Source organism: Eulemur rufifrons, chromosome 3, assembly GCF_041146395.1.
Source record: "Eulemur rufifrons isolate Redbay chromosome 3, OSU_ERuf_1, whole genome shotgun sequence".
Taxonomy (NCBI): domain Eukaryota; kingdom Metazoa; phylum Chordata; class Mammalia; order Primates; family Lemuridae; genus Eulemur; species Eulemur rufifrons.
Window position 1 is genome coordinate 77,790,877 of NC_090985.1, and position 72,089 is coordinate 77,862,965.

The following is a 72,089-nucleotide window of genomic DNA, read 5'->3' on the forward strand; positions in this document are numbered from 1 at the left end:
GAGGAGGAGGAGAAGAAGAAGAAGGAGAAGAAGAAGGAAAATGAGAAGGAGAAGAAGAGGAGGAGGAGGAGGAAGAAGAGGAGAAGAAAGAAGGAGAAGAAACATCCTTTTTCTGAATTAACAGAAAGTTATGTGTCTATTTCTACTATTTGCCCAGGGGACAGTAAAAATTATATTACACTAGGATGTGTTTTGGGGTATCTCCCTGTCATGTTATTTCTTGATTGACTAGATCAAATTATACTTTCATCTCAATCTAAGGATCCATATCATACTTTTTAATTGATTGTATCCAAAACCTTAGTGTTTATCCCACTGTAACTTTGCCAGTGACTTCCAGTCTAAACATATAGAAGTAACATGTATTACAAATTGTGGTTTAAATTCATTTCCTTTTAAATCATAACTTCAAGTTATTGGCAATTTTATTTATACATTTTTAAACTTCTCCTTTTAAATGAAAGAAGATATTGCACTGTGTCAGAAAACATTTGCAGAACTAACCCTGGCCAAATAGTAAATCAATGCTCAGGGATTAGACTGCAGGGTCCTTTGCTCCCCGTTCTGTTGCTAAGTCACCAAGGCATGCTGCTAGTATATGGCTTTTACGCCAGCTACAGACTTTGAATTAATCCTTACCTTAGTGCCTTCAGACTTAGTGAGCTCCCCATGCCCTGTTTCCATTAGTGATGTGTTAGTTTTCTCTTCATCATTTCTTCAGGTATCACTGGTGTCAACTGAATCAATCAAAGCATCAGCATGAGGACATCTCATATCCTCATGGTCATCTAGGGCCCACATGCTGAGAATCAACTGGAGTGACATCCCATGAGTGTCCCAAGACATAAAAATTAGGTTGCATTAACACATTTCTCAGATGGAGCAGAACAATAATTTCTAATCTGCTATGTTCCATTGTTGAGTTGCTCAGTCATTTCATAGAGACTTCTGGTAACAATTAATGCAGCCATAAAAAAGGGAAAATAACAGGGGAAAACATGCACACAAATTGAAAGCAGATATCTGAATGCTGTTGTCCCACAAACTTAGATCAACCACACATCTGCCTGAAAACTTGTAACTAGAATTCATAAGTGATGTTATCATATAAAATGTGGTGGAGAAATCACAATGGAGCATATTTGTACATTCTGGAATTAATATCTATGTGCAGATAATTAAGAGAACAATAAAAATGCACAAAATGAATGTACACAGGGTAAGGTAGAAACTGAACATCATCCAAATATGTCATATCGTAGAAACCTTGGGGAAATAAAGCTGTATGTGATGCTGGCAGACAGCATTGCTGCTGGAACCAGAAATCTGAAGTCTTGCAGCTTGGAAATAATGCTTTTAGCTAATAAGGATGTGTGGGTAGAATTAAACTCACCACTCCCACTATTATAGTCAGAATTATGTGCCTAATTCCCATACTCTCTCTTGGAAATAATTCTTCCAACCTCTTTTACGAGAATGTTTTCAAACAAGCCATGGTAGCATCAACTAATATCAAGAAGGTTTTCTCCCTGTTGTTTATGTGCACATTCTTTTAACATTACAAAAGTTTAAATATGCACATTGGCATCAGGAACCAGTGTAATCCAAGAAAGCAAACATTAGTCAAATGACTCAATTTTCATTTTTGACATAGTAAAAGTCCTTTTGAGACTGCAGAGGTTATCAAAAAGGTGATAACACTACAATAAGCAGTGCCTTCACAATCTAGTGCTTCTTTGTTTTAGGATTGTGTGTTGAAAGAATATTTGCAATGATATAGATAAAAGTCCTGATATGATCTAAGTGATTTAAATGTTTTGTTTATATACCTCACAGTATAATGCAGCAGCCTTTGGGAAAAATCAAATCTCATATTTCAGGCACAATTAAGTGCACATGTAGCATTTAGTACACAATTCAGCACACTTCTCTTTAGAACAGCCTGGATTTCAAAATAAATATGTTTATATTATAAATATTTTGTGCATGCATGTGTGTGTGTATGTATGTGATGGAGAAAGGGGAGTTCGAATTTGTTTTAAGGAGTCTCTGGTATCTCTTTAAAAATTAATTCCAATGAAATTAACACATATGATAACTTTTAGAGACGATTTTAAAAGAAAATTATAGGAACTTCAACATAATGAAATTGCTGGGCAAAGTTTCCAAATACCCCCAAAACATGTGTTTCTTTTGAAAGAGATAGACAAAGTGGATTAAACTCATTGAATAGTGTAGGCAAAAAAGTTTCTGCCGGGAATTGCTTTAAAACAATGTAGTCCCATGTGCACTTACCTTTGTGCAATTGTTAGTAAATGAATAAGAATACTGCTACATTCAGTACTGAAAAGATACTAATTGAAAGCCTTAACATATACATTTTTAGTTGACTTCAATAAAGTGCCCTGTGGAAAAAGCCAATAAGAAAAACAAAGAAATTAAAATCAAACATATTATGCTATAAAAAATTATTTTCCTGTGATCTTTGTCCCGTACCCTCTGATAACTCATAATAAATTGTCTTGCATATCATTATGAGAAATACATATTTTCTCATATGCCAACAAGATTTGCTTGACTGAAAATGGAAATTCTATTGTATTGGGGCATAGTGTGGGCTTCTATAGACAAATTATCATTAATAATATGAGATTTGTTTATCAACAAAAAAATCTCAGGATGTTAATACTTGAAGTTCAATAAAAATGTTTAAAAATAAAAATATTGCAGGAATGGAGCAGCACAAGGACTACAAATTGAAAGAAGAAGCTACAATTGAAAGTGGCACCTGTAGGACTTCTGTTAAAATTGTTGTCCTCTAGCCTCTTGTTGGGAGGATTTGAAGAAAAGGCTTGACTGTCATGTTGACTATGCTTGTGTTAATTCCAGGGGTTGATAATGCTAGACAGTGGCAAGCACTCCTTCTACCCATGGCAATACTGTGATGAAGGTGAAGTGTTTTTGATCCACATAGCGTTACCTCTTACCTGCCTTATGTCCCATCTCTTAGCACTCTCTCAGCCCTGCTCCCAGCAAATTTGTCTGAAACGTAAACTCATTAAAACTTCTGGGGATTAAAGGTCACTTCTCTTATGTGTCTTTGAGATTTTAATAAATTCACTTAGTATATCTGGCTAAAACCTCAGTGAGAATTCCAAGAAATAAAAGGAATGTTCTAATGCATGTGTCTCTGTGTGTGTTTGTGTGTTCATGAGTTATTTTGGGCAGAGTGGCCTGTTCCCTTAGTGCATGACACACAGTATGGAGGCTGCCCACTATTCTATTTAGGAGGAAGTCTTTTCTCTGTGGGTTCCTCAGATCAAAACTCCTTCTTATATATTCACACTACTCAGCATCCACAACATCAGAATACTGAAACAAAATAAACGTTTTAAAAATATTTATAGAAAGTCTTTATAAATGCTCTTCAAGATTTCCCTTTACTCATTAGGATCTCATAGGTTTTCAGTGAATTAATCTTCACCGAGGCACTTTGCACATTGAAGACATGCAGTATTTATTTCTTTAAATATGTGATACATTCAGCAAGTTATGCCTTGTGTGGCTGATATCACTCCAAGATGGGCCCATAAGAGCCATTCTCATGACTGCACAAGGGAAATAAAATTCAACGGTACATTGGCTTTGATAGCATTATACATAAAGACATAAATACAAATATAGCTTGCTTTTAGTAGTTGGTCATTGGGATCTGATGTCATAATAAAATCAAAAGTTAAAAACCAGTCAGTATTTCTGTGCTTTCCTTATTTCACCTAACATAATGTTCTCCAGTTTCATTCATGTTGTTGCAAATGGCAGTATTACATTCTTTAATATGGCTATATAATACTCCATTCCGTATGTGTACTGCAGTTAATTTATCCATTCATCCATTGGTGGACACTTAGGTTGATTCCAAATCTTGGCTATTGTGAATAGTGCTGCAATAAACATGGGAATGCAGATATCCTCTCAAAATGCTGATTTTCTATCTTTTGGATATATACTTAGCAGTGGGATTGCTGGGTCATATGGTAACTCTATTTTTATTTTTTTGAGGAACCTCAATACTGTTTTTCATAGTATATATTCCCACCAAAAGTTTATAAGTGTTCCCCTTTCTACATATCCTTGCCAGCATTCATTATTGTCTGTCTTTTTATAGAAGCCATTTTAATTGGGCTGAGATATCTCATTATAGTTTTGATTTGCATTTCTCTGGTGACTAGTGACGTTGAACAGTTTTTCATATACCTGTTGGCCATTTGTATGTCTTCTTCTGAGAAATGTCCTTTCAGATCTTTTGCCCATTTTTTAATCAGCTTAAAATCTCACATGTTCTCACTCATATGGGGGAGGTAAATATTAAAACAAAATTGATCTCATGGAGACAGTAGAGTGATGGTTACAAGAGTTGGAAAGGATAGTGGTGGTGGGGAGATAAAACGGCAATGGTTGATGGGTGAAAAAATATAGTTAGATAGAATAACAATATATGATAGCACAACAAAATTAATATAATCAACAATGGTAGAGTATATTTTAAAATAATGAAATTAGTGGAATTGGAATGCTTGACTTGATGGATACCCCAAGTACTCTTATTTGATTAAATATACATTGTATGCTTGTATCAAAACACCACATGTACTCTATAAATATATATGACTATTATGTACCCATAATAATTAAAAATTCAAAATTAAAAAAAAGTCTGTACCTAAAAAGAGCCTCCCAACCAAACACATACAATATTCTGTAAGAAATCAAACAGACCTGTTCAGAATCTAAAGGATTTCCCTTATCTGCAGAAGCATCCTCATCTATAAAATGAATCACTAGAAATTAAGAATGACAGTTTTTTTTTATTAGGATCTAAAGCATATTTTGAGATGTGTGCATTAACTGCTCCTTATCACAGAAGACTGGCTGCTTCCTCTCTCCATCACTTCCTAAGAGGTGTCAAGCCCTTACTATGTACTTTTAAAATCACCAGGTGGGTACAAGGGTATATGGAATACGACTATGATATAATTTGTTATCTTGATAAATTCTTCAGACAAGTACAAGGAAGGATGCATTAGCAAATAATTTTACTACAGTGTTATGATTTCTTCCTTAGAAGTAGTACAAAGTGCTCTGAAAGAATCGAAAGGAAAAGATTCATAGAGTAGATAACATTTCAGTTGATTACTGAGGAATCAGTAAAGATTGTCACAGGCAGAACTGATGATAAGAGAAGCCAGGGCAATCAATCAAAGATCATATTTTGAAGCCATGGGATCTTCATGTGGTTAGAGAATGAAGGTGAGTAAGAGGAGACAGATAAAATGTTTAACAATAAGCATGATAATACAGGTTGGGTCTAGACTGCACAAACCATTTTTGTGCACAAAAGTAGTTTGTACGTCACCTTATGCACTATAGGCAGTTATGAAACAATGATCATAACTGTGGTCATGTGAAAGTGCAGAGATTATGATGGGGAAAGATTTAGATGGGAGAAGAGGGACAGAACAATTGGTTCTGATTCAGATGGAAACTTTATTCCTGTTTTAATGTATAAGATCAAACCCTGGAAGAAACTAAGCATCAGATTGTCAAGTTTGCGTTGATCAAGTGTGAAAAGGCTGCAAGATCAGCATACCCTCTGGAAGGCTGATTGGCTCTGTGTCTGTCTTGCACGTGGTAAAAAATACGCAGCCAAAATATTGAGTGAGTCTCATTTCTCATGGCTTATTAAAATGAGACGAAAAGGGGTGAGACACATTTTCAGCTCTGCATCTCTAATACAGAAATGTCAATGGGTTGTGGCAAATTGGAATGACAAAATATTACTCTTTTGTGTAATTCCAATGGAGATATAAGGTATAGTAAAACTGTGTACATAATCTAGTGTCAAAATCCAGAAAAATAATTCCAGACCCAATGCAGTGATATTGTCTACAATTCTATGTGTGAGCCTGACATAAATATTCTTCCCAGCTTCATGGGGAACAGGTCTCCTGAAAAATAAAAATATGTCATGTGTAACTTATTATCACCTAAAAGAAGAGATAGACAACTCCTCTAGCCACTTTTTTAAAGGAATGGCTTACAAACTAAACACTCCAGAGAAATTAATGCAAATCCAGTGGACTGGTTATTTGAATTAGTTTCTTTTAAAGTGGAAGTTAGTTTAGTACAGAACGTGGCTGGTCACCAAACTTCACCTGAACGGAGCATGTGAGCTTCTAAATCAACTGATATCAGAAAGGAAAGGCAACAACATACCATTTATTCATTCATTTTATATTTACTCATAATTTGCCATTTTAAATAACTTTAATAAGCACTATGGATACACAGTTAACAAAACTAATGACCTGTCCTTGAAGAATTTTCAGACAAGTAGGATAAAAGGTAGACATGCAAATAGATAATTTGTATCAAAATGTGACAAGTGCTGTGGAAAGATGGAAATAACAGTCTAGGAGAGTCCAGGAAGGATTCACAGAAGGGATATTAGAATTTTATCTTGAAGTATGAATGACAGTAAGCCAGATTTAGAGGAGAAAAATCATACTAGCAAAGACATTAGAGCTCAGAAATGTATCTCTGAGAAGAATAGCTTAAACGTCTTCAGATATAATAGAATGTTACTTTCAAAAGCAACAAGAAACAGTAGGCAGTAACTGATTTCAAGTGCAGTAAGCAGCTCGGAGTATCTATCTTTTCAGGAAATGCTGAAAAGTCTACTGAATTTTGCCAGAAAGGGTAACAAAGGAAAATCTTCTGTTCCACTCAGTGTTACATTGTCTCCTTTCAATTCCTTGCTTTTCTTCTGACACCCCCATTCTTAATAGCAACACCACTAAAAACATTATTATGTGTATGGGTATACAGACACATATTATTAAAAGCCTGCCAATGTTATATCTCAATATTTTAGCTTAGTGGAAAATATTTACTGGACTGAATATTTCATCTCTTGAATTTCATTCTTATTTTACTTTCTTAATAAGTATGTGAATTTACATAATTTATGTTTTGTATTTAGATTACTATATAATCTGTAGAAAGTGGACAATAGCCCCTGATTATCTGCTATACAAAGCGGAAAAGACAAATACTGCCTGGATTTTGCTTCACACTGGAAAATGTAAAATTCTATAAATGTGAATATGACATTATTATCATAATGATTATCTGTGATGTCAATACATGTGTATTGAGTTACGGTTAGAATGAATGTCCTGTTAATAGAAAGCATACTCTGCTTAGCTTTGGCTTTTGAAAGCAAATGAGGAAATCTTAAAATATATACATCTATTTTCTACTCTTAGCCCTACTAATTATTGCTCATGTGACAATTGGCTTATCTTTCTGAATCTAAGTGTTCCTCGTGTGTTGTGGATGAGAATAACTAACATGTATACATATAATATAGTGCTGTTTACAATGTGATTTTACATACACTAGTTTATGAAATTTATAAGCATATTTAGAATGCAAGTGTATAATCTACTTGTTGCTTAATGCAAAAAACTGAGACTAAAGAAAGTGCATGACTTGTTTGAAGCCATAAGTCTAATAGCTAAGGGAGCCAAACTATGATTCCTTTCATTGTTGTTTTATGCTAAGTTCTTTCTATAATAATATGTAATTGTCATCTCTATTTCTAGTTGTACTACGTTTCTTATAGGGTGGTGAAGAGGATCAGATCAAATAATACATTTAGATTCTAAATGAATGAATTGCCCATGCATAAGGTGGTGTTATTATTATAATGTTCTAGAAAATAATGATGAAAGGTAACACATTTGTGCTTATTTCCCCGTATATGTGTATGCCCATTTAATGTTCCTTTTACATTATATAAATATCTTATTGCCTCAAATTATAAAATAAAGTTAGCATTCTCCTTGAATTTTTACACTTTGGCTATTTTCCATGAGTGTGAAAGAGTTTAATTTTATTCAAGATACTTAAAATAAGGCATCAGCATCTTGCCAGTTTGATTATTTTAGGAAAGAAAAACCCATTCAAGTCACACTTGTTCCTAATTCGCACACTTAGGCTCTGTTTACTTAGGTTTTACTATAAGCAATGGCATCCTCAAAGAATTAGCTACGGGCCAGAATGAAATCTTTATTCCTTTGGAATAATCAGCTGAATTATCCTGGGATAGGAAAATAGGAGTGAAACAAGGATTTGAGTACTTTCAAGCACAGAGTTAAGAGTTGAGGACCTTTGTCTGCTTGCACTAAGGGATTTTAAACAGAAAAGTATCCATTTACCTTAAGAAGTACAAAGTTTATTTAAGAGCCCCTGATTTCTTTAGAATATGATCTGAGTCTTGGCAATGAACAGAAACACGTGATTTTGCAACATGTGTCCACATGTGGTTCACGTACTCCACATGTGCTCTTTCAGCGGGTCCTGTGACCTTGCTGTGGATCACATGTGGTTTACATATGCTTTGTATGGTTCACATCTGCTTTAAGCATTTTTTTTCTGACAGTAGACACCCTTGTTATATTACCATTTGCTATAATAATTAAATTTGAGGAACTTAACTTGAGAGGATTTGTGGGGGAGAGTGTTTGTTAGTTTGGATTTATATTTGGTGCCGTGTTGAGTGATGCCCATTATAACTGCTTATCGTATCTCTTTGTAGGCACACTGTTGCTGCGTTTAACCTCACTGAAGCCAGACTAATCCAGAGATGTGCTTAGACTCCTACGACTCAGAGGAAGGTTATCATTTTAGATGAGATCTTGAACATATACTCTGGGTTTAGAGTAAAAAAAAAAAAAATAACCTGACATTTCCAAGAGGAAAGACTTCTTTTAATTTATATTGCAGATGCAGAACTGAAGGCTTATAAATATGTACAGTTAATGCCATAATATTAATCCTATAACAAAATTAAATTTAAATGAGAAACTTATGTCATACATAACAGTCACAAAAGAAGATACAAAATTAATATAGACACCTGCCTGTTTTACTTATAGCAAGATAAAATAAAATTCATTGTAATTTAATGAATTACTTTCTATTATATGACACTAATTATCTCCTCAGAAAGTATCTTTTTAAACTCACGGTTGTATCTGAATACATTCCACCTATTAAAGAGGGAAGCAATACTTTTTATTAATTACAGCGTATTTGTTTTCATCTGTCTTTAGAGAACATTCTAAAATTAGAGACTTGCCCCTGAATAAAATAATACTGTGCTTAATGAAGTCTGAGAAGCAGTGACTCTATTCTGTGTCTTGTCTTGATGTGTGGATGTATGCTCATTAGTGTTAATAATACTTGGGAGTAAACGAAGCATATCGGATCGTGGCTACCTCACCCATACACCGAGTAGGAACCTAGTGCCCCTCGGCCAGCAAGTTACCTAATGCTCCGTTGGCCAAATGTTAGAAGAGATGTGGTGCTGTAGGCGATTAAATCCACAGTCTGCCCCTGAGGACCAGGCAGCCGTAAATAAGCATTTTAAAAGAAACTCAGCCTTTAATGAATAACAGGGGAATTTTCAACCAGTAATTAGAAACAGCTTTGGAAATACAGGGATAGTGGTATGCATATTTTGATTTGGTGCATGGAACACACATTGTTTTAGAGACATTCCAAAGAATGAATCTCATTGTATTAGTAAATGTTTATTGAATTTTGAGCATTTGAAGAATTTAGAGTCAACTTCCTAGAGTAAAAAGAGGAACTCTGGTGAGAAATGATTATATTCAATTGAAGACAAATGATGTAGAATGAAATGTAAGAAAGAGCAGGTATAGAAAGAAAAGAAAATATATGAAATGCAAAGTGTAGCAATTTTAATCCTTGCAGGCATTACATATGATTTTGTGTATATTTAGAACAAACTTTTAAATAAAAGAGAAAACATCCTTTTATCATAAAGTCTGTAATAACAAGCACATTAATGCAGTGTAACAAAATCATCTCAGCTAATGAGTCATCAGAATTCTCAGGAGTAAATAAAATTCCATTCCCCTGTTGCTAAATATGCTTACAACAGACCAGAAAGACATTTAAAGTAGGGATAGGTCAGAGGAAAAAATGAGGACCGGTAATAGGAGGAACACTTACATTCAGACTGATGGAATGAACGTGATTTAAAGTACTTACCATTATCTGCAGAGATCACTGTACTGACTAAACTGGATCGTCAAAACTAGTCAGTTATTTTGTTTCAATTTTTTCTTCTTCTGCTAGGAGTCAATAATCACCCCATACATCTTGCTGTGTATGAGATTGAAGTTCAGTGGGCTGTGGATACACAAATGTAATGTAAGGAAAATAATGTCTAAATGTGGAGTGGTAACGAAATATGGAACCAAGAACTGGTGACGCTGTTCCTGTGATGCAGTCCCTGTGACACACACCACGCAGCTGTCCATCTTGCTTACTGAGATGACCAATACCTTGTTGGGTAGAGTGGAAAGAAAGACATTCTTATTACTTATTGTTATACTAACTTGCATGGATGTAATAAGATAAATGACTAATAATATGGGGTCAATGCATGATAGCAATGAGCGTAACAAAAACATTATGATAACGAGGAGTCCACCCAAGAGTAACCACACCTTGACTTTCTACTCCATGACCTCCTTGATGAACCCACATAAATAGCTAATAGCCATCTCAAATTTAAGCAAATTCACAAAATCAGACTCTCCTGATTCTCCCTGATTCCACAAAGCCTACCCATCCCTCAAATTTTCCACCTCATTAAAAATCAATGGCACTCTCTCAGACACTCATACCAAAAAAATTGAAATTGTCCTTAACCTCTCTTTCTCTTTCATCCACATTCAATCTGTAAATAAACCCTGTTGTTCTATTCTTAAATGCTGCACACGCAGAATCCAAATTCTTTCTTCATCTTCATCATAGCTACCCATGTTCAAGATACTATTATTTCTTGCCTGGATTATTTCAATAGCCTTCTGATTACATTGGCATTTGTCTTCCCATAATCTGTATGCGATACAGCAGCCAAAGGCTTGTTTTCTTTTTTGTGTTTTGTTTGTAACCATGTTAGATCATGTGCTTCTCAGCTCAGACCCTTCAAGGGTTCCATACCACTCTGAGAGTAAAAGCTACATTTCTTATGAAGGACTGTGTGTTCTCATCTCCTGGGGCCTCGTGATCATGTTTCTTCCCTCACTTTTCTCCAGGCACACTGGCCTCCATGATGTCCTCAACACCAAACATGTCCTGTACATGGGGTCTTTGCACTTGCTGTTATTTCTTAAAAATGCACACTTCAAATATACCCCTGGAATACTAGCTCTCTTCTTAGATGTGTCTGCTCAAATGTCACATTATGGAATAATGGAAACTCCATAGCTCTATGTTATTTTTACCCCATAGACTCTTCATCTGATGCAGGATTCATGTGACCACAATATCTACAATAGTACCAGGCACATAGTATTTATTCAGTAAACACTTATTGAGTTAATTAATTCTTCATCCATGAGTGAAGAAAAATAAAGGCCTGAAAATCTTATCAAGTCTCGTCTCGTCACAGAAAGCTATCGCCTAAAGAGAGGTGGTAAGTAGGTAAAGAGCCCACGAAGGAAACATCAAAATGAAGAGCTTTCTCAGAACTCTACAGAGCCTGTCGAGGGACACTAAATGGAAAAGTAGACATCACACATTTATCATATGCTTACTCTCTGCTCACCACTTGTTCTAAGCACATATATTCCATTCTACAAGGTAAAGACAATTACCACCTCCTTTGCAAGAATGAAGACATTAAGTTACAGAGAGATTAAATAACTTGTCCAAGTCACTCGTTTGAAAGTGACAGAGCTAGAGCTGGAATTCAAAAAAAAGGCCACTTGGTTCGGGACATTCACTTTGTGTATATTGCTTTGAATACCGGTGTAGTTGAGAGGATGCTATGTGTTTCCCTACTGGCTTCATGAAATTGCTGGACTTTCAAACCTAAATAATTAATTCTGAAGTTATTGTGACTTTGCCACACTGGCACCACAAGATTCAGTAACCCTTCAAAATTCACAGTAGTTGATGCAATAGCACCCTCTATATCTTACCTTTCTTTCAATGCAACACACAAGCCATGGATAGTCAATTTTAAAAATATATTATTCTCAATTAGGATGACTATAAACTTATACTATAAGTCTAAATGTCTTTACTGAATCCATCTATTGTAAAGTAAAACCAGACTAACTTTTGCATATATTTTAACCACCTTCCAATTAGAACTGGTGCATTTACATGACTTTTATGATTTATATCTTTTACATTTTACAAAAGTAATAGAATATCTCATGGAATGAATATGATTGATACATATATGAGAAGGTATACATTTTATACTCATGTAGTATTCAATATGCTATCCTAATAGTGTGCACTTACATATGTATGTAGGTGTGCAAAAATACCACACATACACAGACACAACAGACACACACACTTGCATTTCTCCTTGGAAATATTTGGCCCCATGCGCATAGTGAGATTCTGCATTTGATATCAGAACTCGGCCTTTTTTTAAAAAATATATTTATTAGCTATGAAAAAAATCCCTGAATTCAATTTAAGAAAATAAAATCTCTTTGATTTGTCTACACTTCCTGACTCTTAGAAAGAGAAGAAACCTAAAAGATTATAGTCCAATACGTTAATTTTCCACATGACTGAACGAAGGCACAGAAAAGTTTAGTGGCTGTGTGAAAAGTGTACTGTTATTAAATAATGGAAAAAGAACTTGATAGTTGGTGTGTTGCTTCTTAGTCTATCGCTTCGTGGATGTGCACAGAGAGTGCAGAAACAAGTATCTGTCTTAAATAGGGAAGCCTGTTGGCCTCTTGCAGATAGATAAAGATTCTATATGACTCCCTGGGGTTCTTTGTGTCACTGTTATTGTGCTACATTGTTTCTGATCCTTTTGTTATTCCCTTAATTTTTTGTTTATCTCCTTATATATGTACAATAAAACATTGACATTTTGGAAAATGAATGCATCAAATGATAGTATGCTATGAATTTAAACGTAAATATATATATATAGAGAGAGAGACAGACAAAACTCATTATCATGACTACACTGGCATACATTTAATATTAAAACTTAGAACTGATGTGCTTGGTGAGAGGTGAGGTTTAACAAAAGACGATGAACAGTGTTTCTATTTTCACATCAAAGGGGAAAAATTGAGATTTTTTTCATTATTATTATTATTACTTTTGCTCTTTGACAGAAATCTATTTCCCATTATTTCAGGGCTGGTTCTTACACCAGTCTTTATTTTTTACATTCATAATCTCTGCTTTTACACTTTTCCTATAGAAAACACTTCTCTTTGCTTCTTTGGGGATTAATAAATAAGTTTAAAACAAAAGCTAAACAAAATACGAAGTGGGCCCATTTATATGCCATCTGCCACAGTGTATTAGTGAGTATTCTGAGCTCTGAAGAGCTTTTAAGAAATATAAGCTCTTAATGCTAAGATTGTTATTGTGTTAACAAATACTATTCTGTAAACTCGAACTCCACAGCTGTATGAAACATCTTTTTATTTATTTTTTGTTTTAAAATTTTTATTGTGGCCAAGACATCTATTTTTTATGGTCATGCACTTTGAATACATAGTTGGGTTAGGTCTTATTACTTACTTTGGTCTAATAAACAGAGAGATGAAAATTGAGCTGTTCAATAAAGACCTAAAACCCTGAATTTCATGTGGCTTGACTCAGCCACCTGGTTGCCTACAAAGAGATCTTGACCTATGTCACAAATGCATTGTCGTGGAGATTAAATAACAAATAGCTGCAAGTGATTTGGAAGGGCAACTCTGGGTGACTTCTGGGTGTTAGTTTACCTTGGTTGCCCTGTGAGAGCCCTGAGCATAATAACAATGCACTTGTACTATGACGTTCGACTTGACTAGTGGCAGGTCACCAATATATCTGATTTTGATTCTAGTAGGCGGCCAGGGTTAAAAACAAAAATCCACTTAAAGATTGAGTTCTATTAAGTCAAAATAACAGATGATCTTATAATTTTAGACTTTTCATGTTTGCTTCCTTTCACAGTAAAAAGAAGTTGGAGAAAGCAAATAAGCTCCATTTTTATTTTTTTAACTTTTAATATCACATAATTCAGAGGTAAGACGTTATCTTCTTTGCCTAAGGTTTTATCATCATGTTTTTCCCCTTAATAAGGGAAGACCAAGTGCATTGCTAAATTACTGGAAAAGTCTGTTGCATTTTTTTCTGTGTAGACTTTATGACGTTTTGTCAGCAGATTACATTGTAAGTTAATATATATACAAAAGGATATAGGCTGCAATTGAATGGTAAATGCTAAGCAAATTAAAAAAATGCTTTAAAATTTGCTTCCCAGAATCTAAATAAATTCATTTTAATACCAATATTTGTTTCTATATCTTCAATTGTAAGAGAAACTTGCTCACAAGGGTGTATTCATTTTTTTGGAATACATATGTCATACATATTCCTGAAGTAGTCTTTCACTATTACACGTGCAAAGCTACTTCTTTTCATTCCTCCCCCTCAGTACTCCAAGCTCAGGTTCTCATTATCTCACATTGGGCTACTGTCTTGCTCACACCAGTCTCTCCCCTTCCAGTCCCTCCTAGACAACACATCTGATCTTTGTCTTTTACCATCCAGCCTACTTGGCCTCTTCCATTTTCTAGCCGTTAAACGTCAAAACCCATAGTCTTGCAGTGAGATCACTCTACACACTCCCTTTTTATCTACCTGCCCAATTTTATCTCTTATACTATTTTTCCACATAAAAACATTCACTTCAGCCAACTTATTTTATTAGTTAGTCCTCATTCCTATCAAACAACTCTCTACGTATCATCCACCATGTATAAGATCTTGTCTTATGTGCCAGGGCTGAATAGTAATGGTATCCGAGGCAGCAGCCATGCCTCCTTCAGTTTTGAGAATGTTCTCCTTCCAGACAGGAGTTCTTTGCTCCTTTCCAAGCTTCACTTGAAGACTTTCCCAGAAAGTTCTAGTCTTAATGATCAGTCCCTCCTCTTTATATACAAAGAGTGTAACATTGTATCAGTAAATTTACTATTATCAGTTAATCCGCGGAAGTAAGAGATCTTATTTTTATTTGTAGCCTATATAGTCTCTTCATAGTATCCTTCATGTAATACAATTTTAATAATTATTTATTGGGAGGAAACATAGGGAAGTGAAAAAGAATATGCTGTAAGTCAGATATAAGTTTGAATTCTGTCTGTGTCACTGTCTAGCTGTGTCCTTAGGCAGTTTATTTAATCCTTCTTAGAGGTTTTTTTTCCTCATTTTATAATGGGGACGATAATAACTACTCCATAGGGAGCTGTGAGTGCTAAATATTTAATCACCTTTCCTCTTGATGATGAAGAGGCACTGAAATTAGAACTTGTGAATGTATTATTTGGACAATCATTTTTTCAAAGGAAAGATTACAGAAGAATGGTAATCCATTCCTGCTAGAATCAAACCAGAATTGTCTTTCTGGTTTATGTACATGCTTAATCTTTACATGCAAGTGATTGGATTGTGGCCGATTTTCTTTGGACTAAGGTTATTGCCTCTTTAGGAAGGTCTGGTTTTGATATTTGGAGATAAATAGAAGAAAGAAATTTCCACTTGCAAGCTTCATTAAACATAGTTTTCACAAGGCCACAGATTGATTCATTTTAATAATTGCCTAGTAACAAACTTCATAGCAGAATATTAATGAGTTCAGATAATATCCAACTTTCTCAATGGCCTCCTCTGTGTTATAGGCTGTTAAAGTTACTGGAGAGGAAGTGACTCTACCTATCTGCACTGTGGAACAGCCCGTTCCCCTCCTATAGCAGAAGTCAATCAATCAGCTTTTAGAAACTGTAAGCCCTAAAACCGTGGGACTCTCCCCATGAAACTGTCACCATAAGAAATTAAGGTGCCAACTACTCAATCAGAGAGCACCTCCATGGGGGTTAGTTCTTCAAGCCCCATAGCTATTTCCTGGCCCTTAGAAGGAAACGATATCTAAGAAAACCACAAAAACAACATTTTTTATTTGGATGAAATGAAAATTTAGCAGTTGGTTGAGTGTGATCATTAAGGCTATGCATTACTTACTTTTTCTCTTTCACTTTTCACCTCCTGAAAATATAAATGTTTCACTTTGTTGTCTGTGGAAACACAGACCTAATGCAAAACAATTAGATGAGAAGTCCCCCCACCCAGTGACAGTGTGTGCACTGGTAGAATGATGTGACCCACTCTGAGCAGCACAGCCCTGCTACTGCCTCTGCTTCAGCTGAGCTTGGTGACAGCACCTCCTAAGTGTGTGCTTCAGGTTTGCTTTAAGAGACTGTGGGGTGACCCTGCTGAGGTAAGCTTTGGATCACAAATACCCAAGCAAAAGCATTTACCATTGCAACGTAATGAAAAGCAGATTTTAACATTCAGGGAAAATGTGATTTCAGAAATATTAAAGATCTTTATATGGGAAGGCATCTTTTTAACTGAGGCCCTGCAGGAAACAAATGTCCCCTTGGGTTTTATGTAATATAAGCATGATTTTGAATTTGAGATAGGGTTCAGGCAATTTAATGGGGGTATAAACAACAAACTCAAGATATCCAGACCTGAACTTGAAAGACAATCAGATGGAAAAAAATTTACAATGATCAAAATGTATACAGCATTGTTCTGATCAGGAAATAAGTTCATCAAAAGAAATAGTTTGCAAAATATAACTCAATAATTTAAAATATCAATTTTTCCATAAATTACCTTTTGATGCTTCATTGGATGATAGATGCAAGGTAGAATACTGTGCTTAATAAATACTAAAATTGACTTATTCTTTCATAATTGTTTGTATAGACAATAATGTATAGCCCTGCAGAGAAGTGGAAGTTTTAATTCACTTAAGTGACTTTATCAACATATAAATTGGAAAAACATATATTCATTTATCCTTGGATCATCTCTTACTGTTATTATCACTAACAATAATAATCATAATATTGTATACACTACTTATAATTAAATCATTTCTTCTTTTCATTTATAAAATGTCGAAGGCTTACAACACTCATTTCTAAACATATGGATGTCAATGCTAAGGTATTGCAAAGGTATTAAAACTAAATTTTTTATGCATCGATCTAACAGAAAGCAGTTTCCACTGATGTCAGTGAAAGAAAATTACTGGTTTATTCTTTCTGACCCTTCCCAAAAAATAAACTGGCTTTTGTATGTTATGAACAGCTACACAGCATTCTTTAAATATAAAAGTTTACAGTCACATGCCAGTATTTAGATCTGATGTGAATTCTCCAGTGAACACCATGTTATAATGGACAAAATGCTAGGAAAACAAGGACTTATTGGAAAAGATCTCCTCAAGGGAAACTGACCCCAAAATGCTTCAATCACAGCATCAGGGACATTGGTATTCCTACATTCAGTCATTGGGACTGATACTGACTCACACTTAGGGTGAGAAAGAATATAAAATTAAATAACTACAGGTCATGTAACAAACCTTTGGTATAACCTAGGAGTTTGCATGCAAACAATGTATTCACAGTGGAGAAAACTCCAGTTTGGAGGCAAAGAGAATTTGGAGAAATATCTTTGTCCAGCATTTACGCATGCCTGATTCCTGTAATCCCTGGTGCTTCCAGAACTGCCTTAGAGTTTACAAACATCAATGAACTACTGCAATACCTTTCTGTGTTACTTTTTAATCTCTCTACTTGCCTTTCCCTCTTTCCCTTTGTATTTAATTTTGACTACAATGATCACTGCTAAAAATATTTTAATAATGTTTGCATGAGACCTTGAGGAAACCAATGGCTTATTCACAGAGAGGCTAACACTTCAGTTCCTATCGGGGAGAAATTGGAGTCCTGTCTGTAGTAACAATTTAACAGGGTTGACAAGTGTCTGCCACTTATCTTCCCAGCTATACTGACTTCTTTATTGTCCCAAGCACAGCAATCTATTTCTATTTTTCCACTCTGCATGTTCGTGCCTTCTATTCTGCCCTCTGAAATATTTTTCTCTTCCTTTCTACAATGACAATCCTAGCAATTATATCTGAACTCCTCTAGGAAGCTTTCTTTAATCATTTCAGGCAAAGCTTAATAGCAAGCATTTAACAGATATACTGCTTTTGTTCTTTGTTGTGACTAGATTGTATATTTGCATATGCAAATACATATAATTATTTTTCTTATCAAATGTGACTTGCCTGAGACCTGGGGCTGGGGTTTATCTTTGTTATGCCTCTGTAGTACCTTTAATCATAACTCGATTATAGGCTCATGAGGAGTCTTGTCTCACTAAAATCCATTCTTTTAAATTACAAGGATTCTGTCTAAAATAAATACAGTAATTTGTCCATATTGATAAAGACTCCAATCCTTGATTATACTCTCTGTGATCTCTGCCTTCCTCTCCAACTTCATCCCAAACCTACTTTTTCCTTTATGCTCTTATAGTAAAGGACCTGCACATCTGCACATGCTTTTACTTTATTTTATTTTATTTTTTATAGGTCCACCATCTCCTAACCCTGTTATTTCCTTATCATTCACCTATTAATTCTCTGTCATTTCTTAAGATTCAAGTCAGGTATCACCTCTTCATGAAGGCCTTGACCCCAAAGACACACAAATTCACTTGTGAGTAACATCTGTCCTGTGATAGTGCCTAAGGCATTCTTCTATCAGAGCAGGTTTCATATTATATAGTATTCAAAAGTACTGTCTATGTGTCCTTTTCCCCCAGTGGATTGTAAACTCTTCAAGGAAAGGGGACATGTTTTATCTGTCCCTGAATTCTTTGCATGTAAGACCAGCCTGCCATGTGGTAAGCAGGTAACATATCTGAGTAAAAGTGAGGGCCCAAGGTTGAGTGCCTGTTCCTCAAGCATGCAGTGTTTTAACTGCTCTTAGGTAGGCTAATAAGTGTGATCCATATATACGTGAATGTGTTTTTAAAACTGTCAAGCACTTATCAAGTGGTGCTATATGCTTATTATGAAAGAAACTTTAAACAACGGTCCTTGATCTTGAAGTTTATTTTATTATGGATATGCAAATTGTTAAAATAATTAGTGTTGAACCAATCAGACTTTTTTTTTTATTGCCTAGTCAGACTGTTTCTTTGCCAAGAGTGGTCACAAACTTAGGCAAACCTAGACAGTACTTAATGGTTGTCTTTCTGTTTCCATGAGTAAGGAGATGAATGCCGTCACCTGCTTCATCTGGCTGCACAGGGAACAATTCAGGCTTCAGTTCCCTGCCACATGGATGCTCTGAGGTGTCAGGGTACTCCCGGAAGAACCATGAGAATGTGGATGAGACCTTGAAAGACAGATGCTGGGACAAGAAGGTACCCAACAGAGGATCATGAAGCAGGGAGTAAAGAAGTGGTGGTCAATCAAAGATGAGTGTATGTATACACAGAGGTGGTTTTTCATCTCAAATGTGCCATTGTATTCTATATTCTTTTCTAGATTCTCTTGGAAACATTTCAAGTACTAAATTTCCAAATATTAAATTACTACATTTCCAAATATTGAATGTTTTTGGTTTATGTTCTTTGTTCTTCTTTAATTACCCATAAATTTATGAATTGTTACTCCTTTGCACTTCTATCACATTGTGTATTAAATTAAAATTTGAAAGTAGAATTTTCTATAATTTGACTTCCCCTTTGCCTAACATTAAAAAAATCTATCCTGTTTATGCAGAAAGATCTCAAACATGTGGACCACTAAGAATGAGAGTTAACCAGCACTAGCGAAAGTCCATACTACAGAAATGCTCCAAACGCATAAACATGCTTTGTTCAAATGATGCAATAGTCATACTTACCTGAGCAGTTGCAAGTGCTCTTCTTTAGTACTGTTTTTATATCAATTATATTATTGTTTAAACATAATTGGATTTCTCTGTTGATTTAAGTAAATAGCTTGGTTCAAACCTTTTGTTCAATCTCAACTGTCAGTTTCTGCTCTGAAATAAATTTACTAAATACATAGACTTAATTTGTCCTAACAATTAAAATGCATAAACTTATCTCCAAGCTTGTAAAAGTGCAAAATGATGACTATCCCTAATTTCTTAAAGCTCTAACAAATTTGGTATAAGTAATTTTTTGAAGAAAATTGATCAGAAGAAGATTTTTTGGACCTGAGACTCTTCATTGGTCTCATACACATTTAACACCCAATCATGGAGGAAAGGGTAACTTTTTCTATTTCATACACAACTCTGTTAAGTGACTATCTTTTTGTATTCTTGCATTTTCTGCATATATTTCAAAGAAAAAATCCACATAAAAAAAATGAAGGAATTAAATATTTTAATTCTTCTTTATTCCTTTCACTAATTTTGGGTGGTATGGTGAGATGGCTTTTGTATTTTCTCTACTTTCTTAATGACTATATTATTTGCCCTAATTTAACAAAATAATGTTTATTGTAAAGATCAGTGTGAATATTAAGACCAAATTAACAAATTACGTCACACTTGCTTAAAAAGTGAACAAATTACAGAGTCATTTAACTGATTCATCTACTGTTTACACATATTCTAAGAACACTTTTTAGAATGAGTTGGGGAGAATGGCTTCCTTCTTAATGTTATGGAATAACTTCTGTATTACGGGTACCAGTTTTTCTCTGCATATCTGGTGGAAATTGGTGTGAATCTCTCTTGTCCTGGGATATTTTTGTTGTTGTTGTTGTTTAAAGCCTTTTTTTGTTGCTTCAATCTCACTGCTCATTATTGATCTATTCAGGGGTTCTGTGTCTTCCTGGTGGGGTCTTGGGAGGTTGTGTGTTTCTAGGAATTTGTCCATTTTTTCTACATTTTCTAGGTTATGTTCACATAGATTTTCATAGTATTCACAGATGATATTTTGTATTTCTGTGCTATCAGTTGTAATATCTCCTTTTTAATTTCTGATTGAGCTTATTTGGCTCCTTTCTCTTCTATTCCTTGTTAATCTAGCAAGATGCCTATCAGTTACATTAATCTTTTCAAAGAATCAACTTTTTATTTCATTCACCTTTTGTATTTTTTGTTTGTTTGTTTTCTATTCATTTAATTCTGCTCTGACTTTTGTTATTTGTCTTCTGCTGGCTTTGGGTTTAGTTTGCTCTTCCTTTTATTTTATTTTTTATTTTATTTTATTTTTTTCCTTTTTTTCTTTCTTTATTTTTTATTGATACATAATAATTGTACATATTCATGGAGTACATGTATATTTTGGTATAAGCATATAACATACAATGATTAAATCAGGGTAATGGGAACATGATTCACCTGAAACACCAGGCACAGAAAGATAAGTGTTGCATTTTCACACTCATATATGGGACCTAAAAAAAAAATATATTGCTCTTCCTTTTCTATGTTTTCTTCTTTTATAACTTGAATTCCATGAAGTCAAAGCTTCTGTTTTGTTCACTTTTGAAACACAGTTGACAACTAGTATTATTCAGAACAGTGCTAGGCACATAGTATGAACTTTAGTAAATTTTTCTATATGAAGGCAAATGTCTTTCTACAGTTCTGAGAAAATATTCTCTATTATTCCCTTGAATATTACTTCCTGTCTATCCTCTATCTCTCTTGCCCATCTGGACACTGTGGTGCTTCCTTTCTTTGCAGACAGAAATGAGGACTGCATTCCTCTCTCCTTGAAACTAGACTTGGTCATGTACCCTGCTCTGGGCAATGAACTTTCCAGTGGAAGCACTGAGCAGATAGCGCACGGTGCCAGTGTGATCATGCACTTTCATTTGTCTGGTTCACTAAGCAAGTACCTGACAGAGATTTGCCCTGGAAAGTAGCCTGGGCATGCAACAGATTTGTGAGACCAGGAAATAAAACTTCAGTGTGTTAATCCATGGAGATTTGGCAAATATATGTATCTAGCCCAATACTAACTCCAATAAAATTATATCTCAACTTTTGAATCAATCCTTATCCTGTACATTTTCTTCATTCACTCAATTTCTTTAACTCTATGTGCTCTGTTATTTTGGAAGATTTCTACCCAATTTCCTGCTCAATAATTTTCTTTTCAGCTATAACTATTCTGCTACTTATTTAATTCAGTGTTTCTGTTTTTATTCAATATAAATAAAATTTAATATTTATTTTATTTATTGATTTTTGAATGGATGCATATCTATCTCAGAATAATATGATCATTTTAGAACCTGTTGTAACTGTTCTATTGGCTTCGTTTTCTCTAATAGCAATTATACCATTTATCTAATGTTGCACCTTCTTTATGAGATTGTCTTTTCTCAAATATTTGGTAATTACCAATAGTAAGTCCATCTTAGATTGTCTCCTGAATCTTCTTATGGAAGTGTGCTTGGAGCTCAGGGCATGGTGGTCTGCATGGATAGATATTCTGTCTCATTTATAACGAGAATGGAGAATGAGAAAAGGGAGGCATTCTCTTTCCTCCATTCTTCATTGAAGTGGGTTGTCTAGGTGGTAGTCCTTTGGATTTGGATTCTTCCTAGACATCATTAGCTTCCCAGGCTGCCACTGCCCCATCTCCTACAGAATCTCCTATATCCACTGTCTTATCAGACCTGCTTGACTTATGATATGTGTGTGTGTGTGTGTGTGTGTGTGTGTGTATGCATGCATATGTACACACGTAAGAGTTTCTACTGCTGCAGAACAGCAACTCATAGTCACATTAATTGCACCTGAATTACTATTGTGCCTAGATTCCACATTCCTTTCAGGCAAGGACCTTATTTCTGAAACATTATTTTTCTATGATCAATTTATTAAATGAGTCGAATGTTGAAGGGCACAAAGAGAAACCAACATCATAAATTCTCCCATTGTTTTATTTTCATTTTATTATTTTATTGTTTTTTAGACAGAGTCTCACTCTGTCACCCAGGCTGGAGTGCAGTGGTGTCAGCCTAGTTCACAGCAACCTCAAACTCCAGTGCTCAAGCCATCCTCCTGCCTCAGCCTCCTGAGTGGCTTGGGACTACAAGTGCACAACACCATGCCCAGCTAATTTTTCTATTTTTAGTAGAAACAGGGGTCTTGCTCTTGCTCAGGGTAGTCTTAAACTCCTGACCTCAAGCGATCCTCATGCCTTGGCCTTCCAGATACTCTGGAAGGCCTGCTAGGATTACAGGCTTGAGCCACTGCTCCCAGCCATGAAATAATTTGATTTTATTTATTTATTTTTATTTTTTATTTCAGAATATTACAGGGCAAGGCTATAAATATTTAGGTTACATATACAGCCTTTGCACTGCCTGAGTCAGAGCTACAAGGGTACCCATCCCCCACACAGTGTGCACTGCACCCATTAGGTGTGACTATACACATCCCCTCTTCCCCCCTTCCACCTGCCCAACAGTCGATGAATATTACTTCCATAAGTGCACATAAGTGTTGATCAGTTAAAACCAATTTGATGGTGAGTGCATGTGGTGCTTGTTTTTCCATTCTTGTGATACTTCACTTAGGAGAATGAGCTCCAGCTCCATCCAGGATAATACAAGAAGTGTTAGTTCACCATTGTTTTTTTTGTGGCTGATTAGTACACCCTGGTTTACATATATCACATTTTATTAATCCACTCATGGATTGATGGCCACTTGGGTTGTTTCCACATCTTGCAATTGTGAATTGTGCTGCTTTAAACACTCCAGTGCAGATTTTCCCTTCAGACCTTTTCCACAGACTAATCCAATTCTGCCTCTCAGATAAAATTTCTGAGAGTCCAATAGCTTTTTGTAGTTTTTGTTGCATAATAAACATTTTTTTCCCACCTATATAAAAATCTAAGTCAAACTACTAATGGTATGACAATTGTGCAAACTCTAATCCAGTTCACTCATCTGTAATATTGTAGCCTAGACTGTTCTGGACCCTCCTGCGTTAGGTTCTGGGAGAGGGAGAGGTAAGGAAGTAGCGTATAGTCTTCCATTGTGATCTAACAATGGAGGCGTCCGGGTGTTGCATAATTCCAAAAAACAACCCTTTCCTTCTTGGGTTGCATTCACAGCAATTTTAGAGACCTTGAACTGCAGTTCCTGGGCTATGGGACATAGTCTTGTCCAGCTGACCACTTAAAATTTCTCCACTCCTCTGAGCTCTTGGCAACATATCTTTTATTTAGTTTGGGAGAGTTCACACTTTTCAAGTGTTGTTCTTCTTGGGCAGTTTCCCTTTGAAAACAACTCCAGATTGGCTTCTTCATATGGGCCCACATCTTGTTCCCAGGATAATGTGTTATAAGTAGAAAATAGTTTTGTCTCAACAATCTTCTTTCCTTTTTCTCTGCCAGCTCAATTCAATCAAATGCCATTAGAACTCACCTAGAAAAGGTAAACCACTTACCCATACCTTCCAAACTCCAGACATGAACCCAAGCTTTCTGAGCACTTTGGAGATAACTGTTGGTATGCACTGTGTTCTTCCCAAAACCTCTGCTTCTCTCAGAGGGGACACTGACCAGTATCTTCAAAAAATTCCTCTCTAGAAACCTCTCCCATCAATTCTCACTTCAGTTTTGTAAGGAGCAACAGATGGTAGAACATGCTCTATAATTTCTTATCATGCCCTTCATGCAAAGTTTAACATCACACTTTAGACTTTAAGAGGCAAGTATTCTTGATAATTATTCTTTTCTTTGGCATCCTTAGTTGAAACTGAGACAGAAAGATACGGATTTTAATATTTTATTACATTTGTCAAAAGTTTCAATGTGATTTTATCTTCCATATATCTAGTAGGAATCTTCATACGACTCTTTTGGTCAACTAAGAGTTACTCTTCTTGTTTTTCTTCAGTTGTGGTTTTAAAAATAAGTATCATTTCCAGGGATCTAGAGGAGTGGAAGATTATAAGCATGGACTCAGTCTATAATCTTAAAATGAAAGTTCTGACATGCTTTTATTGCTCATTGAATATGGTAATTTTTCTGCCAGACATCTGCATCTTTTATTATGACCAACAATATCTCAGAACACTTAAGTCTATGAATAAATCCACTCCATTAATCAGATTACCTATTATGTGCCAGGTACTTTTTCAGTATTCTCATTCACAGGGATATGACAAAGTATCATAGATAGAGATATCAGCATATCCATATACATCCAAAAACATTCAATAAGAGAGAAATAACAAAATAATATGCAGTCATAGCACAAGGAACACCAAAATATATATGGGTATGCTTTTGAGTGAGCAGCAGGAAAGAGAATCTTAAGCACAGTGTCTTCCCTAGACATTCCTTTTTACCTCTTGACACTTGGTCTTGGGTCAAGTGTTCACTCAGATCATTTTATTTCTAGTTGAATCAGAATTCTGGAAACACTGCCAAGTTTAGAAAGGAGCCATAACTTGGAGTTGTCCGAGTCAGTGATGTAGATGTTCCTTTAGCCATGGCAGTGAAATCTGCTGCCTTATAGCATTTCACATTTTCTGATGGTCATTCAAGACATTAAGTGAAGACTTGATGTTCAGTCTATTTGTTAAAGAACCAAACAGCTTACAACTATAAGTCACGTTATACTTTAACCTTCCCTAAGCATTTAAAAAGTTTCTCAATCATTGCTCTTTTTCAGTTGATGCTTTGTTATACTTTGTTGTGCTAGCATTCAGTATTATGTCACATGTGATGTAATATCTAATAGGCTGTAGTGTTTCATACCATCTTATCATATTCTGTGCAATGGGGCTACCCAATTAAAGCATAGTGATTCATTTAAAAAAAAAACTCATTGCCTGCCTGTTTAACTATTTGGAAACACTTTGGAATGGTGTTCAGTGTAGAATTAAGGTCAAAATAGGATCTGCAGAAGATTTGTATCTTTAGTTTCAATTTTTTTTTTTTTCTAAATGGAAGGCAAATTTTATAGTGACTCAGCTTCATCTTTATACTCAGAATTGGGAAATAATCCTCCCCTTTACCAGTCTGACAGCCATAATCAGTTGCCAGGTTCCTGTAATATAGAAAGTTGGTACATGAGACCTAGATGTTAGTGAGGGCCCAGAGAAACCACTTACCCATTCCTGAAACAAGGGCACTCCAGGAAAGCTGGTGAGTGAATATTTCCAATTCTAAGTCTCTTTTCATATAAAAACAATAATGATAGCGCTAAATTACGCATCCCAAACCCCCATACTAGAGTGCTGAATTGCAATGAACCTGGCTTCAGTGCCTGTGGAGTGATGGCATTCCCCAATCTCATTACTGGAAACTCTACCTTGTCATTTAACATGTAGCAGAGCATGCAGTATCGTAGGCAAAATTTCTTTCAGTTTAAATGCATGAGTGTAACAGCGAGTTGGAGTCCTCTTTATCTTCAGGAGGATGAATAGGGACATTCATTCATTTTTGCATTCACTGGAATAATATTTCTTATGTACCTGCTGTATATCAACACGATGTCATTTGCTAAGGGAGACAATTCAAGTATTGGTCATGATCACAAGAGTGGAGATGCTTACATTGAAATCTTTAATCACATCTGAAGTTTCCTTTAACTTCATTTCTTAGTGAGCATCAATGACAACAGACATCACTTTATTGATGACTTACTTTGCAGGGACCATATTAAGAACCTCACAAAATCAAGTCACTGATTGCATTATCTTTACAAAAAAAAAAAAACATAATTTTAAGGGTTCAAAAACTGGGTTTAAGATAGGTTAATATTAATATCTTGCCCAAAGTAATAAGGTTAGGAAGTAAAAGAATAGCACAGTTGGTAAATGAAATGACATAGCTAGGACTTCAATTTAGGCTTGTTTTACTCCAAAGTTGCTTATTTTAACTTTTATTTTATATTGTCTCTAAAGTACTAAGTCAAAACTGAAGTTCTTGAACAAAGTAAAGCAATAGTCAAAGCAGGGAAAAGAATAGATCAGTTGAAAAATATCATAAAGCCAGCCTCTACATTAGAAGCCTAGAAAACAGGAGATTATTCTCTCCTCATTCCTCACATATAAAAATATATTCAAGTCTTGAAACTTTTCTTCCTAAATCTTTCCTAACTGTGTTCCTTCCTCTCTATTCCTACTATTACTTTTTTATCAACAGCTTCCTGACTTGTTTCTCTGCCTCAAATTTTGTACCACTAATCTATCATTTGATTATTATATAATGTCAATCTAATGTATAATTGACCATGTCCCTCTCATGTGAATAACCTGCCCTTGGCTTTCCATCATCTGATTCAATGCCTCGTATATGACATGAGATTTAGCCCCTACACCCTATCTCTTGACACACCCTGGCTTCCCAATGGAGTCTCTGGTAGTACAAAGACATATATATTTTATTAAACACAATATTATATTTCATACATCTTTTATTCTAAATATTCTCTTCTTTTCTCCTTGGATTCTTAAAGATTTCTCTATATTTTTAATATACCTAACACCCATCTCTATCTCAGTGTTTCCCAAGTAAGATTTAATATTCCTATGTTTGCATTTTTTCCCTAGCAAACTAGACAACTTAAGTGCAGAGACATTTTCAAATATGATCCTTCAATGTCTAGTCAAAGGCATAACAATAAAAATATTTATTTAACAGAATTAAAACAATATGGTAGGAAAACAAGCAAACAACAACAAAAACCCAAACCAAGAACTGAGATATTCTTAGTTTTTTCTAGTGGAACACAGGAAATACTTTGAAAGAAAAAATTGGTGAGAAAACAGAAAATACAGGCACTTTTTCCAGGTTTACCACACCTTTGTGTTCACTTGTTGTATGACCTCAGACCAACCACATAATGAGTTGGAGTGGGTCTCAACATCCTAATGACATAGTTAAATGGTTGTATTGGATCATTCTTGGACACCATTCAAGTCACAAAAGTCTATGGTTACCACACTACCTTGCACACAGAAATGCTATTTCAGGACTTACACTTCTTTTAGAGGCCACAGATAGGAATCAAGGCAAGATCTATACATAAAGTAAACGCAAGACATAATAAAAATTGTTTTATCATTGGCAGAAACAGCTTTCCCGATTCAAATATCTACCCTACAATGAAATGCCCCTAGTTAGAAAGAACTAAGTAAGAAAATGTGGGTAGGAAATTGCAATTCGGCACCCCAAGTAGAAAGCAAACCCAGACATTGGGACTACATCATAGTGTTCATGCATTTTTAATGTCCTATCTTAGTCTACCTGGCAAGCTTCCAGAATGGTCCTGCATTCTATCTGTGTACCTAACGAGCCTATTGAAACCTTACAGGGCTGAAGACTCAAGAGCAGCCATCCCTGCTCCAAGAAGCACTACTTCCTCAATGACACAAAGGTTTATCTTGAGAAACAATATCAGCTATGGTCTTAGACTCCATGTGAAAAGATCCCTCATTAGTGTGGCTGGGCTGTTGGTTTTTGGGGGCTGGCAAAGTGTTCCCTTCTTTAGCTATAGCATGCTGAAGTTTCTGGCATTGGAAAGCTGTTCAAACAATTTACAAAAATAGCAAAGCATAGTCTGCAAGAGTCATACACACTGTATTTTAGTCAATTCCCCTTACTTAGAAGGCTAAGATCATAGTTCTAGAATCTGAGGACTTTATAGGTTGGTGGACAAAAGGAAAATAAAATTTTATTGTAAATTTTTACACTGTTAAAGGTGTAAGGTTTTAGTAAGGTGGACTTTGGTCAAAGTCAGCTGGTTCCTGAAACTAGAATCCTTTTGACATTATTAAGAATTAATTAAGCATCACTTCTCTAAGTATTGCCATGTCTCTTGGTAATTTATCCAGGATACATTCATAGCCTTTTTGTAGGTTAAGGATAAATGGGACTGATTTCGATCAAGGATAACTTTAAAACTAATGCGTGGATCTCAGAGACAGACTAATAAAAAGCTTTACAAGAAATTTTCTCAACTATCTTCTCTGTAAGTTCCCAACTTTACACCGCTTAGCAGTTTCCACAAACCTTCTTAAGAACAAAGAGACAAAATTGAGGACCATATTTATTAAAGACCCCATAAAAATTACATGGAATTATATAGGTATAACTAAAAATGCACAGTTTATAGTAGCATTGAGACTTAAATTTGTCTTCAGAAAAGGAGACAGTTATTTTGCTACAAGAAATAATAAAAGTCATAATTGAAAAAAAAATCATTGTTGAGGGATTTGTTAAAAACAGATCATGGGTCTCAGGTTTTAGTGAGTTTATTTTGAACCTCCTGAAGCTGACACTGAAAATTTTTACATTCTAATGAGTGAACTAAAAACATATATTTCAAAGCAAATAGCACTCATAAATTACATTTATGACACATGAGGTTGCTGACTGCTGTGCAGGGAACACAGAGTAATGGTGCTAATATGCACTCTAGCTTGATTTTCTCAGTTCCCAACATGCTCTAATTCCACACTACAAATCTTTAAATGGCAGTTATATTTTAATTAATGTGATTATGTGCTGCCATTAGCAAACCCTCCCTCAGCACATTTCTCCTGCCAGGCCCATGAATGCCAGTAAACCATTAACATAAAAGGGCTGTTTGCTTATTAAATTCATCTACACAAATAGGCAAGGGTTGCAATTGTTGATTTGCCACTGAAAGAACAGAATGAGAAGGAGTTGCTCAGTGCCTGGCAATTGCAATTATCTGGTGTAATTAAGTCTAATTTATAACCCCCCCATGAGAAAGTAACAATTTTTGTTAATTAACAAGAGCATTTGTAAAGCTCGTTAACTCCATCATTCAGTCTGCCTGGAAAAATGGGAGCATACGGCTATTACAATGCAGCATGTTGCATATGTGTATTTGTGCATTAATCTGTTTGGAAGGGCTAATGATTGAAATGGGAGCTTGAAATGAATGTTATATTACTGAGAAAAGAAGATCTACTGTTTTCATTTATCTTTACAGCTATGTGAGTGCTTTGTCATTATCTTCTGCATACGGTTTCATTATTCCGATCCAGCACTCCACATTGCCTCATACCATCATGCCCATAAGCCTGCAGGGTACAAGAGCACTTATCTTTCCTGATGACTGTTGAATCATTTAAAACAAGTTATTAGTGAAACAATTAAAATGATATTGGTTCACAATTGTATTTATAGCTGGCAGGCATAATGGAACATTCTGAATAGCAGTCGGGGGTTCTCAGAATGAATGGAAAATGCTGTTAATCAGAGACAAGAGAAACCTCTAAAGAAAACCTAAATTGCAAGAGCACGTTAATTGTATTGGAGCATTTCATTTAATTGAGAACAAAAGGAAGGTAAAAATCATATTATCAATGTTTTATGAACATGAAGAAATAGGAAAATTACTATATCATTTGTCACATATCTTCTTTGAAAGTGAAAATTTAAAAAGACAGTATTTAACTTTAACTGGAGCAGGCCAAATACGTGATCTTGTTACGCATTTTCATGTTCAAAGGGAACACCAAAATAAAATATCACAAATAAGTTAATTAACAAATAAATACAGAGGAAGACATCAGGGCCGACGACTCCACATGCATGGGAAGATTCCAATCAGACCTAGAGATTGTTAAATGGCTATAAAGACAACGAAGGCTGTCCCTGTATGGCTCCATTCATGATTCTTAAAAAATTACTGCCATCAGATTATCTGCGAGGAGAATACAAATATGTTATTTCGTTCTTGTCTTTAGTGGTAGAAGTCCCTGGAATTTTTGAAAGATGAATGACAGCATATAGGTACATGAATAGGAAACTTCTCCTTTCATATAAACCAATTCATCTTAAACATGCCTTGACTGTATTGTGAATGGAAACCGTCAATCACACCAAATTGTTCGTGTGGAGCGTGCTTCTATCTGCTTGGAGGAAGCAGAAGTGGAATACTAGAGTTAGGGTAGGCAACGACAAGGGGGGGAATTGATTGGAAGAAACAAGGCTCCTAGAGTTTTTTTGTTAATAAATTGTATCATTTGGGAACTCAGACTTATACCAATTTATTATTCCAATGAGCTGGTCCAAGTGAGTTCAAATTAATTAATTTTGGGGTTGCATTCAAAATATAGACCCCAATCCAGATAGTTTTAATGTTATCAACAACTCAAAATCTTTTTTTTGTTTTTGTTTTTGTTTTTGTTTTTGTTTTGAGACAGAGTCTCACTCTGTTGCCTGGGCTAGAGTGCCGTGGCATTAGCCTACCATCACAGTAACCTCAAACTCCTGGGCTCAAGTGATCCTCCTGCCTCAGCCTCCTGAGGACCTGGGACTACAGGCATGCGCCACCATGCTCAGCTAATTTTTTCTATTTTTAGTAGCGACAGGGGTCTCCCTCTTGCTCAGGCTGGTCTCAAACTGCTGAGCTCACGTGCTCCTCCCCCTTCGGCCTCCCAGAGTGAATTACAGGAATGAGACACTGCACCCAGCCAGAATTCAAAATCTTTGATTGGGTTGGACATAAGTATAAAAAGTCCAAACAGCATAAGTACAGCACTGTGATCCTAACCACTATAAATAAAAATGGCAATTGTATGGGTAAGCATGCCACAGATAGGGGACAGAAAACAAGTATGTCTATACAAGAAGAAGTGAAAGTGAAATTAAAATAGTGATATGAAGTTTCAAATGTGGAAATACTTCATTGACAGACAGACTGAGCTTGTCGAAATGATTGCACCATAAAATCATAGAAAATTTAGGATACAAATTACCCTTAAATAGCCTTATCATCAAGATTTTGTATACTAAAGAAATAAATTATAATAGTAACAGGTAATGTTTACTGAGTTCTTTCTTCACAGCAAACATTGATCTAAATTAATAAATTAACCTTTTAAAAATACAAACATTCCTCAAAACAACTCCATAAAATATTATTATTCTCATTTTATAGATTAGGAAATTCCAGTGCAGAAAGTTTATGGACCTTACCTTATGACAAAAGACTATCCACTGACAAAAATTGTTCAGAAATTCGTTTGACAGGCTATAATACTTGAAATTGAATATTTGAATGTATAGATGGATTCATTCACATATCTTGTTTCACTGAGAAATATTAAAAGAATTTGCCATGACAATTTCCTCACATTTGGTTTTACAATTATGAAATTATAAGCTCACATTACATATATTTATTTATATAAAGACAGAATAATTTTTAGTCTTAATAGGGCAGATAAGCAATTAATGTTTTCCTGGCTGCATTTCTGACTGCTGACTTGTTGGTGAACTAGGTGGCAAGTCTGGGAGAGAAAGGGTAGGCAGGAAAGATGATGAAGAATAGAAGTTCACTGTCTCTCAGTCTTTCCTATTCTGACTTTCTCCTACTCCCACCACCCACCCATATGTATAGAGCTGTCTGGTTCCCTAGTAGCATTCTGGTTTATAGGGAACATAGCAGAAATATGACAGGCTATAGCTACTGTCTGATCATTCTGCCCGTAGATTTGAATTGATTGAAGTTTATAATTATTGCAATCTGCCTAAAACATTATGCACACACTTAACTGTTAAAATAAATAGAGTTTACTGATTTTTTTTGCCTTAGTATTTCTAAATTTCAATTCATTGAACCAAGTAATGAAGACTGATAGTATAGGAAAATTCTTAATTATCTGTAATATGGCATTTAAAAATTACTCTTAGAAGCATATAGAAAAATCTATTAAATTTGTATTTAGTTAAGTTTTAATCAAAGTTCCAATGTATTTATTATTTTATATAGGAGAAAATTATTTAGTACATTTATATACATCTTTATAGACTTTAAAGACCATCTCTACTGGGTCTGTATAAGTAAACAAAACAGAATCTGAATGTTATAGCCAGTCCATTTATTTTTCATGTTTACCTTGTTTAGAAGTAGTAGAACCCACCCTTTGATGAAGAGAGACAAATTAGAGTTATACCTGGGTTTTTATCTATGTGTATCATTCTATTCTATTTCTTTTTCTTAAACTATTTCATGTATACATTTAAGCCTTTGAAAAGAAGGCAATTTCAAATCTTCAAAGAATCACTATAAAGAATTTAATGAGATAAAATTAATATGACTTAAGTTTAGACTTGAAGAAAAGGAAAGGATTCTTTTTATTTGTCTGTCTTGTTAATCATAATATTCATAGTGAAACAAGCAACAAAATATAGGTTTAGTTAAAAAAAAGATCCTAACTAAAGAAAGAGAAGACTCCCTTAACAGAGACTGCTAAACACTAAAATGTGCTATCCTAAGAATTTACTGGATATTCTAGTCTGAGCATTTTAGTAATGGTAAAGAATTACTCATATAGTCTTTTATGAATCCCAGAAAAAGGAATTAGGTAATTAAAGGAGATTCCCCTCTTGTCTGAAGTGTTTAAGAAAGGTTTATTGAACTATACATTTAAGGAATTATCACATAAAATGAAGTAACCCAAATATATAATTAAGTACTTATTGACATGTTAAAAATTACCTAAAGATTATGTTCTATTACAGCATAAAATACATTTTAACCCTTAAAATTCTATCATTTTAATTGCTCCTTTGATAGAGGAATGCTTCTAGCATGGAAAGGCAGAATTTTATGACAGCAATGTTTTTATTGTACAAATACCAATTTAAATGAGATGATTAATGAAAAAATTAGCCTCCGATGAGCATTTCCCTTCCGTATAATCTAACTCGACATTTTACTTTAATGCCAAAGTATCTCTAATGTTAGAGAGGGGAAAAATATATTCTGCTTTGTGATGATGTCATGAAAATTTGGCTTGCAAAATATATGGCAAAAGTATCTTCAATTTTCCTGTATTTACATGTGTACTCACATACATGTACAGTTACTATGAAACATAATTTCAGAATAAATCAAGGTTTAGCAAAAATTACACCTCTATAGAATTAATCAAAAGAAGTGGAATTGGTAATTGCCCTAGAGCATCCTCCCAGCTTACAATGCTATGTGTGCTCAGAACTAAACTCTGGTTACTCAATGATTAAAGAGAGTTTATTTTCACTTGCTGCAATGGGCCTGTCAGCCTTGACATCTCAAGGCTATGGGGAGCCTGGGCCAGGTACTGGACAGTAAAAAAATTAATAACAATGAGATGAATTTTCAAAAATATTATTTTTCCAGTTAAACATCACCAACCTTCCATGGTTATAATATTTCTAAGGATAAAAGTATGAAAGTTCATTCAAATAAGTTGTTTATTCCATTCTAGGAATATTTAAGAGCAGATCATGTGTTGATTTTTAGTTCCTCTAGTTCAGAATTACTGAATAAGGAGAATGAAGAGAGAAAAGAGGACTGAACTTTCCTCAGTGATAAACTACACCCTGACTTTCCTTTGCCTTCTGTAGAGTGAGAGCTAAGAGCAGAGGGTGAGACGCTGAAATGAAGCTGTGTCTGAGGCCAAAACTGCAGAACTCCCTTACTTTTCCCAAATATCAGCATTCTTAAATATTTCTGTTTTTCTCCATAGCCAAAAAGGGCAGAGAAAAAAATGAGGAAATCAGAATTGTTGTTTGGTTGTACTAGTAAGAGGTCTCTCCTAATTGATAATGGAATTCAGTGTGGTTTTATAATGGGTCTAATTAAATTTAATTTATGCTTTTTCAGCCCTGTGAAAGCAATGTCAGACTCTGCTCTCTGTTTTGAGAAAAAGTCTTTCAAGGTTCTTTAGTGTGTTCGCATTAGTTACCAAGTGGAACATTCTCTTTGGCAAAACTCTCTTAATCCCATTGTTTGACTAATTTCAAGCATTGTTTTATAATTACATTTTTTCTAATTACATCATGTCTCATGTCCCTGTAATCTTTGGTCACCACTTAAGCTTCTAAACCCTACAGTTATTCCCTGTCCTGTTTTCCCTTCCCATGCCCATTATTTCCTTGCTTTGTTTCTCCCTGTTTTTGTTTTCCCCCTCCTTAAACTTTCCTAAGGAAGATTTTGTAACTTTATACAATAGTAAACACTCTTATAATCATCCTTAACTAATTATGTGCCACAAGATCCAAAGTTCTGAAAAGCACTGTCCCACGTCCTAATTGCCAGTTTCAAATCACTACCGTCCAAGGTGCCTGCTTCCCAATACTACACTGCCTTCTCTCATGCTGACATCTTCTATTCCCCTAGTAACTGTTCTGTGCTTAGGGATTTTTGTCCTTTCCCAATACCCAAGCACTATGCTCTGTGACAACCGTCTCCATATAGGTTGTCCATCCAATAGTCCACATTCATGGCTCTTTACTTTTGATCTCCCTGATGATCTCCCCACCGGTCTCTTGCTCGCCTGTGCACCCACAGAGGCACAGATTACACATTCATTGTAGCCATCCATTCCCATGGTTGCACTCTGGGGTTGTCATCCAGAAATGCCATCAATCAAAATATTCAAACTCTAATTCCCTAATTCATCCAAAACTACTTAACCATTCTAAAAATTTCATATGCTCACTTCCACGGCACCTTTAATGATCTCTGTTTTCCATCTACTCTACCTTCAACTTTCTCCACCCAATACACCCCACTCATCAGCGATCTTTCCCTCTCACATATCTACCAAGCTTAGACTGCAGTGCTCAAGGGTCCAAGAATTATAAGCTGCCCATTTTTTTTTAGTTATTCAAAGGGTAATAAAAGGTAATGTAACCCAGCCTAGGTCATCTCTGATCACTGTAAAAGTTTAATATAACTTCATGTAACTTACTTGCTCTTATTCTCAACCCCAACATATATCTGAGTTTGCCCCTGAGACTGTTGGTCATGGGAACCATACATTCATAAATCCCCCACTTCTACAGCATCTCTTCATGTGCATTCCCCTTTTAAAACACAAGTCTACAGCAAGTACACAGTGACTCTTTCCATCTTACATACCTGTGCTATGGAGTGAAATACTGGAAAAGATAACACTGAACCTTGAACACTGTTCTTCCTACAAATTCACAATTTCAAATTTTCAACCTATGTTTTCACTTAATTTAACACTTAAACTCTAGTAGTGTATTATAATAGTGCTTTGTTGAGAAAATAAAGGCTCTCGGGTTTTGAGTTGAAAATGCCTATCTCCCCTTGGACTCTCTACCTCTGTTCTTCAGGGTGAGAGGATAGACTATCCCACTTCCTGTGTAAAGCTAGGCCTTCTTGCTCCCATACTCTCTCATATTTAGCGAGGCCATAGTTATTTCCTTTTCCTTCTCCCTGTCTGGTCTTCTTCCTATCAAATGATCCCCCATCAAAATGATCCTCCTAAAACACGAATCTTATCCTGTCATTGCTGTATTAAAATTCCCTCCAACAGCTTCCCATTGCTCTTAAACTGAAGTCTAAATAATTCAACTTGGCTTTTAGGACTCTGAATTATTACTTGATTGGAGATGCCTTATCTCTTACCCTACTGACCCTCACCCTTGGTTCCTCTTGCCCTTGAACCTTTACATACACTCAATTCTTTGCCTAAAGTGTGCACAGGCATGGAATGATGATATTGTACGAATGATGGTCAAGTACGGTTGACCATCACAAATTAGTCTCTCTTAATATTTTGTACAGTGAGGTACAAGAGAGATGTAATTGTGTTTTAATATTTTTTGAATGCTTGACTGTGTTTATTAAATATACCATTGTGCCCACACTGGTTGGAAAGGATTTATTTTTGTCCCAGACATTTACATTATATACATAAAATAATTTTCCTATATTCCTTCTAATTGCATATTTTATTTATTAAGTGCCAACTGTACCAGGCCCAAGGTGAGAAGTAGAGAAGACAAAGAGAGAATCTTGCTTGCAGACTGGTTCTGCTAGGAAGAATGAGCCAGCAATCTGTCAGAGGGGCTGATGATTGGGTTGGCATAAAATTATCACAGGAAAAGCTAGTGCTATCTCAAGGATATTTGAGAAATATCTATTCAGTTGAATAGGGTAACTAATGGTCACGTAAAGACATTTTCATTTCCAGTACTCAAGTTACTTGATGTTTCTCAAACCACAGTAGGATCAAACAAGCAAAAGTCTACAACCACAGTTTATAAATTAAGTAAAAAATTTTAGTATATGCAAGTTATTCTGCCAGAAAATACATTAAAAGGAGCAAATTTACAAATATTTCTGTTCAAGTTATACAGACAAAAGATTCTAAAATATTTTCAATGGCTAGCAAATAACAATTAATTGCAAATATTCCAAAATATATGACTCCTCATAAGTATTCCTTTTATTTAGTTTACTCTTGCTTGTCTTTTTTCTAATAAACATAAAATACTTGTTTGTAGTATCTTTTGCACATATACTTCTGATCTCAAATTTTCTAGTTTTATTTTTTTATAAAGTCACAAGTATTTTGAGTTTTTAATAGTACTATCCAGTGTCTCTTAGTAATGAAACTCTGAAGGTTGGAGAGGTAATCTTTTTGTATTTATTACCATTTTACCTCAAGCCAGGATTCACAGATTTAAAAATCATAATCTCTTTCCACTTTATATTTCATTTTTTTGATTTACTGTATTATTGGTAATTTTGTTTTTTTTTAAAAAAAGGAAAGAAAAAAATCATCTTAGCTGGCATGGGAAAGGGGATCTGCAACATTCAATTCAGCAGTAAAGCCCTAGGTCAGGGTAATAATTATAACTATGAAATTATACCATGTGGTTGCCAGCCACAAGAAAACAGTAACACACCCTTGTCCTTGGCTATCCCAGAATAGAATGTCCCTGGTGTCTGCATTTTGAGTGAAGTGTATGAGCAAAATCAGAGGAGAAATACTGGCCTTTCACTAAGTTCGATTTCTCTCTGAATCATCAACATAAAACAAGAGAGTCCAACATCAGCCCACATAGCATATAATATTTTGGGGAATGAAAACTCCGCCACTGTCTTTCTGAAATGACTGCCCTCTCCAGCTCGACCCTAAATCCACAGGTCTCCAAAATGCTGCTTACATGAGGCACTAGGAGTTTGAATTACTGGCTGAGTCAGCAGGTCACAGAGACCTCAGATAGAAATTTCTGTTGTTTATTTAGGGAATGAAAGAGATTTGTAGAAATATGGAAATTACAGTCTGTCATTTGCAGGAACGTCTCTTTGTTTCAGGCATTCTGAAGAAATATGCAAGTGCCATAAACAACCTAACACTAAAATTTGTTCAATGCCACAATTCAGAGAAATAATAAAATGTAATTGATAGGCTTACAGATGATGAAGGAGCTGTTGTTTTCTGAGGGGTGTCTGCACCACAATGTTCTATTGCGGAAATAATTTACTTTTATTTCTGGTGCTGATACTGGAATCTGTATATTTCTGGTATAAAATAACTTAAGGCATTTTAAATATATTTGATGTTTCAAGTACAAACCAGAGAAGGAAGCTTTTGGTGTTCCTAAACCACTCTGGATGTTTTATATTTCCCTCCGTTCAAAGAGTGCACCACAATCATTCAACACACTGGGCCAGAAATCTTGTGCTTAAATACTGTTCGGCAGTGGTGAGAACACACAGCCAAGCTGAATGACTTCCCAGATCTGAGCAGCACTTCCCAGGCTGATGGACGCCGGCACATACTGCTCCCTAAATCACCCTTACTTTAATAACCCGGCCCTGCTGAAGGGACTGGGTTGATGTGAGCCTAAATCCAAGCCTCCCCCTGCTGGATTTCATTCAGCTGGCAAAACGAAAACGTAACAGCCACTGGCAATAGGCTTTGCTTATATGGGAAATCCTCCCAGCCACTGCTATAACTCCAGTGACCTCTTCTCCCACACTTTAGACTGCAAGGAACTTGGATTAAGGAGCAGACACACAGACAAAAACGAACAGTTTTCAAAGTTTTGGTTGGCAGGGCTGCAAGCTACTGAGACCATATGAATTCTGCGGAAAGAGGCCAATTGTGATTACTGAGGCTCACTTCTTCTTTCAGCATAGATGGCCCACTTACTGACACATGTGCCTTTTTCATGCTTTCAGAATATTTTTATCACAGTGCATAAGCCTGCTCACGTGCTTTTCCCTTCTAAATTAACAAGTTCCTTAAGTGCTTCACTTTAATAGTGGCAAGATTTGCCTCATCTTTCAGATGCTTGCATATTGCTGAAAACTGGATGCTTCCTTTGGGTTAGCTAATTGTCTGTCTGTAGACATCCAATATTTCTCATTTTACCCACAGTGAAAATTAAAACCTCCTCAAGAAGCTAGTACATACTTATAAGTATGACTGCTTTTTGGCTTGTCAGCACTTTAAGAGGTGGGATGTAAACAAAACTTAACTTTTCACAAAACTCTAGTTCTTGTTTGGCTTCTGTTCCACTTTACAGATAAGGAAACAGAGGCAAATTTGTGCAATGTCCTAGAATAAATCAGAAATACGGGAAGTCTGAGATAGAAGACAAGGATATGCATCATTCCCTATTACGACTCTGGGATGTTCATTCTTTTAATGATACTAGTTGAGTATTTATAAACAGCAGTAAAACAGTGTTGTATATTCAGCTCTCTTGAAAAGTCCCTAGATACTATTGAACACTACTTTTAGAAAGTAGATTCTTACTTTTATTATTGTTTGTACCACAAGTAGAATTCACAACATTTAAAAAAACATGCAAGCTCTGGTTGCTGTTTTCTTGGAAGGTAATCCTATTTCTCAACTCTCATTTATTGCAAAATGAGTTTGACCTATTAGAGAGAATCAGAAATTATTTTCAACCTCAAGAGAGAATGTTTCTTCAAAGAAATTTGTTCTTTTGTTAGTTTGCGGCACAAATGGCCTCTAACCCTTCTTTGTAAAATTTAAAACATATTTTCTTATGATGTGGAAGGGAATAGTGTCTTGCTTCCCTGTTACTCTATCTGCTTGCTCTATTCGTGTGCATTTAACTTGCATTTGATAGGTAAGAATGAAATACATCGGTCTAGTTTACTTCAGATATAGATTAATTAACAAGTTATGAGGGCAGTCTTGATTTTACTGTAGATGAAGCAGTTTTCAGTTAAGATAATACACAATGTCTTGTGAGACAGTTTTATACAAACAAAACACCTACTACTGGATGTCAGCTGAGTGCTGCACTTCTCATATGTGGTAGCTAATCAGTTATAAGGTGAATTAAATCCTGAAATATGACAAAAATATTTTGCTGTTGAAACCTTTTTAATCTCTAGAACATATTAGTCCTTGATACTTCTGATATGTAGAGACCTTAATAACCTCCAATAGCAATGCTAAGTTTTACTCACATAAAAGAAAAAGAGAATCTTCTGTAACCCAATATAGCAATAAAAACTGGTAAACAAATAAAGAGAAAAACAGAAAAGGTTGACTCAAAATATATTGTCACACTCTGTGTATAAATCCTATGTTGGTGTGTATGATTTGATTTACTTTCCATATCAAAAGCAATGTCTTTCCTAAGGCAATATTAGGTAGTTGTTAATGATAGTGGACTGAACCGTTATGGTGAATTTTTTAAAAAATAAATTTATTGCTTTCTACCTTAGGTCCAGTTATTTGAATACTTAACACAAAATCAGATGAATGTTAGCTAAATGCTCTATACTAGAGGTGAGTGGGACTTTAAAGTAATAATGTCTTAATTGCCAAGACTGGAGTCCTAAATACAGCAGTGACAAGTTTAAGAGAGAATAATATTTCAGGATTAATGCTTTAAATTAACAACTCAGTACTTCGTCCACTCAATTGCAATCTATCATGTTGAAGATAGGTGAAGTTTATATTCAGGGATACCTCTTACATTTTCTAGGATTTCTTGGCCTTATTAATTCAAATCTTCCTCTCAATGCATGCATGCAGCCAAGATAATTACTAGAAGGCAAGATCAAAGCCAGCATATTATAGTCCTATTCCATTTTCTGCTGATGTGAGTGATCTGCCTGTCCTTTGATGTTGTATGCTTCTACAGCAAAAGTACAGAGGATAAAAATACTACACCATGTAATCTGGCATTTATCCCATGAGAGCAGAATTCCAAATTGTGACACATGTCAAGAACTTAAAAAAAAATAACTTAAAAGAGACCTATGATTTATAAGATGACGTACTCTGCATTTAAACACCATCAAACATCATTTTCCATTACAAATTTAGTCCCTGATATAAAATTCAAAGAATTTTTTGTAACTTTAGTGGAAGAAAATAGTTACCATATTTACTAGCAATTATATTAAATGTGTGCCTGAGCCTTTATCCCACCTAATGAGGGCGGTTGAGAGGAAACAGAAGCATAGAATACACACACATGTATCTGTGCGTGCACATCCATCCAAGGATTCAGAGTCACTTAGTGTGCACTTACACATAGAGCCAGCTGGTTTTAGTTTGTTGTGAATCTTCTATCACCTTAGATCATGAAACTGAGCAACTCTCTGATTCTGGACTGCTTATTGTTGATTAGAGAAAAGAGTTTCTAGCTTAAAACATTATATTTACTTAAATATTACCCGTATGCTGTATCTCTGGCAATGTCTGATAAGACACTAAATGTTATTGGTATCAGCTTACTGTGTCTGACAGTGTCCTATTCTGTCCTAGAGTACCTTTTAGAAACATGTTAAGAGTGTGTGTGTATGTACGTATGTTTGCTTACGTATACGTGAACATAGGAACTGCAGTATTATTTCTAAATTACCTTCCTGGTAAATTAAATTGAATTCTTGCCATTCTGAAGAAAAATAATATTTTTCAATCATTCCTCAGTTACTAGTTGATTCTGGTTCATTCTATTTTGGACTCAAAGCCCTCCAAGGTACCATGGTCAGACCTGCCTGCTTTGACAGGAAAATGGAACATTGTTTGGACTTCATGGCTGTCACTTCTAAAGTACAGCACCCAATATCAAGGAAATTGGTTTTGACAGAATACAACTTAACCCTCGCACTTCACTTCAAATAGAAATCAAAACTATTTCTTATTTTGGAGAATAATGGCTTTCCTCTTTCCCATAAACTGTATTTTCAAGGACTTCCAAGTGCCGGAATGATTATAAAGTGTGATAATGAAACAAAACATTATATATATTTAAACATACACATGCACATATCTTCCTTCTTCCATCTCTTTTGATGGGCATGAGCTTCTAATAATAAGGTAATATACAATAAAATGAAGATCATTAAGCACAGTGGGATACCAAATATAAATATGGAGAGAAATATCTCTGGTGATGTTTGTGCGTTATAGAATAGAGTGGTGCTAAAACACTAAATGTGAGGAAATGTCATGATGACTTTTGGAAACGGCAAAAGTGTAACCCTAATATAGATCTCTGATAAAATTCAAAAGTACACATGCTTCTGCGCTGATTGAAATAAAGGATGGGAAAACATATTTTGCCAAGATGGGTTTAATGAGAACCAGTTATGCCTGTGTAATCCCAATTCCTTTAGTTTGAGTGCTGCAAATAAAATGCCATTTTGCTTCATCTATTAATTTTATCTTCATCTTTCTGGCCTTTTATACGTCAAGATGGAGACAGAAGGTGAGTCTTACTTCCTGTTCACTAGGATTCCTCTCCAGTTGCTCTTTTCAGTCTCCTTTAGTAGGTCCTCTGCATTTTCCTCATTTGAAAACACAGGGGTTTTCCAGGTATCAAGCATCTAATTTTTCACTTTTCTCTACCCTCTCTACCTAGGTGTTGTGGACTGAATGTTTGTGTTTCCCCAAGATTCAAATGTTGAAGATGATAATATTTGGAGATAGGGCCTTTGGGAGGTCTTAGGTCATATGGGTGGAGTCCTTTAATGGGATTAGTGCCCTTTTAAGAAATGATACCAGAGAGCTTGCAATTCTCTCTCTCTCTTCCCCTCTCTTGCTCTCTGCTGTGTGAGGGCACAGCAAGAAGTCTGTCTGTTAATCAGGAAGAGGGCCCTGATCAGCTACTGGATCTGCTGGCCCCTTGATCTTAGATTTGCAGCCTCTAGATCTGCTGGAAATGAATGTTGTTTAAACCACCCAGTCTGTGGTAATTTTTTACAACAGCCCAAACTGACTAAGGTGCTAGGTAGTCTCATTTGCTCTCACAGCTTTAAATACCATCCAGATCCTGAAGCCCCCAGATTTCTATAATACCTGCAGCCCTAAACCTCCCCACTGAGTTTAGGTTCATGTATTCAGCTGTCTCCTCCACATCTCCCTGTATTTATCTGTCTTCCTAAACTTATGGAGTCATTACTCCAGTGCAGGCATTGCTTTAAAGGCTTTACATGTCTTAACTTATTTAATCTTTATAATAACGCCATCAGGTTGACTATATTACTATTTTCAAAATATACATAAGAATATGAGACATAGTTACTTGCCCAAATTTTCACAGATAGAAATACATATGTCTCAGACTTATTACGTCCCAAATTGAACTCTTGATTTCCCCTCCAAGCTGATCCGTTGCCAGTTCCCCATGACAGTAAATTCATATCCATTCTTACAAATCACTTCAATGCACTTGGATCAGCCTAGCTTTCTTTTATTATTTTGAACACCAAATTCAAACCACCAGCAAACTTTGTCCAGTATATGACTACCTCTCAAGGCCAAAATCATCATCCCTCAATTAGATTGTTACATTATCCTTCTAGCTGTTCACCCTGTAGTCCATTTTCTACATGGCAGCCAGAGTTACCCTACTTCAATAAAAGAAAAATCAGGCACTTCTGTGCTTGGTATCCTCTCAGGGGTTCCCATCTCACTCAAAATAAAATATGATTTCCTTAGTATGGCCTAAAATGTCCTCATGCTCTTGTCCCCATCCAGATCTTGACTCCTCTCCTCTACTCTCTTAACTCATCTTTCTATACCTCATTTATTAGGGATCTTTTCTCTAATAGCACCCTAATCAAAGTGGCCTTTCCTCACTGTACTAATGACAATGACCAGTAATGCCTACCTCACCTCTATCACTCCATGTCCTCACTTTTTACTTTAAATTCTCCTAATTTTCAAATAACATACTCTATATTATTTCTTTGTAGCCCTATTGCTTACTATAAGATAAGCTATATAGGAATACATTTTTCTACCTTTTTTAATTGAACCCTGAATATCTAAATTTTTTTTGCCCTGATAAGTGCTCAATAAATATTAGATGAATAAACTAATGGATAGGTAAAATAGTTGCGAGAATTTCCCCAACTCTGCTAGTCATTATTTCTATGGAAATGAACCAAGGTATAGTAAAGATGGTGAATTTTCTAGAGGACCCCACTAACTTCGATAAGCAAATGAACTGAATATTGTTTTAAAAGATAATGGCTTTAACTGTTAACAAACTCGATTTAAATTGATTATTAACATGTATCTAAACTATTTGATTTTGCAAATTGCCATTGGTTCTCAAGCATACTCTTGCTCTCTTTTTCCATAAACATTTCACTTTTGACATCATTAAAAACATGTTTTCCCCATATGTTTTAAGTTAGAATTATATCCCTTGCTTAGTAAATTTTCTGTGGGTGTGTAGTGTAGAAGAGATACTCAATTTTCTTATTCTTCACTATTATTAGAATGTGTTTTTAACTGGTCCCATAACTGCCCAGAATAAATTTTACATTTCCCAAGTGTAAAATTCCTTGGTAAGGGAATGGGGTCACATGACCATGTCTCAGAAAATGGAAGTGCCATGTGCTTTTGTCACATGTGTCTTTAAAAGGAATGTATTGACCCTTTGTGGAGGAGACTCTTAAATATAAATTATTATTTTTTCTTTTTTCATAATAATAAATTTGTAGCTGGAACATAGATGTCCAACCAGATACTGCATTTTTCAGCTTCAATTACTCTGAATGTAACCATGTAATGACATCCTTGTCAATAAAAGATGAGTCAATATGATTGATGTGTGTGATTTTCAGGTCCAAGACATAACACATTGCACTTGTTTTCTTCCCCCTTTCCCCTTCTCTCAAGCTGTAAGGCGGACACGTGTATGTCTCAGGTCCAGCCATATAAACGATGACCACACACTAGTAATTATGGAGAAAAGAGATGAAAGGTATCTGTGCCTCCTGTTGACCATGTAAGTGCTGAGCAGCCAGTCTAAACAACCTGAAATGATGCATGGGAAAAAAATAATTTTTTTCATTCTTTAAGTATTCAAGATCCCTTTATCAGTAACTTAGCCTTTTTCTCTAAATAATGAGACTTGCCTCATTCTTAAAATTTCTTCCTGGATAGTGTGCACTTGGCATGCTGGACCTTGAACAGTCATCTTAGACCATGAGATAAAACTCCTGGGCTCAAGCAATCCTTCTGCCTCAGCCTCCAGAGTAGCTGGGACTACAGGTGCATACCACCATGCCTGGCTAATTTTTTCTAATTTTAGTAGAGATGGGGTCTCTCTCTTACTCAGGCTGGTCTCGAACTCCTGACATTAAGTGATCCTCCCCAGAGTGCTAGGATTACAGGTGTGAGCCACCATGCCTGGCCTGGGGCTAGTTTAGAGACAATTCTACTATGGTCAAGAGGGTTCCCTCTAGTCTGGGTATAAACACATTCTTTATTATCCATGAGCACGTGGTTCTTCTTCAGGCAATCTTTCTTCATGCGTTATAATGTCATATGTACAAATGAGTGGGTATTGTTATAAACCCGAGATACAGGGGCTTTCATTACAAAGTTTGCATTTGTCTTGCTGGAAAAGTTGCTATTCCTTTCCTGTAATATCTCTGGAGATAAATTTTTTGAAATAAAATAAAGGAAGCTCTTCAGTGAAAACTACAGCAAACAACTCGGGTCAGTTTTAAAGTATATGTTTTACGTTCCTCCCTCTCCCTACACACATTATGAGGGTGGGTCCAACTAAATTTTAGAGCTCGGAGAAATTCTTGCTATTGTTTTTAAAAGAAAATCTAGCAGAATATTATCTCTGTATCTCTGTTTCGGCATTTCAGTCTGTACAGTCATCACCACTGCCTCCCCTGCCTAGCCTTTAGTGCCATTATGTGGGGGCCTCAGAAGATATGGAACTTGAATTGTCTCCATGGTCACATTTTATAATTCCAGGCCCAGATTGGGATTTTTCATATATCTGAGAAATATCCTTAGAGTCTATCCCATTTCAGAACAAATTACTATAATCATAATCAGGAAAGAGGAATTGCAAATTGATAAACTGTTACATATCTAGAATACCCCTTCTCTTATTTTATTAAGCTATCAAAAGAAAGATTTCAGTCTATTTTGGTAGTCCTAGGCAATTAATATTTCATTGTATTTTGAAAATAATAGTGATGGATTAAAATGATTTAAGCCTAATGTAGATAATGGTAACTAATATTTTGTGGTGCATAAAATATTTCTCTGAAGCAAATATAGATTCAGAAGCATTTTAACAGCAATTATTCCATTTGGTTTCCATAGTAGTTCTATGAGGTAGGTTGGGCAGGTTCATATTACATACCTTTTTTTTTTTTTTTAAGATGCATAATTTAAGGCTTCTAACATGTGGCAAAGGTAAATTTTCAGATTCCAGAGCTAGTCATCTTCCTACTTGGCATATAGTATATGAATTAAATACCTAAAATCACTATTTGGAGAACTGTGCTGCTGTATAAGTTTGCGTACACATAGAAATAGTACCAATTTATGTAAAAACAGAATAAGATAAATTACTTAGTAAGAATTCTGCCTGCTTCACTGGAATACTGTCCATTAACAAGGTCATGCTTCAAGTCGAAAAGATGAAAGGTATGAGATAAATATTTTAATGAAGTTACTTTTCTCTGATGTGACTTGTTCTAGTGCAAATGTTGCTTTTACCTTCATAGAAAGCATCAAATGCCAGAAAATAAATCTATACTAAGCACTAGAACTCATAATTATCATCACTATAACCAAGACTATCATTATGAAAAATATATCACCTATTATATTTCAGGTGAGAGAGGCCATACCCTTTTATGTATTCTTTATAAAACTGAAAATTTGTTACTTGTTCCATGATTGTAAGATAGAGGAATCTTTTTGTGTTTCACACCAAAAAAAGAGATGGATAATTTTCTAGCCTGCTGGCTCATACCCTAACAATGTATTTTCACAATGATGTATTTCTTTTTGAAAAGTCTGAGGCAGTAATCCTGGGTACCTCAGGATCTATGTGAGGCTGGCTAACTGAATATTTTGAGGGGAATATCTACTCAATATTAAAAAACAAATAATGGATTTGTTGCTGTTTAATAAAATTTTCTTTTTATTCCTCAAAATTACTCGATTGGCTGGTAGTTTTGACACCTTTTGTAGACAGTCAATTTCTTTAATAATTATCCCCATGCCTAGTGAATAGTGATTTCTTAAAGGGAATTCATCTGACACAAAGCCTTACATCTAATTCTGAAATTCAAGGGGAACACAAGGAAGTGGGAAAACGGGGTCATTTAAGCAGCTCAGAAACCAATGTAAATGTATGAACAATATGTAATTCTCCTCTTCCGTGTGGAGAAACTGCACAGAAACCTACATAAATGGTGCATAAAGCTTTCATGACTTTGGCCCCAGGCTACATATTTAAGTGGTCTCCACTGTATTCACATATAAACAGTAGCACTGTATGTTGAGAATCACAATAATAGCAAAACAGCTAGAGCATTATTAGCATGATTTTATTTTTATTTTTATGGCTTCTTGACTAGTTTGACAACTACCTACTGTTTTTTAGGAAATGCTTAAAATGCCAGTTATACATACTTTAGGTAGGAGAAGATAGACAGTTTTAGTTTTACTCATGGGATCATCCACAGGAAAGCTTTTCAGACAAAAATTTGGGGTCTCAAGTTACAATGAACATTCCACATACAGGCTTCCTTGTTATCAATTAATTCAACTTACTTCTTCATCAATTTTTTCCCCCTTCAGTCTTGATGGTTTTATGACTGAGACCCAGGCAATACCCTTAGGCAATCCATGTGATAATTGACACATTTTCTAACACGGTATAGTGATGCCCAAGTCACTGCTTTCAGGCCGTGACTGGAGCTTATTGGAGGCTGCAGCAGGGGCTCCTTTTATCCTCATACATCAGAATACACTGACAGCTCTCCCATACAGGGACCACTGCAGATCTCTCCCCCAAGAAAATATATGCAAACACCTCCAGAACATTGAAATGGTCGCTAGGCATCACAATGGTGACATCTTTATGATAAACACAGTATGCAAAAGAAAGTCTAATAAAAGAATAACAAATTATTACATCCAGAGGGCAATTTTACAAGATTAACTGGTGTAATAAATTACCACTAGAGTCAGAATACCACGTTACCCTTTAAGGTATTTCACAGTGGAGACAAAATGAACTGGCCTATAAAAACCCAGGGAATGTAGGAGAGAATAACAAACTGCTTTTTCACATTTCTAAAAGATAGTCAGGATGCTTGCCTTATAGTATAGTGAGTTCAGCAAGTAATTATTATAAAATAGGGTTATGGATGCAGTTCATGCTAAGATGACTATGTTTATTATTACTTTTCATACTACTGTTGAATGATCAGTAACATTGCAATCTGTATACTATCAACTTAATGAAAAGCCTGCAGCGATTTATTTCTAAAATAATTTCAATACACAAAGTATTACACAGAAAATGTCAGAACTGGAACATATTTTATAATAATTAAAAAACATATATATTGACAGGGTAGCAGGAATTTTGGTGTTTCTATGAAAAGCAATGAATTGCTTCACTTAATTTTCTTCAGGTGTTCAAAAATTAAAAAAATTGAAAGGGAAATGTTTCTAGATTTCCATATTTAATTTATATGGCCTGGTTTCTTCTAAACTGGTGCTTTTTTACATTTTCCTTCCTGTGTATATAACATTTTACAAAAGTGATGGAAAAAATTAAAAAAAAATTGTAGCTTAAACATTGGAGACAGCAAGATACACAGAATTTTTATTTTATTAAAAGAACAGTAGCCATTTAAATGGTCAGACCTTTTCATCCATCAGTAGCAATTCTAATTTCCATTACTGAGTCTAATATTTTTCAAGAAATAAATAAAATAAAAATAAATGGCGGGGGGGATGAAGGAGGAAAGGGGAGAGAGGATGGAGGAGGGAGAGACAGAGAAAGAGAGAAATAGTCAGAGAGTGAGAGACAGAACTTTTTTTCAGGTTTAGGAATCTTTAAGATCAAGACTGTTTTCTATTCATCTCCTTCTCACTACCCACCACGCACATACTGCTTTCTACTTTAGCTGCCATACAATAGTACTTTACGAGTGGATGAATTTATGAATAGTACAGTGTTCCAATAGTGCCACACTTCAAGTGTCTAACAGGATGTTCCTCACCTGATCAGAATAATAAATATTCCTTCTCACCTATCTTGAGATCTCCTCCAGGTAAGTTTGCTAATGCTGACAGTACAGTTCTTGAAAGTGGAAAGGAGTGGTTGAATTCATGCTGATAATTACTGGGTGTGGATTAGAGAAAGGGTTGGGGAAGTGAGGGATAAGTAAGGCAGTAAAGTTTCTCAGGAACTTATGCATTATGCTTTTTACTGGGAGTCAGTGGAAAAGGAAAACCTCATCAAAGAGAAAATGGAAGCTCAATAGACTTTAATGTCAGGTAAGTACAAATTTGATAATCATCAGTGGAAGTTATTACTCATACTTTTGTTAATGTGCGTTGATTTTTTATTTATCATGCAGATAATGCTTTATTTATTCCTTCTAGATGTTCTTCCTTTATTTGTGTATATCAAAGTTTCTCATCTGTAACTTTTTCCTTCTCTTTGAAGAATTTCTTTGAATATTTCAGGGCATATCTGGCAATGAACTCTGACAGATTTTGTTTATCTTAGAAAGTCTTTATTTCTCTTTTCCTATTGAAAGATAACTTCTGAGGGGATGGAAAAAGATGGCTGGATAGAAACCTCCAGCAGTTGTCCTTCCACACAAACACAAAATTCAACAACTACCCACGCAAGCAAATACCATCAGAAGAACCAAAAATCAGGTGAGCAATCATACTACCTGGTATTAACATTATATCAAGGAAAGAGGCACTGAATAAGACAGAAAATACAATCTTGCATTGCCACAAGGTAGAATTCTGCTGATGTCCATGGTGGGAGCATTTAGACCAGCCCAGCCAGAGGGAAGTCCTTCACCCTGAAAACCAAGTTCTAGCTAGTCACATCACTGGCTAAAAAATGCAGCCCCAGGCCTGGACTAAATTCCTAATGCAGTCCAGTAATAAAGGATGCAGACCCTGGACAATTTCTGTGGCTGTGCTGGCTCAGAGCCAGTGGACTTGGGGTATATGTGACACAGTGAGATACCAGGAGCAGCAGCCAAGCCAGTACCTGTGTCACACCTCCCCCAGTTACAGGTAGTATGGCTCAGGGAGAGTCTTATTCCATTGGGGAAAGAAAAGAGAAGAGTCCAGAGAACTTTGTTTGGCAATTTGGGTACCAGCTCAGCCACAGTAAAATAAACAACCAAGCAGACTCCTGAAGTCCCTGAGTCTAGGCGTTGGTTCCTGGACAGCATTTCTGGACTCAGCCTGGGCCAGAAGGAAACATACTGCCCTGAAGGGAAGGACTCAGGGCTGGCAGGATTCAGCACCTGCTGACTAAAGGGCCCACAGGCTTTGCATAAAAATCAAAGGCAGCCAGGCAACAGTCACCATGGGCCTTGGGTGAGACTGGGCTGGCTCCAGGTGTGACCTGACTCAGGTGGCCAAGAGGGAATACCCACATCACTCACTCCTCTCCCAACTCCAGCAACCTACCACAGAGAATGAAGGAAGAGACTGAAGGACTTTGCCTGGTAATCCAGGGAATTCTCTCACATGTTAAAAAAGTACACAAAGGTAGTGCCAAAAGGAGTCTGAAAGAGTCACAGCATTACTGGGCTTGGGTCATTGCCAGTACTGACAGAGCTACAGTGACCAAAGACTTAGATCACAGCACACTCAATTCTCTTTAAATATCTGGGAAGCCTTCTCAAGAAGGATGGGTTCAAACAAGCTCAGACTTGGAAGATTAAAATGAATATCTAACTCTTCAATGCCCAGACATCGAATAACATCCACAAGCATCAAGAACATCCAGGAAAACGTGACTTCATCGAATGAACCCAATAAGGTACCAGTGACCAATCTTACAGTGATGGAGGTAAGTGACCTTTCAAAGAATTCAATAAAGCTGTCTTGAAGAAGCTCAATGAACTTTAAGACAATACGGAGAAGGAATTCAGAAGCCTATCTGAGAAATTTAACAAAGAGAATGAAATAATAAAATCAAGTAAAAATTCTGGAGCCAAAGAATTCAATTGACAAACTGAGAAATGCATCATAGTCTCTCAACAGCAGAATTGACCAAGCAGAAGAAATAAGAATGAAACAGGCCTACAAGATCTAGAAAATAACCTCAAAAGGACAAATCTTTAAGTTTTTAGCCTTAAAAAGGAGATAGAGAGATTGGGGTAAAAATTTATTCAAGGAAACAATAACTGAGAAATTTCTAAACCTAGAGATAGATATCAATATTCAGGTACAAGACAGTCATAGAACACCAAGCAGATTTAACCCAAACAAGACTACTTGAAGACATTTAATATTCAAGCTCCCAAAGGTCATGGATATAGAAAAAATCCCAAAGGAAGCAAAAAAAAAAAAAAAAAGAAAAAGAAAAAAAGAAAAAGAAAGAAAGAAAAATAAATAACATAAAAAGGAGCTCCAATACATCTGCCACCAGACTTCTCATTGAAAACATTAGAGATCAAGAGAGAGTGCCATGACATATTCAAAGTGCTGAGGGAAAGGAACCTTAAACCTGGAATATTATATCCAACAAAAATATCCTTCAAACATGAAGAAGAAATAATTTCCCATGCAAACAAATGCTGAGAGATTTCATCAACATTAGACCTGTCCTACAAGAAATGCTAAAAGGATTCTTTCAATCTGAAAGAAAAGAATATGAATGAACAATAAGAAATCATCCGATGGTGTACAACTCATTGGTAGCAGTAAGTGCAAAAATACTAAATAGTCTATTGCTGTAATTGTGATGTATAAACCACTTTTTATCTGGAGTAGGAAGACTAAAATCAAACCTCTCAAAAATAACTACAACAACTTTTTGAGAGATAGTATAAAAAGATATGGAGGGAAACAACATAAAGTTAAAAATTTGGGAAATGGTATTAAAGGGTAGAATTTCAGTTAGATTTCTCTGTGCTTGTTTGTTTGTTTATTTTTAAGCAGAATTGTCATGTGTTTAAGATAATTGGTTATAAAATATTTTTGCAAGCCTCAACGCAAAAAACTGACAGCAGATCCTAACTTGAAATTTAACTCTAGTAACATTGACTTCAAAAATGGACATCTAGGTTTAGGAGCATTTTAGCCTTTATTAAAAAGCTTTTCCATTTTTCTGTAACAACAAAAATGAAGAAATTTACTTGTAGTAGAACACACTGATAAGAACATAATTTTCCTTTGTTGATGTTCATGTAGCTGTTATTATTTTTGATGTTTTTAGAATACAATGATTTTTATTTAAAAGCATGCTGATTAGCTTTGACTCATTAGAAACCAACTGGCATATATTAATAAGAAATGCAATTACATCATTATGTAATTAATATTCATCTGTTAGATGAAAAATTTTAAAGTATAGACACATTAGGAAAAAATAGCAAGAGTTCTTGATAAAGAAAATTCAGGGAAACCACTGGGCTATATTTTTATAAATTAGGAGAAATTTTTGTAAGAGCTTTTTACAACACTATCCTTTAGGATCCATGCATAGTATGTGCTGAGTAATCCCTAAAGATTAGCTCATTTTCTGTGTTCTTTATAATGCTGTGTACTTGACTTGGAATAAACAAAATATTCCACTAGCACCTGAACCAAAAAGTATCTTTTCAGTTCTTATTTCAGAAAGAGATTCCATGTACTTTACAGTAATTAAATATAGCCATAATCCATGGATCAGTGAAAAAGATTCCAGTTTTTCAGTTGTATAGTAACTATGCCTTTACATATCATCATAGTAATGCTAATATTTCATATTTATAGAGCCCTCTACTTGAAAGCTCAAAATACTTTATGATTATTATACTGATTAATCCTATATGATAAGGATTAATTAATGGTAATCTATTACCAGTATACACATGAAGAGGCAACAATGAAGCTGCCATACCAGCAAAATAGTTTGGATTGTGTCTTGGGGGAGAGAAATGTGTATATATCTAAGGCCTTTCTATTAAGAATGCTTCAAAGACATTTTTTGGAGGAGTACAGACAAGGTATAGGTCCACCGTAGTTTTTGAAGTTCTTATAGCTAAGTCAGTCTCAGATTGAAAAGCTGAAGCAACATCCATGAATTTGTTACCTATATATTTTTATTATTCTTAATTGGCAACAGGTAAGAGATACCAGTGGATTTTTAAATTATTTTTTGTTGTTAAATGGTAGCATTTATCTTGGAGATCTTGCCTTAACTTCAAGGAATGGACACATACATCTTCCTTTGCTCGTTGAATGGTGAATTGGTGGGCTACAGCTCACCAGGTGACCTCTTTGTTTTCGTCTGTGTTTAGCCTTTCACCTGACCTTTGATCTCCAATTTAGTTTAGTACTATCAATTTTTTGGTTTAGTATATTTGGGCTTTGTATTTAACTTTTGATCTGTGGTGTTTTTCTTGACCTCTGCTCTTATATATTTTAGATCTTCATAGATGAATAAAGCTAAGAAGATGGAACTCTTCCTCCAAGAAGCCATTGATTTAATAAAGGAAAGTTAATAAAATAAAAGAAATACCAGTTGAAGAGCAGAGAAAGTGTCAAGAATAAGCTGCTGATACTTCACAAAGAGCTAAAATAAATGAACACTTTCAATTATATGCAAAGAAGGTAATACTTGAAAGAAAGTGTTCTCTGTAGAGCTAAAACCCTGATGAAGGGTTTGCTTAATATCAGTGCCAAATGCTAATGGCTACCAATGAATGTCAAACCTATGGGAAAATCATGCTAGATAAACGTTTTGTTTAAAATAGGTAAATCTTAGTGCTTCAATACTATTCTTAAGAATGACCTTGGCTATTTTATTTTTGATTTGGCTAAGTTTCCTCAATTATATATTTTTTTCAAAATTAACTAATTGAACACTGTCAAGCAAAATGAATGCTTATTTCTTTTATTCTGGCTCAATGTTTTTAAACTTTTAAAAATAATAAAGATAGCTCACAGACCCACAATGTTGTTTCCAGAAGATCATGTATTATTTTCCAATTTCTTCTTGGGGTTTTGATATGAACTTTCTCACTGACTATTTCTATTTCTACAAGTAGCTCTATTTGTATTATCTCTATGGTACTCTCTTAGTATTAATACTTGATCTAGTTATACCCCATAATTTATGAATTTAGTCTCTTTCCCATACCCTCCTAGCCACAGAGTGTTCAGCCCCTTTCTATTTTTGACATCATACTTCCGTTTTCATACTTATGGATTTACCTTGGTGTTGGCTTCAAAGTAGGAGATGAGTAAATACTACAATCTCAGTCTCTAGGAAGCCCCTAAAGGTCACTTAATATACCTGTAGTTGTGAGTCAGAAACATAGCCAAAGGAAGATTTCTTTGTCAAGATATCACCTAAATGCAGAAGCCTTTTTTTTTTTTTATTATTTTTTATTTTTGGAGACAGAGTCTCACTCTGTTGCCCAGGCTAGAGTGCCGTGGCATCAGCCTAGCTCACAGCAACCTCAAACTCCTGGGCTCAAGCAATCCTTCTGCCTCAGCCTCCCGAGTAGCGGGGACTACAGGCATGCGCCACCATGCCCAGCTAATTTTTCCTATATATTTTTAGTTGCCCAGATAATTTATTTCTATTTTTAGAAATAGAAATGTCAGTGTTTTGGGTTTCGGTCATTCTAATAGGTGTGGGGGGGTATCCCACTGTTGTTTCAGAATTTTCTAATGACATATTATGTTGAGCATCATTTCTTTCTGTTGTGAAAGGTTATTAATTATTAATTAAATATCTTGAATGGATATAGGCCTATTCATATTATTTCTTATTGTGTAAATTATGGCAGATTTTATCTTTTATGGAATTGATTCATTTTTATCAAGGTTTTCAAATTTGTGGGTTTTTGATTAATATTCCTTACTATCCTTGTAATGTCCTTGATATTTGTATGGTTGTCTCCTCTTTGATTTCAGATATTGGTAATTCGTGTCATCTCTCTTTTTTCTTAGCCTGGCTAGATGCTTACCAATTTTACTGATTTTTCAAAGAACAAGCTTCTATTTTATTGAATTTTCTTTACTGATTTTCTGTCTTCTATTTCATTGATTTCTGCTTTGATTTATATTATTTCTTTTTTTATGTTTACTTTGGATTTAACTTTTTTTCTTCTAGTTTCATAGGATGAAAGCTTAGATTGTTGATCTTGATTTTTTCTTCCTTTTTAATGGATGCGTTCAAATGCTTTAAATTTCCCTCTAAGCACTGCTTTCACTCTATCTTATAAATTTCTATAAGTTGCTTTTTATTTTCATTTAGTTCAAAATACTTTTCAAAATTTTTCCTGATATTGACCCATGTTATTTTTTATTTATTTATTTTTAATTTGTTTTGTTTTGTTTTGTTTCAGCATATTACGGGGGTACAAATGTTTAGGTTACATATATTGCCTTCACCCCACCCGAGTCAGAGCTTCAAGCATGTCCATCCCTCAGATGATGCACACTGCACCCATTAGGTGTGAATATACCCATCTCCTCCCCTCCTTCCCCCTCCCACCTGCCCAACACCCAATGAATATTACTGCTATATGTGCAAATAAGTGTTGATCAGTTAATACAAATTTGATGGTGAGTACACGTCGTACTTGTTTTTCCGTTCTTATGATACTTCACTTAGTAGAAAGGGGTCCATTTCTATCCAGAATAATACAAGAGGTGCTATATCACCATTGTTTTTTGTGGCCAAGTAGAAGGTCATGGTATATATACCACATTTTCTTAATGCACTCATGGAATGGTGGCCACTTGGGTTGTTTCCACATCTTGCAATTGTGAATTGTGCTACTACAAACATTCTAGTGCAGTTGTGTTTTTTATAGAATGTCTTATTTTCCTTTGGGTACATGCCCAGTAATTGGATTGCTAGATCAAATGGTAGTAATACAGAGGAAACTCAAAGAGCTACAAGTATATACATGTGTTATTTAAAAATGTGTTTTTAATCTTCAAACATTTTTGGATTTTCTAGCTATTTATCTGTTATCAATTTCTAGTATAATTATCTTTTGTCTGAGAGCAGACATTGTATGATTTCTGTTTTTTGGAGCTTATTACTAAAGTTTGTTTTATGATGCAGAATGTGATCCATTTTGGTGAATGTTCCATGCACAGTAAAGAAGAATGTAACATTCTATTTTTAGATTACGTAGTCTATAGGTGCCAATTATATCCAGTTGATTGAAGCTGCTGCTGAGTTCATAAGCCAGCTTTTTAGTTACCCACTGAAGTTCAGAAATCGTGCTAAACAAATTCAATTAATCTTCCTCTCAAGCAATCAATTGATTGTTACTGATTATTAGAGTACTCTATTTTGGTTTCTGGGATCTATTGCAAGCCTCTGCCATACATTCAACACCAAGTTTTGGTGTTGGTGATTTTTATAGTTGAGCATACTCAGGCAATGACAACTGTCAGGAAAAGTTGTCCAAATTTGTAAATGCTGAGAGAGATTAGTAGATTTTTTTGTAGTGTGGGGCTGGACATTGTCTAGTAGATTCACTTAGATTATCTGACTTTATGAAGGTGTGCACATATGTTTGTCTATTACCTAGGCTATTCTATAACTCTACTGAGGTAGAAGTTAAATAGAAAAAACAAATGGACATGGATTTATCCATAGAGGTGAAAATGCATTTTGTCTGAAAGAGATAACTATCTGCCTAGTAGTAAAAATGGGCCCAGCCATTCATTCCTTACTTAATTCATTTTGGCATTCCAGATTGCTTGCATGTATATGCTACTTCTTCAAATTTTCCATTGAAGTAGTTTTAAATTTTACTGGTTTCAATCAATTAATGAATTGAAGAGATCTTAAGCATGTGTTAATTTCACATTTGCATGTGTTATGATTGATTTTCCTTTTTGAATATTATACTTTAACATAGTTATGTCATGATAGCCACCTGTCCATCAGTGATTATAAAACAGTGATTGTAAGACATTGTAAGATTTCAAAAATTTTAAAATCTATAATATGTGCCTCTTCAAATTGGTGAAATATGGTAATCACTAAGCCATATATTAATTCTTACTCCAAATACAATTGAATATATCTTCTTCCTTTAATCTCTACTACCTTTGTCTGAGTTTCTTTGCTTCTCATTTGGAATGTTTCAGTAACTTCCTGACTGATCTTTCTTCCATTAGTCTTAATTCCTTCCAATTCATTCTTTGCAATGCTGCCTGAGAAGAGCTCTAAACCCAAATGTTTATGTAACACTACTGTTTCAGAGCCTTCAATGATTCTTCTTCCTGTTGTAGTATAGTGGGACCTTTGTCATTAAAATCTTTCAAATCTTGCTTTCAACTTTATCTTTTTCTTAACAGGTCTCAGATTTTTCTGACTTTCTTAGAGATCTTTCACTTTTAGTATTGCTTTATGCTATCTTTTTCAATTTCCTGCAAGCTTTTCTATAAGTTTTACTGTTTCAGACTACTTAGCAGACCATATACCTTTCTGATTTGTATTTATAAAGGTAGTTTACTTAATCATAGAAACCTCTGAATGGTTGTCTTAAATGTTTATGTTGTACGTTACTCTTTGGACAAGCATTTAAAAAATGCTTACTGAGTACACGTTGAGTATTAATTAAATTCTACATTCAAATTTAAAGACAGTAATCACATAAATATGCTCTGAAGATGATTCCAAAATCAATTAAAGTAATAACTGGATCTACTTCCTCTCTCTCCATTTTGGAACATCTAGAATATAAATTAAGATAATAAAAGAGATTGTAATAAGCCACAATAAAAATAAATTTAATTAATACTTATTACCACTTTAATTTGAGCTTTTCTTATAGTCTAATGTTAGGCAATAGATATAGATATTAAGACAGTTTAGATATAAACATTAGTATATGTGTGTTTAAAGATTAGTATACATATAAACATTCACTTTTGCACTTGGTTTTAAATCTCGCATAGAATGGAGTTTTTCAAATCAAAAGGAATCTGATTAAGGAAATAATTTTTATAAAATAAATATTTTTATATAAAAAGTACTTTTTATTATAGATAACTGAGAAACAAGCTAAAGAGAAGCTTTATTTGAAGATGAAAGAATTTGTTCTTTATATTTTTTAAAGTTGTATTAGAAAAAGTTACTACATTAACAAATATCTTTATTGAAATATGTTTTGTTCGTCATTCCCAAGTCACTAAATTATTAGAGTGAAAACACAGATTTTAGGGAGAATGAATCTCTCCTTTTTGTAGAAATATCAAGGGATATTTTGTGTCTTGTTAAAAATAAATATTTATATCAAAATTTTATCTTGCACATTTGTCTGTATAGAACAGACTTTATCAACAGGAGGTCCTGTTTATATAAGTTTAGTCACCAAAACTTCCATTATAACTAAACCAGTCCATGGACATGTTATACTCTTTCTAGTTCTCTTACTTTTGTTATGTTGTACATGAAAGAAGGGTTGGCTACAAATTATTATTTGTTTGAAAATCAAATTTTTCTCTGCTTTCTATAGTATAACTAATTTCATCTTGCTCTTGAGCTACTATTTATGCCCTAAGGAGAACACAAAATGCAGCAAACAAACAAGAAATAAACCAAAAAATCATCAAACCCTAAGTATGTGTATTTAAAGGAACTTCATTTCTCCTAGATTTAAAGCCATCCCTCTCATGTATCATGATCTCAGCCAATTTCTTTATTTCAGTCAATTATGAATTTCTGCTCAGTTATTTGTTGATTCTTATCTTCTCTCTTCTCCTGCCCATCTGTGTGGCAGCTACTCAAAGTGTCAGTGAGTTTAAATATCCTCTTGGTAAAAGAAAGAAGTATCTGGTTCTTATGTGGTTGGTTCTGAGGTTTTTCTTATCTAGATTTATGTCTGCAATTCCTTCGCTGGTATCTACTAAAATATGACTGGAACCATGTGGTGATTTGTGCACTAGTCTGGCAAACGCTGCTGAAGCCCACAGTCTGAACTCACGAAGCCTTCCATTTTCACCCCTTCTCTTCTGAAACCCAGATTTCTCTTCACTGTTTCTGTATCTCTCCTTGAACACATGGGAATCATTAAATCCCCTGATGAGTGTTTTTGAGGATGTAAAAGCAATGAGGGGGGATTGTTCAGCACAAATCCAGGCAGTGGCACCAATCTGTAATAGTAGTTATTGTATTCTTCACCACAGTTAACTGATATTTTGCAAATGACTAGTTACAAAATGCATATGTAAAACACCAACTAAAGTACAACATAAATCAATGGATTTTGATGTAACAGTGTAAGGATGAGAAACTACCAGTTGCCTCCAGCTTTGCATTCCTTTCTCAAGGTTCTTCAGGCCATTTGGGATCCTTTTAGGCTCTATATAAATTTTAGGATTCATTTTTCTAATTCTGTAAAAAATGCTATTGAGATTTTGATAGGGATTGCATTACATCTGTAAATTGCTTTAAGTAGTATGGACATTTTAAGAATATTAAGTCTTTAAATCCATGGATATGGGATCTTTCCCTTTATTTAAATCAAAACCACAATGAGATATCTCCTCACATATGTTAGGATGGCTATTGTTTTCTAAAAACTCAAAAGATAACAAATGGTGGGTGCATGAAGAAAATAAAACCTTTGGTGGAAATATAAAAGGGTGCAGCTGCTGTGGAAAACAGTACGGAGATTCTTAAAAAAAACCTTAAAAATAAAAATGCTATATTATCCAGAAATTCCTCTTCTATTTATCTATTTGAAAGTATTGAAATCAGTGTCTTGAAGAGACATTTGCACTCCCCCATTCATTGCTCCATTATTCATAATGGCTAACATGTAGAAACAAACTAAGCGTTCATCAAGGCATGAATGGATAAAAAATGTGAGATATATATATAACATATATCAATATCATTCAGTAATAGAAAGAAAATCCTGCCATCTATAACAATATGACTGAGTCTTGAGGTTATATGCTAAGTGAAACAAGCTAGTAACAGTAGGACCAAAACTGCATAACACCACTTATATGAGGAATCAGATGAGATCAGATATGTTCAGGGTGGCATGGCTATAGACAAGAATCCAAACTATGGAGCAGAGAGTAGCATTGTTGCCAGGGGCTGTGAGGAGGAGGAAATGGGGAGTTGCTATTCATCAGGTATAAAGTTTCAGTTATAAAAGATGAATAAGTTCTAGAAATATCTATATAATATTGTGCCTTTAGTTAACAATACTGTATTTAGTACACTTAAAAGTGTGTCAAGAGGGTAGATCTCATGTTAAGTGTTTTTTTACCATAAATAATTATTTATTAATTATTTAGTTAAATAATTAACTAAATTATTAATAACTAAATTATAAATTTAGTTGTTATTAATAAACTAATTATTTAATTAATAAACTAATTATTAATAACTAATTACAAATTAACTAAATTAGTTAAATAATTAAATAAATGCCACTTTTTGAGTGTTGGTGTATTACCATAAAAGAACATTCAAAATTATCTTTTAAAAAAGTAATTAAAATACTTCCTTCTTTGTTGTCTAAATGTTTGAGTGTGGCTTGAAATTCTTTGATCACACCAAAATATCACAAGAAATATGTTGCTTAATGAAAAAGCAGATATGGCAACCAGCTCTATCACACCAAAAATTATAAAAAAAAGTTATAAATATTTAAATCAGACCCCTTTTTGTGGAATTTTGCTAGTTTTTCATTAAATATATTTCGTTAATGTTAAAATTTTCTGCTTAAATTTTTGGTGCACTAAGTATTAGATTTTGAATTTCTAATATGGTAAGTATTATGACTCTGTGAAGTCGTCAATAATTTTCAAGAGTATCAAGTGTTCCTGATAGCAAAGAATTAAGAGAACCTCTGTTCTAAACACCACACTAGCAAGACAACCTGAGATGCTTCTCAAGTTCATGGGTCTTGATTAGGCCTTTTTTCAGCAAATTCCACTCTGTGACCTTGGAAGTACCACATTGTCTTGAGAAGCAAAAACAATATTTGCTCATTTAGACTTTTCTATCATCCATTTCTCCCTATTCCACACACCTGACTTCTTAATCCTGTCTCACTCATTTCAAAATGCACCCTGTTCCAACAGACTACTTTCTACAAATGCTTTCTCAGTCTTATCTGGAAAAACAAGTTTTTGAGACAATTGACTCACAATGTACTTTTCAAACTTTATTTTGAATTTCAGAACTTAGAAAAGAATTAATATTCTTTATTTTTTTAAGTCATGTCTCCCTTTCCTGGGATAATTGGCCTCAGGCATGGGTTTATTATTATTAATGGTTAAAAGACTGAAGGAGAAAATATATATATATTAATATACATTAATTATATATTAATATAAACACACATTTTCACATGCATGAATACATAAAAAGTAAAGTAATTTGGGTGATTGGGTGATATTTCAAAACATTATCCCATTAATATTGGTTTTCTTCAGGATGTTGTATTATATGTTCTCTTAAAATTCAACCACCTTACAGATCATTTTATCTGTGGTAACATTACTAATCTCTTCTCTTTTGTTAATGTATTTATTTATGAATTTTTAGATTGAGCAACATTTATGTGCTGAATTGTGTCCCCCACTCCAAATTCATATGTATGTACTATGCTGAGTACTTCAGAATGTGACTGTATTTCAATATATGGCCTTTAATGTGGTAATTAAGGTAAAATGAGGCCATACAGGTGGGCCCTAATCCAGTATAAATGGTGTCCTTTTAAGAAGAGGAGATTTTGACATAGACACACATAGAAAAAGGCAACGTGAGATGGACGAAGTTAGACATCTACCGACCAGGGAGGGAGACCTGAGAAAAAATCAATCCTGCTGACGACTTGATCTCAGAATTCTAGCTTCTGGAACTGCGAGAAGCACAAAACTAATTAGACTAGATATCCTCTGTGTTCTTCAAAGTTAAGGTCAAGTATCACTTCTTCTAAAAATATGTTTCCAAAGTCTCATCTGATTTTATACGTTTATTTTACTTTTTATGGTGTCATTTCACACTGGGATCCATTCAGACCTTCAACATATTAGTTATCTCACTGCACTGAAATTGACAATTTATTTGGCTCCATTCATCATTACCAAAATATCTCTTGATGGAGGGATCCACATTTTAGTCAACTTGGCATGCTCCAGTCACTTGTAATGCCAGTTATCTTATGTAAATGTTTAATAAAAATTGTTTTTCTAATGCAAGAATACATTTTTGGCATAAAAGGATCATAGTGTTGGAAAAACTTGTGATATCTTTGAAATAGGCAAGAAAATGACAGACTATTCTTACAATGGAATGTTTGATATCTAGTATACCCTTGGAGTTTTCTGCTTCTATAGGGATCTATTTCTATTGGTGTTATTCACTGTTCTATTTTGAAATTTTTAGAGATAGCAGTTAACTTCTATAACATTGATGATGATACAAATGGTTCCTGTTTGTAAAGATACAAGCAAATTTTTTCTGGTAGAGACACAAAAATGCTTGTATTCCATCCTCCCTAATCCAAGAGATGACTCCAAACATTACATTTTATTTCTCTTTGGATATTAAGCAGTTATGCATTTATTTGCAAATCAATTTCAGCATTCCTGATTGTATCTATCTTCATATTTCATTTTGTATTGGTATATACTTGTACATACTTTGAGGATACATATGATATTTTGATATATTCATATAATGTGTAATGATCAAATTAGGGTAATAGGGATATACATCACCTCAAGCATTTATCTTTTCTTTATTCTGGGAACATTTTAATTCTTTTCTTTTAGCTATTTTGAAATATGCAATAGATTATTGTTAATAATATTCGCCCTAGTGAGCTATAGAACACTAGATCTTTTTCCTTCTATCTAACTGTATTTTTGTACCCACTCATAGCCTCTCTTCATTCTTTCTTCCCCTCCTACCCATCACAGCCTCTGGTTATCACCAATCTACTCTTTATAATGAGATCTAGATTTTTAGCTTCCATATATGAGTGAGAAAATGTGATATTTGTCTTTCTGTGCCTGGCTTATTTCACTTAACATCATGACCTATAATTCCCTCCATGTTGCTGCAAATAACAGGATTTCATTGTTTTCATGGCTGAAGAATATTTCGTTGTGTATACATAGCATATTTTCTTTACCCATTCATCTCTTTATGGACACTTATTGTTGATTTTGGCTATTGTGAATAGTGCTACAACAAACATGAAAGTGCAGATATCTCTTTGATTTATTGGTTTCTTTACTTGGGCTATTTATACAGTAGTGGGATTGCCATCTCATATAGTGTTCTATTTTTACTTTTGTGAGGAGCCTGCATAGTGTTTTCTCTAATCACTGTATTAATTCACACTGCCACCAACCATGTATAAGAGTTTCCTCTTTTCCATATCTTTGCCAGTATCTGTTATTTTTTGTCTTTTTGATAAAAAGCTATGTTATCTGGGATGAGATAATATCTCATTGCATTTTTGATTTGCATTTCCCTAATGATTAGTTATACTGGACATTTTTTATATACCTGTTGGTCAATTGTATGTCTCCTTTTGAAAAAAAAAATGTCTACTGATATCTTTTGCCTAATATTTTAATCAGATTATTTTTTCCTATTAAATTTTTTGAGTTCCTTATATATTCAGGTTGTTAACCATTATCAGATGGATAGTTTGCAAATATTCCTCCCATTCTGTAGGCTGCTTTTCACTTTGTTGATTGTTTCTTTTGCTGTACAGAAGCCTTTTAACTTTATGTAATCTCATTTGTCTGTTTTTGCTTTTGTTGCCTGCTTTTGAGGCCTTATCCAAAAGTATTTGCAAAGATCAATATTCTGAATCATTCCCTAATGTTTTCTTCCAGTAGTTTCATAGTTTCAGGCCTTAGAGTTAAGTCTTCTATCCATTTTGATTTATTTTTTTTATATGTTGAGAGATAGGGATTTAGTTTCATTCTTCTGCATATTATCCAATTTTCCCAGGTCTATTTATTGAAGAGACTATCCTTTCCCTAATGTATGTTCTTGGTATCTTTGTTGAAAATGAGTGGGCTGTAGATGTATGGATTTATTTGTGGGTTCTCTATTTTGTTACATTGGTCTATGTGTCTGTTTTTATGTCAATGCTATGCTGTTTTGATTACTGTGTTTATATAGTATGTTTTGAAGTCAAGTAGTGTGAGGCCTCCAGCTTTGTTGTTTTTGCTCAGGATTTCTTTGGCTATTCAGAGTCTTCTGTGTTATATATAAATGTTGTGATTTTTTTTTTCTGTGTCTGTAAAGAATGTCATTGATATTTTGATAGAGATTGCATTGAATATGTACACCACTTTGGGTAGAATTCACATCTTAACAATATTAATTCTTCCAATCCATGAGCATGGCTTATCTTTCCATTTTTTGGTACACTTTTCTTTTTATTTTTTTCACCTGTGTTTTATAGTTTCCTTGTAGACATTTTTCACTTCTTTGGAGAAACTGATTCTGAAGTATTTTATATATATATATGTATATATATATTAGCTACTATAAATTGAATTACTTTATTGATTCCTTTTTCAAATAATTCACTTTTGGGATATATAAATGCTCCTAATTTTTGTGTGTTGATTTTTTTATCCTGCACCTTTACTGAATTCATGTACCAGTTATAACGGTTTTCTCAGTGGAGGTTTTAGGTTTTCCCTATATAAGATTTTGTCATATGGGAACAAGAATAATTTTACTTCTTCCTTTCCAATTTGGATGCCCTTTATTTTTTTCTCTTGAGTAATTGTTCTGGCTAGGCCTTCTAGTATTATGTTGAATAAAAGTGGTCAAAGTGGGCATCCTTGTTTTGTTCCAGATCTTAAAGGAAAGGCTTTCAATTTTTTCCTATTCAATATGATGTTATCTGTGGGTTTGTCATGTATTACCTGTATTCTTTTGTGCTATATTTCTTCTATATTCATTTTGTTGAGAGTTTTTATCATGAAGGATGTTGAATTTTATTGAATGCTTTTTCAGCATCAATTGAAATGATCATATGATTTTTGTCCTTGATTCTGTTAATGTGAGGTATCTCGTTTATTGATTTGTGTTATGTTGAACCATCCTCGTATCCATGGTATGAATCCCACTTGACCATCATGAGTGATCTTTTTAATGTATTATTGAATTTGATTTGCTAATATTTTGTTGAGGATTTTATGCATCTACATTCATCAAGGATACTGGCTTGTAGTTTTCTTTCTTTTTTGTTGTGGTGTGTGTGTGTGTGTGGTTTTTTTTTTTTTTTTTTTTTTTGCTATGTCTGGTTTTGGTATCTGAGTAATACTGGCCTCATAGAATGAGACTGTTCAGATATCTTTTGAACCAGTTTTAACATGGTACTGATTCCTTAACTTATTAATGTGTTATCATTTTGAAACATATTTATTTTACATTTTTAATTCATGCTTTTGCTTTTTAAAAATGATTCTTTAACAATAGCATATTAACAGAAATTAAATAGGAATTCACTTTCTATTTGCCAATTTTCTCATTAAAAATTCTATTAAAATGAAGAAATTTATACTTTTGCACTAAACAACAATCAATAGGAGATAATTTGCTATTAAAGAAAGATCTTCCTTCCTTTATCCCTTCCTTCTTTTCTCACTATTTTAAAAATTATGTTCTCTTTATTTGAAAGAAACATTGAATGACTATGTACTGACTGGACATCACAGGGCCGGTAGCACTTTGTTTACTTTTATTCTTTATAATTTTCTTTATATGTAATGAAGTTATTTGAGTGAGAAGCTTTCTTTAATTCATTATTTTTATCATGTTGTTAGTGTGCTGTTATTCCAAATTCTGCTCAGTTCAGGGTATTTTAACATTCTTTTTTATATTTTGATTAGAATACATTTGGCCTAATTAGAAATGTGAGATCAGAATGGATGATGGCGATGCTCAACCTTCACTTCAAACAATCTTATAGTCATTTCAAGAAGAGGTCAAAGAAATAAACTATAACTCATTAGCCTGGGGGTATGAGTGATATCTCTGCCATACTGGAAATTGGCAGCCCTTCTGTCTTTTGTCCTGAAGGAGTTTGAGTATTAAACTAATTGTTAAATGTACCAAATGGACTGACAGTAAAATAAACGGCTCCACTTCTATTTATAGAATAGAAAAGACTATTAACTTCACAAAAGATTCCTTTCTGTTTAATATTTACAAACAACCTCTATTTCAGCAACTTGTGACACACCACAGAGAAATATTTAAAGTACAGATGGTGTGAAACTTTTTTGTTTTGTTTTATACAAAAATAGTTTTAATGATATCCCAAGCAATTATACAAAAAGGTCCTTTTGGGGGCAGAATAAAAACACTCTACATGTTTTATTTATGGTGAGTGGTATGCCTAAAGCCTCATGTCTACATGTTAATATTTGAATGAGTCAACCTTCTTTTTTTAAAAGTAATGTTTTTTTAAAATGATTTTTTCTTTAATACATTCTTCTCAATATTTAAATATCATTTTGCTTTCATGGGGCAGATATCTCTGGTCAGTTTCAAAATTTTTTTTTCAGAATTTATTGTGTACCTTTCTGAATTCAATAGAATAACTGTGCTAGGAACTATATAAAACAAAAAGATGAATAAACCCTTTTCTGGAATGCAAATATTTTGTGTGGATTATTGATATAGATTAAATGAAGATGAGAGCCAATATGTTACACAGTAAGTTACTAACTTTGGAAAACTATAGGGAAAACAGTCATAATAAAATGTCCATTTTAAGACACATAAGTAAAGGAAATGAAGATCTTTAATAATACATATCAGTTTATGAGAAAAACGTATCGCAATAAATAATTTCAAATCATCTCTACATACGACCACCAGCCGTTAAATAGATATATCCTTCTTAGCACTTGCTTCATATTTTGAAGTTCTTCACATTTTTAATTCATCTCTTAATGCAACAATTTACATTTTTACTTTTTATCTGTCTTCCATGAAGTCCTCATGGTAGTGACAGTTATGCACATCTTTACATTACAGTTGTCTAGTCCTGTGCCTGGCACATAATGAGAGTTCAACAATGATTTTTAATATTAAATAATGAATGCTTTTGCTTTGTCATGTCTCAGTCTGGTAGCTCATATTCCTAGTTGGTTTAGCAACATTGGAATTCTGTCTTGCATAAGATGTAAAACTTTATAGACTTATTAAGAAGATGAAATTCTTTAATGAAATATTAGATAGCATATTAGATTTTTGTTTTGGTTTTGTTTCAAAAATTAATTACCACACAGTTAGCAGCTTAAAACAATACCCATTTATTAGATCACAGTTCTGGAAGTGAGAAGTCTGAACAAGCCCAACTGAATTCTCTTCTTAGTCTTTCAAGGTTCAAATCAAGGTATCAGCTTCACTGGGCTTTTATCTGAAGACATTGAGAAGGGATCAACCACTAAGCTTATTCCAGGTGTTGGCAAAATCCAGTTCCTTGTGGCTGTTGGTCTCTAGTCCCATTTCATTGCTACCTGTCAGGCAGGAGCACTCTCTGCTCATAGATGCCACCCACATTTCTCCTCAAATGGCTCCTCCATCTTCAAAGCAACAGGAGTTCATTCAGTCATCCTCACAATTTAAATCCCTCTGACTTCCCCTTCTGTTACCAACTGGAGAAAACACTCCGCTTTTAGAGTGCTCACGTATTTTATGTCCACCTAAATAATTTCCTTTTTTGCCACAAATTATGGGAGTAACACCAGGGTGTGAAGGTCATCAGTGCCATTTTCAAAGTTCTGTTCTCCACAAAGATGTATATGAACTGTTAGATAAGAAGAAATTTAGGAAAAATGTGGGATAATTTGTGTTAATTTTTTTTAATCAGAGAAGACTAAAGGAAAATTTTAGTATTTTTTTAAGTTTATGAAGAATTCTTCCTCCAAGGCCAGCACCATTCTATAATTAAGAATCATTTGTATCTTTCAAGGCAAAATGAAAATTTGTGAATCAGTTAGGAAGACAAAATGGGAAATCTTCTCATAAGATCCGAAGATGCTATCTCTCTGCACATAAGTCCAATCACTCCAATCGAATTGACTTGCCAGTTTAGTCCATCAGTGGGTCAAGAATATCAAACGATCTATTAAACATGTGAAACCCTAGGATGTAGACTATTTCCTTCATATAGAAATAAAAACTTATTGAATTCCAGAGATTCTTTTCTTTTACATTAAAGTGGACATTTTCTTTGTGGAAACATACTTACATACATATATTGAAGTACATTTTTGTGTGTTATTGAGATCTATTTATGGTAGAGTCAACATAAACCTGAAGTTCATTTGAAGTTCCAGATTATTTAGTGTGGTTTCTTAATTGCATATTCTGAGGGCCATCAGCAAAGCTGAAAGTCCCTTTGGTACAAAGAATTATAAATGAAAACATATATGAACATGCCTATACACCCACTATACAATTTGGGGGCTTTTTATTACATGATCATCCTGGAAATACCACAGAAAAAACTGAGCAAGTGATTTTGTTGCAAGCTCAATGTCTATTACTTTGTTTACAAAATAACATCTTGGTTCAGAAATATAATCTATTATCCTCTCTTTTTTTTCTTTCTTTTTATATTTAAGTGGTGGACTTGCATTTTTATCAAAAAGCGTTGACTTTCTGATAAAAAGTTTTGAAAAAGTTTATTGGGATTGAAAGTAATAGAAAACAGGGAATACTTAAGTATGGATGTCTATTATATGCATTCTCTAACAGTAACAGAATAGGCTTTAAAGTAAAACAAACAAAACAAGACCAACAGAAACTTAGCTTGAATTTTTTTTCATTCTTCCTGCACTTACTGAGATATCTGAAAAAATCTTAACTTTTGTGAGACTTACTTTTCTCTTCTGTCAAATGAAGATAACAATTTTAGCCTTATGGAGTTATTAAGAAGATTAAAATAATGCATATAAAATATTCCAGGTAGCAAATACCTCCACAGTGTCTGGTAAATATCAGTTGCTTTACCTTCTATAGTGCTCATGGAGAGTATGAGAGGAGGTAACAAAAGGATTTCTTAACTCCCAAACTGGAAGAAAATAGAAGAAACTTTTTGAATATAAGGAAGATATACAATGATATTGTCCATGAACTCCAAAGACGGTATATATAATCCATATCAAAGAGCACAAATAAATTAGAATATGGGCGGAGGGTGGGCCAGAATCATATCAGTGTTGAAATGAAAAGAATCCATCCCCAAAAGAGTTTCTTTCTATGCTCACTCAAATCGATGCAAATAAAATTCTCTTCATTGTTTTTCAAAAATTTTCATTGTCTACATTTTTCATTCAGACTTTGATCCACTTTTTCATGACCTACTATAAAGTTTTTACATCTTAAAAACACAAAAATAGAACAACTAAGACATTAGCTTTTAAAAATATGCTTTGTAAAGTTGATATACTTGATTTTTATTTTGTCTCTGTTTATGTTTAGATCTATGGCATTTCAAAACAATATTGAGATGATTGCAGTAACATTTGCAGTGACAGCCTATTGAAGCAGGAGGTCCTAGGCAATTGTCCAACAATTTTGATTCAAAGTTCTGTTCTAGCTGTTTATTTTAGGTGACTTGGGAAAGGCAACATCTTTGTTGCTTAACTACCTCATTTGCAAATGTAGATGATAACGGTGTGTACTCTGTATCTCATGGTAGATGCAAGCAGCAAATGAAATATTCATGCAATGACATCTTATAAACTGTAAAACTCTGTACAGATAGTAGCAATTGTTGTTTGGTTAGATATTTTCTGTCATCTGAACTTTATGGTTATAAATGAAGCTGACATTTAAACCAGCCAATGATCTTACCAAAGATGCATAATCATAATGATCTTCTTAGCAGTATGGATCCTTAAACTGTCCCAACTGTATCAAAAAACTAAACATATAATAGGAGCCTCAACATATAATGGGGTCACATTCTTTCTGTAAAAATCAAATTCAAATTTCATTGCCTTTCCTAGATTTCTTAGCTAACTTATCAAATACACATGCAATCATTAAAATACTTATCCCAAATTACATACAATTAAAATATTTATAATTTACTAAAGATAAAAATCTCTATATTGTATCTCTATGCATAAATCAAGATACTTTTGTGGTTGTTGCTGTTATACGTGAGTAGTCAATATTAATTATGCCAGTGGAAGCTTCTAGTCCAAATAGATTTAACTAGGTAGAAATAAATATCTGGTACTTCCCAAGAAGCTGTGAGCCTGAAGTAATATCTGTGATGTCAATTGAAATAAACTCTTGTGATAAAAAGTATTTTCTAAATAGTAAATGGATAATAAAAGTAAAAGAAGCTATACTTAGTTTCAAAATAATAGAATATTTCTTCAGTCAAGTCATTGTCTAGATTTTTTGGCAGGTAAAAGAGAATACAGGAACATAAACCATTTAAAATGAAAAATTTTATACAAACATAAATTATGTTCTAGTCCTCATTATTGTCAATGAGTTCAATGTTCATAAACATCAAGTTGATGATGATGAATTTGTTTTGTAGTTTGTAATAATGGTTGATACATAAAAATTATAATAGAAAACAAAATCTCATGGGTTTGTATTAATTATTTCTGTGCATGAATAGCTAGTACACCTGTGAGTAAGTAATAAGGTCCTCTTCACTGGTAAATTATTTCTTATGGATCATGGTAGTTTAAAGTCTTGGGTTTGCCCCAAGAATGTAAATACTGGACAATTTTATCAAATTTGCACTATTTTGTTTAATAAGTTTCTCATTATGTACATTGCTGGGTAGAATTGAGACCAAGTTCATGAGATGTTCAGTAAATAAACAGAATGCTTTAGTCAGTATTTTAATTATGTATTTGTCTATAAGAGGAAATTCTTCTTACAAGTGATTATCAGTCTTCCAGCCTGAGATTTGATTTCTTCCTCATAAAGAAACAAATATTTCCAGTTGAGAATGCTTCTTCATGAGTACCCCTGTAAGGAAATGAGAAGTATGAAAATGTAGGAAGGAATATGCCCTGGAAATCTCAAGTGAGTCATTTTATTATTTTTCTGAAATTCAGCCAGCACTGCTGTGATAGGCTCAGTGCTTTGAAGTTCTATACATTAAGTGCTTCTTGCTAAATACAATAAAATGAAACTCTTTGCTTTCCATAGTATTATTATATCACTGAAATCAGCCCTTTTCCATTAAATACATTTTTAAAAAATATGAAGTCATTTTAGATGTTTTCAGTGTACATTGTTAGCATTGCTTGATTTTATCCCAACGAGAAGGCAAGTCTTCTTGTCTTTCTCACTATGTGATATAGAGTTTGGACATTCAAAACCAGAAACTGGTTTGGAACCTGGGTGGCAAAATGATTTGAAGCTCATGGAAACATGAAGAAACAGAATGATATTGGTCCTTTAAAGATCTCTGGCCCAAAACGTTGTTGATAGAAGCCATACAAGGGGAAGATGTTATCATTTCTCTATTTGTATATGGCATAACCATCCCCTGTGTTTATATTTGCTTTTATATTTGGAAAACGACAAATGGCAATATAAACCCAACATAATAGCTTTACAGAATTGCATTTATATTTATAGTTGTGAATTATGAAATAGTCTTTAATGATTATTTCCATAATTATTTTGTCAATCAGTTACTACAGAGGTAAAATTTCTGGTAACTATCTTTTGATTGCCATAATAAAAAAAAGTTATAATTTAATCAAACAAAAATACTAGAGTTTGATAAAGGTAAATTAAATTTTTAAATAATTATGTAC